Genomic DNA, 69,734 nt, shown 5'->3' on the forward strand with positions numbered 1-69,734 from the left:
ATATAAGCACGAGAAACATAGGAACGTGGTATATACCAGTGTAGATTATAAGCAGAGTAGACAAAGTACGCATTGGAGACAAACACACTTTAAGGTAACTAGGAAGGTGGCCCGCGCATGTTGCGTGGGCACTTTACTAAATTAGTATTGATTAAATTTGTATTATGAATCCTTATTATTTGGAAGTGATTTTTTTTAAAGGAAATAGTCTGAATTACACCCTTAAACGATAATGACAGTGCGAATTGTTCCGGTTATATCTAAACTCGTCTATCACCATCGTTCGCTAACATATGAGTTAATATATTTTTTGTTTTGTTTTTTCTTTTATTATATATTTGATTCACCTATGCATGTTCATGGGTAATATACGATGGAATAATCTATAATGTTAATAATTAGCATATCATTATATAGATAGGAATGATATAATTAAAAAGATATAATGTGGTTACATGCGACATTTTCGATGCTATATATTTATAATATATATTTTTCCTGGCAAATACTAAGTACATAATTTTTTCTCTTTTTTTTTGGACAAATATTTTTTCTCTTAGGGTAGGTGTGCGTATGCCTATTTTTATGATGGGTGTGCACACATTTATATATGCGCTCAAGATTGCCTTTAACATTAATAGTAAAAAAAATGCTTTCAAGAAAATTGGCGAGATGGCGTGAAGCGGTGCTGTGCAGCGTGGCTTCTTCGACAACATCGCCAGGAATGGTCGCTACTCATATGCACAATTTGTGGAAAATCTCAGAGCTGCAAAGAAAGAAAGAGAAAACTACTTGATGGGGCTGATCGTATACTCACTCTTCTTTTTTTTTTCCTTTATGACATCTCTTGTGTACGTACATAGTGAGGGATTACTCCCTCACTTGAATAGATATAATATAATAATTGAAAATAATATATCCACTGGTTTATGTGTAAATAAACAGTTATATTTTGCTTTTCTTAATATACTTTTTCTTTTATGTTCTCTAATTTATTAGAGCGTCATGTGGCATCTTGGAAGTACAGAAATGCTATTAGTCATAGTCGTAATGGATTACTTGAAGAGATCTAATCTAATGGTTAAAAATAATTTATCCAAAAGTTTAAGTGTAAATCAATAGCTAGATGTTTTACTTTTTCTTATAACTTTTGTTAGATTTACCCTAATTTATTAGAGCGTCACGTGGCATCCTAGAAATGTATGTAGGTGTGTGGGAACGCTATTACCCAATAGTTCCAACATATTTGTAGTCAACTATTTGTTGTGGCTTGGTGGTATCAATACTTACCTATCATTTGTTGATGGTTTCTCACTTAGTATTGCCCATTATCAGTACTTGATAACACACTGCATATTAGATGTCATCTAATTGTTAGGTGCATTAAGCACGAATGCCTCATAAGTAATTAATATGACTTGATAATTGGTGGATAGTGGTTTGTATATAAAACTTATACACATAAGAATTAGTAGGGATATATGATTGATATATTTGGCTTTATTCCTAATTGACAAAATATATTATATACTATATATTTTATAGTAAATTTAAGGTTGAGTTCTAAAATCTTATCGGATTGGCTACTCCCTTTATGGTGAGATGTTTCCTGAAATGATGCATGTTTTCAAATACTTTCTATGCAAAAAATTTTTTAAAAGATCAAATAAATCCATATTCAAGTTTGTAATATTTAATACTTAATTAATCTTATGCTGACGACATGCTTTTTTTTCGCGTGTCCTAGATAAGCTCATCTAATGAGGTAGACCGAAGGAAGCCTAAGAGATAAAAAAATACATCCACATGGTGTAAAAAAATATATGATCGTTAATTTTCCAAAAATATATGAATAAAGGAACATATAATATATGAAAATATATTCATGATAATTTAATAATGTCATTTGGGCATATCAATATTATACAGTAGGGAGTGAGTAAATTTTTAGAACGCTGCTCATAATTTAAATTCTTTTTATTTTTTGAAAATATAAGTCCAATTTAACTATGTTCTTAAGAGATATACAATCATATAATCTACAATTTTAATTTATTAATATTTTTAATGGATGTTTTGATGAGATGCGCTATTTAGAATAAAACTTGAATGAAATAGCATATATATTTGCAACTTTAATTTAACATGGACTTTTTAGTTTTTCATCTAATCTAAGAATATAAGAAGAAAAAAAAGAAAAAGACTTACAGGGGATACGTACGTACGTATGTATACGTACAGGTCCACGGGGACACCCGGGGTAACGTGGGATTTTTCTTTATAGATTGATTTGGGTTTTTTTTAACAAAGATCTAATGGTTTAAAATAGTGGGTCCACCAGATTAAATGAAAATCGATGGCTAGATGTTTTGCTTTTTTCTTAGAATTTTTAGGATTTATTAAAGAGCCACGTGACAATCTAAGAGCGTTTATAGGAGCGCCACATGGCGGTTTAGGAGCGTTTATAGGAAGTTTAATGGACTTTTAGTATAAAATAGATAGATGACTTAGAGGATCTATGGCCCACTGAATCGTTCATTTTTCTTTTTGATTGGAATAAGAGTGATGGGCCTTGGGCCAGATTTTTAATGTGGTCCATGCCCACACACAGACCATCTTATAGCTTGGCCTGTGTATATATACTATTTTAAAAGGTGGTAGTGGTGGTGATAGTGAATCTGCTACCACTAGCTCTATCACTAACATATGGCCCTCCGTGTTCGTGAAATCCATGGACTCAATAAATTTAAACGTTTCCCAAAAGAACAGTGTCTACACAACATAATGTCCATATTATTTGGTAAGATCTGATAAGTATGTAGTGAAGGAATCTATATACTTTAAGTAGTTGAGCCATTCTACATATTCTTCAAATGATGAGCATGCAGTGTGCATAGCTTGATATTTTTTTTCATTGCAATGCATAGGCAATTTGCTAGTCTATCGTAAAGTACAGATTGAGAACCCATAATTCAGTGGTAAATTAAGGCGTAAAGCCAGCAGCCCCCAACCGAGTTGTCTTGACAACACGAACTCGCGCTAGCATTTGTGCAGCCCATTTGGATGATCTTAGCCCAGATGACCCCCTAATTCGATGGCAATACTAAACCCCCTTGCCTGTATCAAACAAATATTTATCCATAAACGACCAAAATGAATGTGTGAATGTTACTGTATGTAAGCATTCTTTTTTGTGACTAACATGCATGAATGTTGCATAACTTTCTTCACTGATCACTTTATTACCATCCTTAATTACTTAGGCAAGAGGGCTTAATTAAGGTCTGAAACCTCTCAATTTTAAATTTTAAATAAACTCTCTTAAGTTTTATTTTATTTTGTTTATTTAGTATGCTCAGTTGCCCGCACTTATTTTAATTATTTTATTTGTGAACACTCACGCGTCTATTTGAGTGGCCCTAATAGAGGCATGTACTTTGTTTAACACAACATAACCGGTCGATAGTTCGATCTACTAAAGCTTAACTTATCTTGTGCCATCCATTTATTATCATACTACTGTAAGATGAAAAGAGAAAAAAATGACAAACTCAAAGCAGTAGATCATAAGCAGCAGAGTTCAGATGAATAAGGTAACTGGATCATCTCCCCTAATAGAGAGTGAACGTACAATCCCAGCTAAAGGGATGGAACAAGGAGCCAACACAACTCAGTCGTTCACCCGGTTTAATTTCCAACCTCACATCTGCAGCCTGGTGCAGATGCATGCAGCTTGCGGTGACAACAACAATGCTATCGGTCGCACGATGGAAAAACAGATGGTAGCACATTGCTGCTAAGCTTCCCTAACATCTAAGGAATGTCCAGGAGCAACAGCAGCTTGGTTGCTACCATAGCGACACAGGTTAAGCCATAGGCTCCTGATGCTTCCCAATCCTATATATGGCCAATATATACCTTTGGCTTAGGCATGCATGGAAGGCAGCTATGCCAACTGGGATTCCCAAGCAATAGGTATATCTCATATATAGTTCCTTGAGCTCGATACTGCTACTCATTTTATACTTGCTTTCATTTAAACATGCTCAGGAAGTACTGGTTAGTAGTTATATGTATCGGCCTCATTTTTTTCTCCCACTAATCATTTACACCTGCTCATGATGGTAGTTGTATGTTAGTTAACTGCACATGGTTTGTGATGTGTGTAACGAATAAATATGATCAGTGAGTAAGGGTGCAAGCAGGCCAGCCCGAGAACTTATTTAGAGGGCAAGTAAATGGATAACCCGTCAGGTTATCCACTTGTTTATACTATAGGTGGGTTCGCGTAGCGACCCGCTTGCACCCCTATTATTGAGGGTAAATAGCAGAGATGAAGCACAGAGCCTAAGATGGGAGCGTATTTCAGCAATTGATAGGTCTAGCTGCATGATTGTATATACAGATATAATAAAACACATGTGCTTTTTTTAATCACTGGGTAGATGGGTGTGTAGTTTATCTTTAACGCCATCCACTGTTTCCCTCTATTCGAATGAAATGATACAGAGATCTCAGCCAAAAAAAAATGTTTCACACTTAACTAAGGCTTAGTTCATGTGTTAGAATTCCTAACTTCCCTCCTTCGTTTTCTACGTGCATGTTTTTGAAACTGAAAAACGGTATGTTTTTTTCCAACAATTTTATAAGAAAGTTGCTTTGAAAAATCATATTGATCCAATTTTTTTAAAAAAAATTAGCTAATACTGAATTAATCGCGTGTTAATCTCTCCGTCTTCTATGAGACCTCCCGAACACAGACTTATCTTTAGCTCGGTCATCGATGCACCCACAAAGAAGAAACTATAGCCAATCAGAATGCTTATGGTGTGTTGAAGAAAAAACTCAATGCTGCGGTGAGTGGACTTGAATAAAATCTTCTACAGAGATCGATTGATCGATCGGCCAACAGCAGTTCGTCGTCTTCGATGCATCCACTGGACAGGCTCATCGTGTGCAATCTTCGAATCGGGCAGAGTAGTGTTGCACCATGGCACCAATGCAAAGTGACTCATCCACCGATTCCGTTCTTACCTCCTTTGTGCCATCTCACGCAGAGGCAGCTGACTTGCAGCGTCGATAGCATTCTTGCAGGTTACTCGCCGGTGAGATGATGGCAAGCACATCCATATGAAGCTTCCCTGACATTTGACAATAGTTCAGATAGAAGGGCAGCTTGGTTTCTCCTCTATCAATCTAGCTTGAGCTACACATTACTGATGCCTCATAAGCCTATACGATCTGGGCTGCACACACACCACCATGCCATGTTTGTTACGCATGGCTGGATGTCTCTTAACTCTTCCTTGAGCTCACTACTTAGATCATTTTATACTCCTTTCAATGAAGAAACATGCTCAGCCATTTCACTAGCTACCTTTAGTGGCCATATATATATCTGTGTGTGTCTGCCTCCTTAATTTCACTTGCTATACTACTCCCTCCGTTTCAAAATGTTTGACACCGTTGACTTTTTAGCACATGTTTGATCGTTCGTCTTATTAAAAAAATTTGTGAAATATGTAAAACTATATGTGTAAATGAAAGTATATTTAATAATCAATCAAATGATATGAAAATAATAAATAATTACTTAAAGTTTTTGAATAAAACGAATGGTTAAACACGTATTAAAAAGTCAACGGTGTCTAACATTTTGAAACGGAGGGAGTACTTGTTATGTACACTTGCTTAGGCTGGTCTTTTGTATGTTTTGCGCTGCGTCAATATTATTACTGCTATATATTTGTGTTGAATGCGTCATATGAGCGAAGTAGCAGAGTAGAAGCACAGAGACTCTAGTGCCTAGTTCAAAGGTGTTGGAACGGAACCAACTAGAGTATTTAAGGGGTTATTTGGATCTAGGGATTAAATTTTAGTCCCTATCGCATCGGATGTTTGGCTACTAATTTAGAGCACTAGTCGTCCACCCGTGTATTGCACGGGTTACAACCAATAATATTATAAATGTCCACAATTAATAGGAGTGTTTTTAGTAGCAAAGTGCGGGGCATCATCTAGTATATATTTATGTGGAATACCGCAGTTCCAGTGAGTGTTTTTAGTGTACAATTAATAGGAGTCTGTTTGTTTGCTCTAGAGCGATTGTCCTCGAGAGCAAAGTAGTACAAAATAATCCTTACAGTACCCTGCTACTTCCATTTCTAGGCATAGAAAAGCTTGGTTGTTTGAGCTGATAATTCTATGCAAGACATCTACTGAAGAGCCTAGCCAATTTATAGCCATTTAGTGTATATTTTTTTTATTCTGCACCAATATATATGTAGTGTCTTCAAAGTCATCGAGCACACTAAAACATATGCGAAATGAAAAAAAACAATGGTGTCGATCACGGAGTGTGTAGTGAGCTTGGAAAGCATTAGAAATTGGTATGTCACCTGAATCTTAAAATGTTTCATTCTCCTCAATTGGCGCCTCCACTCTACTATTCACCCTCATTGTTCATAATGCACTCAGTATGCACAGCGAGAGCCATGTCTAATTGTTTGTGATGACAGAGCTGAAAACATAGAAATACCAGTCTGAGCAAGAGTATATATGAGTAGTGAGTGTTGGAGGAACAAGGAAGTACACATCCATTAGCCATTACTAAATAGATTGTACCAAGGATCCTATACATTGCAAGAAGTAGGTCTTAAGCCACCCATATCTTTCCATGTGGGCCCTAACTCAATTAAGGAGAGGGGGGTCTTTGCACACTGTGGATACTATGAGCATATATGCAGATGAGTGGAGTGTACTAAATGTGTAGAATGAGCTTAAAGTAGAGAAACATGGTGTCACCGATGCCTATTGCCTAGGGAAACTATTTGAGAGGTGTCTTCCATGCATGACAGGATGTATGCAGATCATAGGCTTGGAAAGTACCAGGAATGAGTGACTCAACCTAAGTTAGTATAGGATCAACTAAGTTGTGCGTTGCCTAAACATTTCTTAAGCATTAGGGAAGCTTCGTAATGATACATGGTGTCAAGTCTTCCTCGAAGAACACTGATAACTCGGAAGCTGCCATCAAAGGATTCCCACACACGCTACAGGAGCCAGACGTGTTCCAGAGCCCCTTGACGGCGGCGGCCGTGACAGTCAGCGGCGTAGGCGGAGGGGAGGAGGCATTCGACGAGGCGGCGTCGGCGCTCGCGGCGCTGAGAGACGCGGAGCTGGGCCCGCGGCGGAAGGATAGTGGCGGGATCGGGGCGAAGAGGAGGACGAGGTGGCACGCGGAGGAGGCCTCGTCGTCGTCCACCTTCTGGGCCTGCGCGGGTGGGGACGCGTCCAGTGACAGCGGTGGCAGCGGTGGACGGGAGCGAGGAGAGAATGAACACGCTCATCGCCAGAACCATCCTTTTCGTCGTCATCGCAACGTTGGCCGCCGCCGTCATCATCGTCGCAGTGCCGCCGCCACCATCGTCGCAGCGCCACCCCCGTCGTTATCGTCATTGCAGCGCCACTCCCATCATCGTCGTTGTTGCAGCCGCCGCCGCCGCCACCACAACTGCTTTCCTTGTACTTCTCTTGGATGAGGCCGGCAGCCGAGGCAATGATGGGCGGGGTGGCGCAGCGAGGCCGGCGATAGGCGTGGCGACTAGGAGGGGCGGGGTGGCACGGCGGCTCGGTGGCATAGAAGGAAACATGGTCCCTCAAGCCTAAGGGCAACTAAGTCATTTGGCTGCACCGTTACCCACCGCTAGGACCAAAAATGGACGGAATGGTGTGGAGGGCGCGATAAAGTTCGACGATGGAATAGAGGGAGTGTGAAATCATTGTTATGATTAATATTTATGATAAACAATTGGCTTTGCAAAATGATTTAATCAATGAAGTGGTTTGGAATTATGTGTGGATGTTGGTGTGAGTGCGTGTGACTAATGTGGGTCAGGTTGTGATATCTGTGCCCAGAAACGGTTGTTTTATCTGATTGTGTGCAGGTGATTTGAGGTCAGCCTTGGTCAATGGTGAGGACCGGGACTATGCTCAGGGAGGAGCAGAAGTCTAGTGCGGTCGGGATACTATGTGAGAAGGTGACTAGAGTCAGGATTCTTGAAGGTCAACTTCGGTCAACGGTGGGGATCGGGACTAGACTCAGGGAGGAGTTGAGGTCCAGACGGTCAAGGATACCGGGTGACGAAGTTGGATACGAGATGGTATACGGTGGATGGACACCGTGTGGGTGAGATCTTCGCAACGGGCTTCACGAGGTGTGCGTGCAAGCGTCGGTGTTCGCGAAGGAAATTGAGTAATAATATTTGGAGGAGTATTTGGTTGCTACAGTACTCATGGTACTGTAGCGTGGTGCATATGCATGCCGTTGCATGCATGTGTGTGTGTTGCATGTACGGTGCTGTACATGTGCTGATGTGCAGCTTGCTGCTTGGCTCGGCCTGGGAGGAGACCAAGACCGTGTGCTATATGCAGATGTGACGTGTTGACGTCGGATTGGAGGGACTAGTTGGAGTCCGGTTCAGTTTGGATCTTCGGCAGCTGATGATGCCGGTTTCGATGGAGAGAGGATTACAATTTGGAAATTGTAATTTGATTTGGTAACTGAGGTTAGAGTCCTAGTGGAACTAGGCGTTATACTCCTACTTTGAGTAGGAGATTTTTTTTTTATAAATAGAGAGGGAGGGGTGGCCTCCCGGTATCGCTTTTCAGAGCGTGGAGTTGATAGTTTAGTTAGGGTTTCGAGTTTAGTCGAGATTTTTGTAAGGAGTGCAGTTGTTGCACTTTGTAAACATAGAGAGAAGCAGTAAAGTTGTCACCTACTTTGAGCGTTCTTCGATTTGTGTTTCTTCGGGCCGGCGGTATAACCGACGACATACAGGCGATCTAACTGGCGGCGTGCGAGCGGTCCGACCGGCGGCGACAGGATTACGTCGAGATTTCCATCGATTTGAGGGTAACTTTTATTTCCGCTAAAAGTTTTTGGGTTTCTGGTTTTCCCTACCATTCACCCCCCTCTGGTAGGCTTGGTTACTTGTGTTCGATCCTACAGGAGGCTCGAACTTTTTAGTGGCACAGAGAAAGGCACCATATTTTTTAATGGCACGCAGGTAAAAACCTCTTGTATCAGTCCCTGTAACCCATAGTTCTCATATGAAAAAAACACATAAACTAAGTAAATGCAAAGGGAGGAGAGCAGGATACACATTCTAATTATCTCGTTTGGTCAATTGACCTGCAAGCTGCAGGTGTATTTGGATAACTGATTAATAGAACAAATAGATGAAGAAGCACTGCCGTGATGGTCAATGTTCCACTCTACAAGTGTGCGCAACGGAAACAGAAACTGGAGCAACCTCACCACAAATTTCAAAAGCAAATTTTGCTACATGACATCCCGACTTTGTGGAATTAGCTCCAGGACACCGCACGAAGTGAGTTTTGGGGGAAAACACTCTCAAAACATGGTTATTTTTCAGGGGACACTGCGCCCATTTGTTTAGTGTATTTGTGATGACTAGGCTTGAGCGGGCCCACAATTTGACGCGACCGGACCAAATTGCCCCTACGCATTTTCCTTAGGTTGACTGAATCCGGCCGCCCCTTAGAACCCTAGATTGAGACCCCACCCGCGCTTTGTGCTGACGCCGCCGCCGACGACACTGCCGCTGCCACAGCCCCCGCCGAGAAGACGCGCTCCTCGTCGTCCCTGACCAACACCGCCCCCGGAATAGAAGGGTGAACTCATCGTTGGTGTGGATTTACTGTATCTTTTTTTTATTCTGCACCAATATATATGTATTGCCTTCAAAGTCATCGAGCACACTAAAACTTATGCGAAATGAAAAAAAAACAATGGCGTCGATCGCGAAGCGTGTAGTGAGCATGGAAAGCATTAGGAATTGGCATGTCGCCCGAATCTTAAAAAGTTTCATTCTCCTCAACTGGTGCCTCCACTCTACTATTCACCCTCATAAATCATAATGCATTCGATACATATGCATGGCGAGAGCCATATCTAAATATTGTCTGCAATGACGGAGTGGAAAACACAGAAATACTAGCATGAGCAAGTATAAACGAGTAGTGAGTGTTGGAGGAACAGAGGTGTACACATCCACTAGCTATTACTGAATACCTGAGAGCATCCACAATGTGTAAACTAAGAGAGCTACTAAAACAATCTTTAGATTGTACCAAGGATCCTATACATTGCAAGATGCAGGGTCTTAAGCCACCAAACAGCAAATTGCCTCTGGACCTGTTCGGATTGACTAGATGGCAGCCAGCCGCTAAAGTAGCAACATACAATTTCTACATAGCCGCTGCAGCAGCTACGCTGCACAGCCACTGCAGTTGGGCAGCCGAACACACCCTCTTCCATGTGGGCACAAACTGAAAACCTATATATTGCACAAACTGAATTGTGTACTTATCTTTTTATGTGGGCCCTAACTCAATTAGGGAGAGGAGGCATATTTACGCACTGTGGATACTATGAGCATATGCAGGTGAATTGAGTGTACTAAACAAGTAGAGTGAGCTTAAAGTGGAGAAACATGATGTCACCAATGCCTATTGCCTAGGGATTCTAGGTGAGAGGTGTCTTCCATGCATAACAAGATGTTTGTAGATCATAGGCTTGGAAAACACCAGGAATGAGTGACTCAACCTATGTTAGTATAGGATCAACTAAGTTGTGCGTCTGCCTAAACATTTCTTAAGCATCAGGGAAGCTTCGTAGTGACACATGGTGTCAGATCTCCCTCCAAGAAGACTGATAACTCGGAAGCTGCCATTAGAGGATACCCACACACGCTACAGGAGCCAGACGTGTTCCATACCAAGCCAGACGAGGTGGGCCGCAACAAGGAAGAAGCCCAGAAGGTCCGTGCATCTAAAGGCCCAAGAAGGACAATCCCAAGTACCATGGGCCACAATGAGATAACGGTGGTAGGCACATGATCGTGAGGAGGAAGCGTGCATCGATCATGGCATGTTCTGTAATATAAGCACGAGAAACAGAGAGGCATAGTATATAACAGTGTAGACTATAAGCATAGTAGAAACAAAGTACGATCTCTTTTTAGTACAACGAGGATGCACGCCCAAACAACACATGTACGCGTTGGAGACAAACACACTTTATGGTAATGACTTAGAGGATCAAGCCTTCGGTGTCGTCCATGGCCCACTGAATCGTTCATTTTACTTTTCGATCGGAATAGGGGTGATGGGCCTTGGGCCAGATTTTTAATGTGGTCCTTGACCCACACAGACTACCTTATAGCTTGGGTCCTATATGTATACTACTTTAAAAAAAGTAGTGATGGTGGTGACAATCAATCTGCTACGTACCACTACCTCTATCACTAACATATGGGCCCTCCGTGTTCGTGAAATTCACACGCTCAATAAATTTAAATGTTCCCCAAAAGAATAATGTCTACACAAAATAACATCCATATTATTTGGTAAGATCTTATAAGTGTGTAGTGAAGCAATCTATATAGTTTAAGGGGTTGGAAAGAGCCACTCTACATATTCTTCAAATGACGAGCATGCAGTGTGCACAGCATGATCTTTTATTTTTTGTGATTCCAATGCATAGGTAATTTGCTAGTCTATTGTAAAGTACAGATTGAGAACCTAATTCAGTGGTAAAATAAGGCGTAAAGCCAGCAGCCCTCAACCGACTTGTCCTGACAACACGAACTCGCGCTAGCATTTGTGCAGCCCATTTGGATGATCTTAGCCCAGATGACCCCCTAATTCGATGGCTATACTAAACCCCCTTGCCCTATATCAAACAAATATTTATCCATAAACGACCAAAATGAATGTGTGAATTTAACTATGTAAGCATTCTTTTTTGTGACTAACATGCATGAATGTTGCATAACTTTCTTCACTGGTCACTTTATTGCCATCCTTACTTAGGCAAGAGGGCTTAATTAAGGTCTGAAACCTCTCAATTTTAAATTTTAAATAAATTCTCTAAAGTTTTATTTTATTCTGTTTAATTAGTATATTGCGGTTGCCCGCACTTATTTTAATTATTTTATTCTTCGTTCCTAAGCGCAGAGATTTATGAACACTCATTGCTGCACGATGGAAAAACAACAGGGTTACCGGTCGCACGATGGAAAAACAGATGGTAGCACATTGCTGCCAAGCTTCCCTAACATATCTAAGGAATGTCTAGCAGCAACATCAGCTTGGTTGCTACCATAGCAACACAGGTTAAGCCATACGCTCCTGATGCTTCCCAATCCCTATGGAACATGTATAACTTTGGCTTGGCATGCATGGAAGGCAGCAATGCCAACTGGGATTCCCACGCAATAGGTATTATCTCATAGCTCCTTGAGCTCGATCCCTACTACTCATTTTATACTCTTTTTCATTTAAACATGCTCAGGAAGTACTCCCTCCATCCTTAAAAAACAACCTGACCCCTTCTAGTACAACGAGTCTAGATAAAAGACTATCCAGATTTATCGTACTAGAAGGGGCTTTTTTTTTTACAAAGAAAGTACTGGTTAGTGGTTATGCCTCAGCCTCATTTTTTCTCCCACTAATCATTTACACCTGCTAATGATGGTAGTTGTATTTTCTGCACTGCATCATCAATCATGCATAGTTAACTGCACATGGTTCGTGATGTGTTTAATGAGTAAATATGATCAGTGATTAAGGGTGCAAGCGGGCCAACCTGGAAACAAATTTATAGTGCAAATAAATGGGTAACACGTCAGGTTATCCACTTATTTATATTATAGGTGGGTTGCCGGATTGACCCGCTTGCATCCTTATTAGTGAGAGTAAATTGTAGAGATGCAGCGCAGAGTCTAAGATGGGAGCTTATTTCAGCAATTAATAAACCCAGCTGCATGACTATACATAAAAAAAATTGGCTTTTTTTCCTCTGATCACCGGGTAGATGGGTGTCGGAGTTTATGTCAAACGCCGTCCATATTTTCCCCTCTATCTTAAAGAAATGATAGGGAGATCTCTTCTGCATGTTCTTAAAGAAAAATCACTACTAGAAAAATCATTTGTTGTCATAAAAAAAATCGTGACATCAATACTAAAATTGTGGCAATAGATACATGTTGCCATAATTGTAAAATCGTTGCTAGCCATGGTAATAAACAGCGTGGTAATAGGTTATTGCAATGATTTTTATTTTATGGTAATAAATTTAGATGTTGCCACGGAATGGATGTGGCAAAAAGTCATATTGCAACACTTCACATCGTTGTAATAAAAACTATTGCCACCACTCCATATGTAACATTAGTTTTACGTACCAAATTAAAAGTTCAAATATTAATCTATCATCCTATCTATTTATCTAGTTATTTTTTTGATTTTGTGTCTTCGCTAGGATTCGAACCCCAAGACCTGTCCTTCACGCGTGCTCTCTTTTACCAACTCACCTACGCATCAATTCTTTTGGAAAATGCATATCGTTCCATTTGAGCCTAGCTAACTGAGATTTGAATCATATATTTGAATATCTAAAAGATTTCAAATGAAAAAGTTATCACCTATAAAATTGTAGATCTCGTCGAGAGCTATAATTTCCATATAAAATTTGTCTCAATCTGTGTCCATATGAAAAAATTAAATTAAATTATGAGACAACAGTTTTTTTATTGCAACGAATCTGTTGATCGTGGCAACAAAAAATAGTGAAAAGTACCATGTACTATATAAATTGCCACAAAAATTAAAATTGTGGTGATAGAATATGTTTTTTGCAACAGTACGATTTTTCGTGGCGATATCTCATTTTCTATTGCAACAAAAGTATTAAATAAAACAACGATTGTAGATCGTTGCAATAAAAAATAATTATTTGCCACAGAAAAATTATAATTGCAATAGTATAATATATTGCTACGAATTATTTTTTGTTGTAATAATTTGGTGGCAATAGCTCAATTATCTTGTAGTGAATATTTTACACTCAACTAATGCTGGTTATCTTTATCACGTACGGTCATTGATCCACCCACAAAGAAGAAACTATAGCCAATCAGCATAAAGTTCAGTTATGGTGTGTTAAAGAAAAAAAAACTCAATTAGGGAGTGGGCTTGAATCTGTTACAGATTGATCAAATGTCAGGCTAGATCGAAATGATGGAAAGCGCATCAGTAATGTCTAGCTTGAGCCACACATTTACACACACACCATGCCATGTTTGTTATGCATGGCTAGATGTCTCTTCTTCCTTGAGCTCACTACTCAGATCATTTTATACTCCATTCAATGAAGAAACATGCTCTGTGCTTTTGGAGGAGATGGCCAAAGAGTTGTTCATAAGTGGTAATTTAGTCGTTAGATTGATGGTTCTCAATACTCTATGTCATTTTTTTTCCTTTCGAGTGTGGTTTTGTATGTTCGGCTGTGTGCATCTTAGTTATGCAGAGGCCGAAAGTGTTCTCAGGATAATTGTATCACCTTGATGTAATTGACTGGGTTCAATAAAAGCTTTCATTATCTAAAAAAAATGAAGAAACATGCTCAGCCATTTCACTAGCTACCTCGAATCCTCGATCGGTTACTGCCGCCTTTAGTGGTCATATATATGTGTGTGTCTACCTCCTTTCACTTGCTACTTATTATGTACACTTGCTTAGGCTGGTCTTTTGTATGTTTTGCGCTGCGTCAATCTTACTGCTATGTGTTGAATGCGTCATATGAGCGAAGAGCAGAGTAGAAGCACAGAGAGTCTAGCTAGTGCCTAGTTCAAAGGTAAGCCCTGTTGACTAAACAACAAAAACTTATTGGAATGCCATTATGCAGCCTAGCTACTTGAATGTCCAAGAAATTCAAAGTGGCATTACTAGAGAACGATCATCTCTATACAAATGAATATAACCCATAAATTGATTATACCTTTATATGTTCAGGGACAGTACAATAAAAACAATAAGTCAAATGTTGATGACCTAGATTACCTAGGGACTTATGTATGACTATGACTACTTCTTTCATTTTATATTGTAAGTCGTTTTGACCATTTTTTTTTCTACTATTCCCTTCGCGCGTACCCGAGTTGTCCCCACCACATTGAACCTCCCTGGCCATGCGGCCCGGCCATATCTGGCAAGTAGTGCCACTGATCGTTTATGAATATTGAATAGGTGATGGATTATATATTTTCTGATGATATACGAGGGCACAAACAAATAAATTAACTATTACAAAGTTGAAAAGTTATTTTCAAAAAATGTTCTAAGCAATTTATATATTTATATACTTCCTCAATTTCACAATGTAAGTCATTCTAACATTTCCCACATTTATATTGATGTTAATGAATCTAGACATATATCTATCTAGATTCATTAACATCAATATGAATGTGGAAAATACTAGAATGACTTACATTGTGAAACGGATGAAGTACATGTAGAAAGTTTTTTTTTTTTGCAAATTGCACACGGTTTATAGGTTTGAGAGGAAAAGAATTGGACCTAAAAATCTAGTGTGTCAATTATCAGGAAAAAAAACTAGTTCACTGTATCCCTAAACCAAAATGAATATAAACATGTTTTTTTCAACTAGCTAATTAACTAACATGTTCCTCTATGATGTCCAGCTTTCCTAATGGGAAGTTCTAGCTTAACTTTCCTCATCGATCACTTTATACCATCCTTCCTCAAGCAACAAGAATAGCTTAATTAAACTATCTCAGAAAAGCCAACAATGTGATGCTCTAGCTAGCTAGCTCACACTCAGCTGGACCAGCTTTCATCTTGGTTGCTACCATATAGCAACACAGGTTAAGACATACGCTCCTAATGCTTCCCAATCCTATGTATGGCACATATATACCTTTGGCTTGGCATGCATGGAAGGCAGCTGCCATCTGGAGTTCCCAAGCTCCTTGAGCTCGATCACTACTACCCATTTTATACTCTTTTCATTTAAACATGCTCAGGAAGTACTATGCCTCGGCCTCATTTTTTCTCTCACTAATCATTTACACCTGCTCATGATGGTAGTTGTATGTTCTGGTCTGCATCATTATGCATAGTTAACTGCACATGGTTTGTGATGTGTGTAATGAATAAATATGATAAGTGAGTAAGGGTGCAAACGGGCCATCCCGAGAACTCATTTATGGTGCAAATAAATGGATAGCCCGTCAAATTACCCACCTATTTGTACTATAGGTGGTTCCTGATCGACCCGCTTGCACCCCTATTAATGAGGATAAATAGCATAGGTGAAGCGCAGAGCATATTCCAGCAATTAATTAATAAGCTCAGCTGCATGACTATATATACTAATATAAAAAAATATGGGCTTTTTCTTTCTGATCACCGAGTAGAGTTTATCTTTAAAGCCGTCCACCTTTTTCCCTTTATCTTAATGAAATGATACGGAGATCTTGCGCGTGTTCTTAAAAAAATATATTTTACACCTAACTAATACCGGTTATCTTTAGCTCAGTCATCGATCCACCCCACAAAGAAGAAACTATCGCCAATCAGCTTGCAATTTAGTTATGGTGTGTTAAAGAAAAAAAACTCAATGAGGGAGTGGACTTGAATAATTGAATCTGTTACAGATTGATCGATGGGCCAACAGCAACCACTATTGCAGAGTCGGTTTTCCTGTAAAAGGGGGAATGGGTTCCAGGCGGGCCATAAAGTGGTCACGCCGGGAAAAACCAGTCCCCTAGGGGCCGTTTGATGGACTGCACGCGTGCAATCTTCCATGCATCCACTGGACAAGCTCGTGCGCAATCTTCGAATCATGTGGAGTACTGTTCCACCAAGGCACCAATGTAAACTGACTCATCCACCTATCCCGTTCCAACCGCATATGCGCTTTCTCATCTAGAGATAGCTGACTTGTGGCGTCGACGGCGAGCTAGCATGCTGGTTACACGCCGGTGAGAATGTTAGAAGTATAATATGTTAGTTAGATATAAGAGTCAAAACAAATATAGAGATAAAATATATCCTAAAGATAGAATTCTAGAGATAAAATAGAGTCATAGAGATAGAATCCTAGAGATAAATCTACTCTTACTTGTATTGTACTCCAAGTCTCTATCTTTTATGTACTCCTATATATACCCCATAAGAGGGTCGATGTAATATATCAGAAAATATCATAATACAATATACTAGATTGTCCATGTGGTATCAGAGCCATAGACAAGCGTCGATCGATCCTTGGTTCCAGCTAGGTTCCATCCGCACTGCCCCAGGGAGATGAGATCAATTTCTCCCTGGGGCACCGCATCGTATTAGCTAGCTAGCCCCATTATATCATTCACATATCAGATCATTAGATGTGTTTTCCATTAATTATCATTATATTAGATCAATTCCTTCCCTATTAGCTACATAAAACCCAATTATCAGCATGCTATCCCGGGAGCAACGACGGCGCCATCAAGATCGACGACGAGCAACGACTCCATATGCATGTCGCTGGAATTGGAGATCGATAACAAGCGGTCCGTTGTGGCCGCCAAGAAACAGGGGCCTGATGTTGATGTTGATGCTGATGCTGTTCGTCGCCAACAACATGTGCACACGCCTGTGCTGCACACCTGCATCAAGACACTGGCCGATCACCTGCATCAAGACACCGGCCTGCAACGTCTTCGCGGAGTCCAAAGTCAAGCCAACGAGCTCTCCACACGATGGTCTTCTCCGACACAACATCACCGATGGTCTTCATCAACAAGGGAACACGCCGCCTCCGCTCGTCCACAAGGATGGACATCCCGCGTCCTCTGATAGATTAATCTACAAAAAGCTTCATCGACTACATCGACCGTGTCCTCTACAACGGCAACGACCGCGACAGCGACGACGGCATCGATCACGTCATCTACGACAACAACGACTGCATCAATCCGGCATCACCATTGTGATGACCGCTACATGGCACGAAAGGACCAACCGAAGTGGTGGCCTCATCGCCAACGACGTCCTCTGACATATGCAAGACGTCTCCAATGGCATCCTCTGACATCTACAAGGTGCAAGATGCTAACAATTACAGTTTCGTCTTCACACCATGGTGTAATTTTTTTTCCGCCTTTGGCTATTTGCGGCTACATCAACTACCATGATTACCATGACCACGGCTACTTCATGATCGGCTACATCGACGAACGTCTACAACAAGAATTATCTACGGAAACTCCAGTCAAAGCGTCCGTGTCATCGCTATCGTCCATGATATTCCCGCTATGACTGCGGGAGGGAATAGAGGAGAGTCAAGGGACGACACAGAAGGCAAGCACCAGGTGGAGGACCGTCCATCAGAGATGCAATTGATGATGGTGACTCACTCGAAGGAGATGAAGAAATAGAAGATTTTAAATCCAGTCGCAATCGTTCGCTTCACTCCCGTTACGACTGAGGTGGAATGTTAGAAGTATAATATGTTAGTTAGAGATAAGAGTCAAAACAAATATAGAGATAAGATATATCCTAGAGATAAATCTACTCTTACTTGTATTGTACTCTAAGTCTCTATCTTCTATGTACTCCTATATATACCCCAAGAGAAGGTCGATGTAATATATCAGAAAATATCAGAATACAATATATTAGATTTTTCACAATGATGGCAAGCGCATCCTTTTGAAGCTTCCCTGAAATTTGACAAAGGTTTAGATAGAAGGGCAGCTTGGTTTCTCCTCTATCAATCTAGCTTGTGCCACACATTACTGATGCCTCATAAGCCTATATACGATCTGGGCTGCACACACACACACACCATGCCATGTTTGTTATGCATGGCTGGATGTCTCTTCTTCCTTGAGCTCACTAGCTACTCAGATCATTTTATACTCCATTCAATGAAGAAACATGCTCAGCCATTTCACTAGCTACTGGGTTACTGCCGCCTTAAGTGGTCATATATATTTTAGTGCGCGCGCCTCTCCTTTCACTTGCTACTTTTATGTACACTTGCTGGCTGCGTTCGTTTTAGCCTCTTCCCAACCCCCTTCCTCGTTTTTCGTACACATGCTTTTCAAATTACTAAACGGTGCGTTTTTTAAAAAAAAAAGTTTCTATACGAAAATTGCTTAAAAATTAAATTAATCTATTTTTAAAAAAAATTAGCTAATATTTAATTAATTATGCGCTAATAGACTGCTTCGTTTTCCGTGTGGAGGAGATGGGTTCCAACCGCTAGTAACGAACACAGCCAAGGCTGGTCTTCTGTATGTTTTGCGCTGCGTCAATATTAGTCTGCTATTTGTGTTGAAGCGAAATAGCAGACTAGGAGCACAGAGAGTCTAGCTAGTGCCTAGTTCAAAGGTAAGCCCAGTTGACCAAACAACAGAGGGTTGATTAGCGGTGAAATGAAAAATTTTGGGTGTCATATCGGACGTTTGACCGGATGTCGGATGGGGTTTTCAGACACTAATGAAAAAACTAATTTCATAGCTCGCCTGGAAACCGCGAAACGAATCTTTTGAGCCTAATTAAACTGTCATTAGCATATATTAGTTACTGTAGCACTTATGGCTAATCATAGACTAATTAGACTCAAAAGATTCATCTCACGATTTACATGTAAACTGTGCAATTAGTTTTTCTTTTTATATATATTTAATGCTCCATGCATATATCAAAGATTCGATGTGATATTTTTGTGAAAAGTTTTTGGGACTGAACAGGGCCAAAAACTTGTTGGAATCCCATTATGCAGCCTAGCTACTTGGATGTCCAAAAATTTTAAAGTGGCATTACTAGAGAAGGATCCTCTCTATACAAATCAATATAACCCGTAAATTAATTGTACCTTTTTATGTTCAGGGACAGGACAATGAAAACAGTAAGTCAAATGTTGATGACCTAGCTAGATTACCTTAGGCTGTGATCGGCACCGCTTTTTTCAACCTCTTTCCCTCATTTTCCACGAGCACGCTTTTTAAATTGTTAAACGATGCGTTTAAAAAAAGTTTCTATACGAAAGTTGCTTAAAAAATAAATTAATCCATTTTTATAAAAAATAGCTAATATTTAATTAATCAGACGCTAATAGACCGCTCCGTTTTTCGTGCGGGGTTGGGAAATGAATGGCGAACACAGCCGTTTTGACCTTTTTTTTTTTTTACCTACTATTCCCTTCACGTGTACCCAGAGTTGTCCTCACCACATTGAACCTTCCTGGCCCTGCGGCCCATATCCGGCAAGGCATGCCACTGAATCAACCATCACTGATCGTTATGAATATTGAATAGGTGATAGATTATATATTTTCTGATGATATACGAGGGTACAAATAAATAAATTAACTGCTATAAAATTGAAAAGTTATTTTAAAACATGTTCTAAGCAATTTACATATATATAGAGAGAGAAAGTTTGAGTTTTTTCTTTTTGCAAATTGCACACTGTTTATAAGTTTGAGAGGAAAAGAATTGGACCTAAAAAATCTAGGGTGCTAATTATCAGAAAAAGAAAACTAGTGCACTGTAGCCCTAAACCAAAATGAATATAAACATGTGTTTTTTTCAACAAGCTACTAACATGTTGCTCTCTATATATGATGTCCAGCTTTCCTAATGGGAAGTTCTAGCTTAACTTTCCTCATTGATCACTTTATACCATCCTTCCTTATGCAACAAGACTAGCTTAATTAACTATCTCAGAAAAACCAACAATGTGATGCTCTAGCTAGCTAGCTATAGCTCACACTCACAGCTGGACCAGCTTTAATTTCATCTTTCAAAAGGAAAAAAAGTCTCGAATGTTCATTCCTCCTTTCTAAGTTGTTCATGTACGTGCACGCTCTGTGCAACAGGGAATACGATTCCATGGCCTTCGCTTTCCTCCTTGACGGCACCAAACTGAACCAGCAGCTAGCTAACACCACTCTCTTTCCTGCGGAAAGCTACCTCCGTCCAATAAAAAGTTCAGTTTTTAGTTTTTATATAACGTTTGGCTCTTCGTTTTATTTGAAAAAGTTTTACGATTAATATTTTTATTGTTGTTAAATTATAAAACATGACTAGTATTTTACATGTGACTAATTTTTTTTAGCTTTTCTATATCTTTTTTAAATAAGACGGACAATCAAAGGTTAGACACAGAAATCCAAAAATAAACTTGTTTTGGGAAGGAAGTAATAATGTGTAGTTTGTACTTAAGGGGTAAATTTAACACGTCTCTGTTATCTTTTATGCTAGATCTTACCTTTAGTGCATTTTTCTATTGCTGTTCATGCTATATTCAGGCTGTGTTCGTTTCCCAGTGTTGGGAATATATTTTCAGCGTATGGAATGGAGCGATCTATTAACACGTGATTAATTAAGTATTAGTTTCTTTTTTAAAAAATAGATCAATATGATTATTTTAAGCAACTTTCATATAAAACCCTTTTAAAAAAACGCACCATTTAACATTTTAAAAAGCGTGCGTGCGAAATACGAGAGAGGTGAGTTGGGAAAGTTGGGGAAAGAACTCAATCCAGTGCTGCAGGGAGCTTGAGAAACACAATTCAACGGAAACAAAGTGACAGATATGCGTGCACTCAATTTAGTTTTAACTTGGATTTCTCTTGAGGAGCATAGAACTTAGAAGCACATCCCTTTTAAGTTGTTGTTTCATCTTCAGGACTGTACAATGGTTCCCTTTTGTTGCTATTTGCACAACTCCTTCCTCGATCAGTGAATTAATGAATAGTAATTAATCTGTAGTAGATGGAGTTCGACTACTACATTTTCAGAGAAAGTGAGCACAAGCAGTTGGTTAATTTAGTAGTTTCTTGTCAGTGATCAGGTGGTAAAAGTTGGTGTCACATACAAAGTTCATGTCGAATCTTGCGATCGTCAAGTTAGAAAGATAACTCGTCAGAAACTTCTAGCTAGTTAACTTTATCCATGGATTAATTAGGAGAATCTCCTACCTTAATTAGCCTAGCTAGCTAGTTACCTTCCACATTCTGGTCATTTAATTATATTACAGACATAATTCTTGTCCCTCTGAAACTAAGGATTACTGATGTGAGTGATTCTTGTGCTTTTCTACCCAATCTGCCAGAGCCATCATGCATCACAGGATATGATGCAAACTAGACACAGCCTTGGGTTTGATTTTCTCTATAAACTGGATTATATGTGTGTGTGATTCTGCTGGAGTGTACGCATGGCATTGTTTTCAACTTCTTCACGTGTACAGAGTTATTGCTTACCTTGTACAGAGAAAAGCAACACATCTCAACACACATGAATGTTTGTAACGCATTTTTTACAAGAGAATATATTTTGGTATCTTCTGATGTGAAATATCACTCTGGTGCATATTACTGGAAACCTATTACTACTGATGTAGTATATATTGACATCATCCCGGTTTGCGGAGAAATTAGCTGTACTGTAGTAAAATATATGAAACAGGGGTTGGTGACAACTGGCAACCGTGGGAGATCAAAATTAAGCTGGAAATATTAAATTAGTTGGTAAAAAAATAACTGCAGTAATGAAGATTATATTCCAAATAAATAGGTCAATAAAAACAATTACAACATCCTTCTTGTAACGCTCAAAGAAGTCATTTATAGCTTGCTAACGCAGAAATTAAGTGTCAGTTTTCCAAAGTGAGCGTTCGTACACTTGTAACAGCATAGGAGTACCTGTGTTGCTTTGGAGGCATTGTTGTCTCTGCCAGCTGTAGCCGTGCCAGTATACAGAATTAATGGGTAATAAAATGCTATTAATTTACTTCTAAAACTTAGGGTCCTTTAAATCGCGGGAACGGAAAAATGGGGAATAGAAAAAAATACAGGATTCTAATAGAAATGTAGGGTGTGTTTAGTTCACATCAAAATTGGAACGATGTGACGGAAAAGTTAGAAGTTTATATGTGTAAGAAATTTTTGATGTGATAGAAAAGTTGAAAGTTTGAAGAAAAAGTTTGAAACTAAACTCAGCCGTAAATGCAAAACAGAGAATTGCAAAAGTGCAGAAATACATATGAATAACCGTTTTATTAGACCTTAGAAAAACCGTAGAAATCAGATGAGAAAGATAAACTCGAAGAATTTTTTTCAAAAGGTATAGATGTCAAAATTTTGTGATTAAATTGGCGTTAAACTTGTAGTTACTGAACCTATAGTTTTATAATAAACTTGATATTAAATATCTAGTTTCATTATATATCATATTAAATATGTAGTTTAATGTTAGTTTAACCAATATAGTTTTCGAAAATTTACTCATGAAATATGTCGGCACACACTCTACTGAAAATTCCTACATGGTACACAAATTACATTTGTACCTTTACATGCTCCACAAATTAATGTCCGCGTACACGACCACACATCTTCTCGTACAATATGCCCATACGTGTACCATGAACCGTATATATATTTAGTTTGTTACCAGCTAACCTATTAGTAAGCTATACTTGTACCATCATATGTATACCACCAAACTACTCCGTATTCCTTTTCTTTTCGAAAGGAGGTATCTGAACATGTTGTATATCCAGGTATATGAATAGGATTGGTTATTTTTTTTTAATGGAGGAAGTATGTCTGATACACAGTGAGCTGAAGCTGGCTAAGCTGGCACATGTGCGACGGATCGAGGCGTTACAGCTTCGTGCGAGGGGACACGTGTCAGCACGCGCGGTGTCCCAGAACGTGGGGCCATGTGATCAGAGACGTCGGTGGGCTTGGCCGGCCCGTTTATATGCGCCCACACCACACGCCTCTCCCATCTCTCTCCATCACTCCACGCCTCCATCTCCATCTCCATCTCTTCTTCATCTCCTCTCTTCACACTAGCTGCTCCTTCCTCTTCTATTTCTCTCTCCATCTCCATGTAAGAAAGGAGGAACTTAACACACTTCATACCATAAGCATGGCGGAGAAGGTGATCATGGTTCGATCTCTCTCTCTCTCTCTCTCTATACCTGTGTGTAGTGTCCATCGATCTCTTCTGTTCAAAGGATTTGTGTGTTTTGTGTTTGACGGATTCTTTTGGAGTTTGTTGTTTGTTATGATCGTGAGTGTATTATCTATCATGTCGTTGTTCATCAGAATTTACAGGAAATAAACTGAGAGGGTATTAATTGGAGTTTGCGGAATTTATTCTCGAAGTTTCTGTCTTCATGTTGATCAGGAATATGTTTTTCTTTTCCCGATTGTGGAATTATGTCTCCATCTCCATTCAGGAATATATACTCACACAACAGTTCAGAATCTATTTACGTCGTCGATTTTTTTTCTATTCTAAATCATCCGTTTTTCTTGTGAAGAAGAGCGATGGTTTCCCTTTTATATATGATACGTTTCTCATAAATCAAATTGATGTGTGAATTGATTACTCTCTCTTAATTAATTAAATTCTAATATTTTTTATAAACAACTAAATTACTATTTATTACGGTGAGAATTGACACTTCTGCTGCCTTGTTTTGTTCCTGTCCTTAAATCCTTAATTTGTATAATATATATATATATATATATATATATATATATATATATATATATATATATATATATATATATATATATATATATATATATATATATTGAACTTGAGTACTTGACAGTTGACAGTGTTGTGCGATGTTTTAAGTAAGGTAAAAAAAATATTAATATGTTTTCGTGTGAATCTGTAATAGCTCCACGATTGCTTGACAGTGTTGTACAATGTTTTCAAGAAAGGCCTGACCTGGCTATTAATATCTTTATTTTTTTATGGGTGATAGCTCCACTGGTAGAATTGATGCTCTCTTACCCCATCACCGTCAAAAAGAATAATATTTACCCTCTCACTAACATAATGCTGCTGTCAACACAGATCTCCACGCTAATCCTTAAGGTTGACCTCGCTTGCCACAAGTGCTACAATAAAATTCGCAAGATTCTCTGCAATCTCCAAGGTAAAAAAGACCTCTCAATTCTGTACAATAGTACTACTCCAAGTTAAAATTATCAGTAGTATATGACAGTAACCAAGAAACAATTAGCACAACCCCACAGTTTGCCATTTCAGTTAGAAAATTTCAAAATCTCACAATTTTTGTAAATTACCCTCTGGCACGAAACTATTTCTCTTGAAAATTACTTTTTTATTATTTTTGTGTGAGAATTTAGCAAAATATATTCAATTTTTCTGAAGTATTCTAAAATTCCTGATTTTGGGAACCCCCTACATTTGTCAGTGTTTTAATTAGTTGGATAAGATATTCAGTAATAGCACTTCTTGAACGGTTAATAGCGGGCTAAATAAGGTTATAGCGGCTGAATTATAAGTGAAAGCAAATAGCCAGATCATCTCCAAATAGTTACCTCTAGGGATAGCGGCGGTTATACATAGCCGGAGATTTAAAACCTCGACAGTTGTGCATACCGAAATACTAGTAGTAAACATTGATTAAGACATAAATAATTAATTACTGTCTACTAATCCCTATTAGATTTGGTTTTTGTGCAGACCAGGAGAGGATCACGACGATCTCGTACGACACCAAGAACAACATCGTCGTCATCGCCGGCACGTTCGATCCTCAGAGGCTTTGCTGCAGGATCAGATGCAAGGGAGGCAAGATCATCAAGGACATCCACATCGTCGACGCCGCCGGCGGCGGCAAGCCGGCGAAAATGCCGGACTCGCCGCCGCCATCACTACCGCCGCCAGTGAACACCGGCAAGAAGAAGTGGAAGAAGGACAAGCGCAAGGAAATTCCGCCGCCGCCGCCGCTGGCTGAGACGCCACCGCCGATGAATGAGCGACCGCCGACGCCGCCGCCAGTACAGCCGCCTCCTGACAGGGAGACATCGGCGATGGTGCCGGCGATCGTCGAGGAGGAGAAGCCGAGGGATAGGGTGGCCGAGCTGGAGCCGCCGTCACCGCACAAGGAGATGCCGCTGCCGCAGCCGACGACGATGGAGATGCCACCGCCGCCGGTCACGTGCACGCCAGTGGTGGAGAAGCCAAGGCCGCCGCCGTGCGCGAGGCCGTTCTACCCGGTGGACATGGCGACGCCGACGATGGTGGAGATCCCGTCGTGGCCGGCGGCGCCCGCGCCGCCGTCGTGCTGCGCGCCGCCGCCGTGCTACCAGGGGTGCTACGAGGGGTGCAGGTGCGGCGGCTGCGGCCGCGTGTACGGCTACTCCGTACCCAGCGCCAGGCCGCCGCCGCTGCTGCCGCCGCCGTGCTACTCCGGCGGCGGCGGCGGCGGTTACACGCCGTACTGCGGCGGGTACAGCGGCTGCCGCCTCGTCAACGAGGAGGACCCGACGGCTTGCGTCATCATGTGATCTCGCCACGTCATCATTTCTCTCTGGAATTTCAGTAGCGTGACGGCGTCTATATATGTCCATTGGAGCTCAGTAGATTTGCATGCTTGCATACCGTGATTTGCATTGGAATTCAGTAATTAATTAAGGCAGTAATTTTTGCACAGATTGAATGATCATTACCGTCGGCTTGAAGCTGAACCGTTGAACATTTCACTGTCTATCTATCTATCAATACTATTTTTGTACAGATTGGTTACTGCTTTTCTGCCAAGTGTCAATGTCAGAGAATTCATCATCTCTATGTTTCAAAAGAACAACAACGAAAAAAACACTGAAGAACAGAAAAAAAAAAAAAACAGAGAGCCTTACTGTCCTGATCAAAGTAGCACAACTAAGATGTGTCAGTTGGGTGATTACAATAATCCAACGAGTCTAAAAGATAAGCAGAATCAGGTTCTACTACTGCACTCAGAAAAAAGGGATGCTTCCTGAAAGTAGTTATTCCCTTGGATCATGCTCATGCAGATGTGACCTTTGAAACACTGCAGATTAGGAGTACATAAAGTGTTAAATTTTGTAGATCTGTACACCACTAATCTTGTGCCTGCCAAGCAGAGTCTAAGGGCTTGTCTGGTTTGCTGCCAAATTTTTCTCTAACAAACTTTAGCAAATTTCAGCACTACCAAATTTGGTAGTATATATAGGATTTTAATTAGTGTGGACAAATATTCATACTATTAAAATTGCCAACATTTCAGTGTCGAAAAAATGGCCTCAATCCAAATAAGCCAAATAGGCCATAATTTTTTACATGGTGAAAACAAAGTCTAATTAATTACCAAACAATGAAATCTTCAAAAGAAAACAAAAGAGCAGCAGAAGTAGCAAAGCAAAGCTTCTTCCATTGTAGATTTGTGATGTCCTCAGATTAGGCCTGCAATTTCATATGATAAGTGGTGCACCTTCTAATTAGCCACAGCTGGAGGGAATCATATGCTCTGTTGTGTGGTGCAGAAGTGAGTCTGCAGACAAGTAGTGCATCAATCATATATCATACAGTTGATTCGCAAACTTTGATGTTCTAGTGGAACAACCGTACCTAATATGGTGATACATTGCCAGAATTGGGGAGAAAAGCCATGCACATCCATGATATGCTTGACAAGAAGATCTTCAGTAGCTTCTCCTGGATTTCTGTTAGTACTTGTAGGTACGAAATTCCTCACTATATACAAAGCATTCGTTGGCACAGATGTTAATCGTCCAGATTAAGAGCTCATCAAAAGTTCTATAGCAAAGGTAAAGAAAAAGTGCCTTTTTTTTTTTAACCGAGGCAGATATTCCAGCTTTTACATTTAGAAGAAGAGAATTGATCCAGTTTATAAGGAAAACAATGCCTGAAAACCATACAACTGCACGGTTAATTACAGGAAAACCGTCGGCTGAAACCCACTGCTACACAACTAACAACGACGGCAGAGCCCAATCACTGGATATCGCTGTCAAGTTAAACACAAAAGCGACACAACAGCTCCCACATCGCAGAAGAGGTGTTATCGTTGCGGAGCTAACTGCCCAAGCAACCCAGCAGCGCCGACTTCACAACCGCAACGACACTAAAGCCACGAAAGTCGAAAAGCAGCTCCGACATCCAACAATGGACATCAACCAAGCCACCGAGAAGCCACTTCCTTCACACGGCTAGCACCATAACTCCTTGGAAGAGACTTCAACATGTCATTGTTGCCAAGCGAGCAGCTCCGACTTCATCAGCAGAAACAACCGAAGAGTGCGTCGCCTACCACAAGAATGAAGCGGACCCACAAAGGCGAAGGACTCGCCGAACACAAGGTATAAAAGCTTTTGAACCGAAAAAGACCATCAACAGTTGTCGATGCATTGGAACTTCTCCGAAGCATCAATAAATTTGTATTTTGACAAATTAAACTACTGCTATAGTATGGCATCAATATATTTGTATTTTGATTATGTCAAAAGCACGGGAAAATAGCTAAGGGTATACTTGTCCTTTTTACCCCCACATTTAACACCGTTAGTAAGAATTAACGGAATAGGGGCAAACGGCTGTTTCGTTTAAAAAAAGTAGGGGAAAAACAAAAACCGTAGAAAACAGGGACAAAATCAATATTAGACATCGAAGTAGAGGCAAGAATGAAATTGCCCCAAAAAAAAAAAAAGGTTTTCAATGCTGGGGATATTTGAGAATCAAGCGCATTGCGTAAACACCAATAATTATACTAGTGATCTTTTGTGTATTTGAAAATTTTGAGAGACATATGAGAGGCAATAATAGTTTATGCTTAATTTGTTGAATAAATAGTTTGTCGAAACACAAGCGGATGAAAGGAAGCAATCGAGTTACGAGACTGAAATTGGAAAAAGAGAGCCGTTTGCTTCTCGTGCTCCCGTCCAGCATGGCCCACCTTGTCAGTCACATGGGCCAAACACCCGGCCCAACCCAACCTGATCCAACCTGTGTTCCGCTCGTGTGATGCAGAGAGAAAAAAATTACAAAAATCCGCGCAAAAAAAATATTAATAATTCTATAACGTATAAAATTCGACGCCTCAGATTCGTTTGCCCACAGTAGATCAACGGCCAGGAGCGCACCACAGGTCCGAGAGTCTCAGTATTACTGCAAGTGGGCCAGCCCACCCAACTCGATCCCGATCCCCCTTCACACGCGGCGGTTGACGTCTCCGACGCCGGCGATCTCCTCCGCCCCCTCCCCTCCCCCGCCGCCGCCGCCGACCCTCCTCAGCTCGGCCGCCACCTCCTCCGCCAGAGGGAGAGCCCCCTCCACCTCGGCTCCTGCTCCTCCAACGCCGCCATGGTAATCCCTCGTGATCGAATCTAGTTGCTTCCACCGGATCCCGCTCTGATTTGCGCTGCTGGGGGGTGGTTGCAGAATTACATCATCGGAGCATTCAAGGCGCCCTGCGACGTCTTCATCACCTTCGCCGATGAGAGGAGCCGGAAGCAGGTAGGGGAGGGGAGGGGAGGGGAGGAGCCGGCGTTGTTCTTGGTGGCTAAGGATTAGCTGGCTAGCTATCAGGTTGTTTGAAAGATTGGGATCGTGTGTGGTTCTTGCAGGTGGCGATCAAGAAGGATAACGGGAAGACGTTGATGGTGCCGGCCTTCCAGAGCCTGGAGACTATTGCAGGAGAGGTAGTGCCTACACTCTGTCTGCTTTTCTGTATATTTTTTTCTAGTGTTGGAGATGGGAGTGTCTAATTGTGATTAAATGGTGTGGTGTTGGAGATGGGAGATGGGAGTGTCTAATTGTGATTAAATGGTGTGGTGTTGGAGATGGGAGTGTCTAATTGTGATTAAATGGTGTGCAGGTGTCGGTAGCGCCCGTTCCAGGTAAAAGGGTGGAGCACCAAGGTGTCAAGATTGAGCTGCTGGGTCAGATAGGTATGATGCACCCTTGATCTGTTTGATTCTGAATATGAGTGCCCTAATGCCTATGGTGACTGCATCGAATATAGGACATGTTATTTCAGGTTGCTGAAAATGCGATTTGTTTGTAGAAAAACAAGTGTGAACGGAAAAGGTTCTTCGTTGTTCTGAAAATTCATTGCATTATTTTCCCAGCTAATGTTGTTTCAAAATCTCATTACCATGATAAAGTATAGGATTTCATTGCTTGAGAGACTGCAAAAAGTACCCGCATGAATTGTTTCTTCTACCACTATCGGCAGCATTGATCTTCAATAGTTCAGGTCCTTCCAAGTTCTAACATTATTATTACCTGTGATCTTTTATATTGCAGAGCTGTACCATGAGAGAGGTCACTTCTATGACTTCACTTCGTTAGGTATGCTCTTTCTGTTAAGATAGTCTTGATCTTTTTGCAGCCCTCCCTGTATGCACTATTCCTTTAGGTTCTTTGCACTCTTCAAATCTTATATATTGGGGCTTTACATTGTCGATTGACCCCAAGAACACTATCTTGCAAGTTAAATGGGAAAAATTAACCCTCTGAGAAAACTTTGTTGTTGTCATACCATTGTTTGTTTCATGTGCGAACTATTCTCACTAAAGCATTAGTGAGGTGCCAAATGTTTATTTGTGCTATCTCTATTCTACAAATAATGGAATATAACTTAGCATCTTTCGATTTAGATTAGCTCGCTGTTCAGTTGTAAGCCAGTAAAGCTATTCATTATCTTAAGTGCTTCTCTTTTCTTTTTTTGTCTGTGTAGTGCGAGAGTTAGAGGTTGCTGGTGAAATCTATGAAAGGAAGACTTATCCATTTGAATTCTCTACTGTTGAGATGCCTTATGAGTCGTATAACGGAACAAATGTCAGATTGAGGTAAGAAGGCTAACATGCTTCCATTATGCATTGCACAGGTCATAACAAGAACAGCTTGCATAACTTGTAGCATCGACAACTTTAATAACACTATCTTGAAGATCAAAAGTCATGTTTGTAATGCTTGCAGGTACATCCTGAAAGTTACGATTGGCAGACCATATGCTACTAGTGTTGTGGAATGTCGAGATTTCTGTGTAAGTCTGTAACTCCTACAATTGCATTTGGCAGACCATATGCTGCTCCTAACAGTCATGCTTTATTTCACTAACTTCATATATGTAAATAGTCTGTAACTCCAGCATTTTTTGTCATTCTAGTTGGACTTGTTAAAATTAGATGTCTCGTCTATGTTGTGTTGATAGTCACGTATGCATCCGCATCCGTTGTTCTATTTCATCCTTTCTTGTTATTAATCGGTTCAAAGGGAATGCGTTTCAGATTTCATTATTAAAACATTTCAGGGTTAATTAGCTATGTTTCTTTCTCTTTTTTTTCAGGTAAGGAATTACACTCCTCTTCCTTCAATTAACAATAGCATCAAGGTGAGTGCTATAGTAACTAGATGGCTGGACATTCAGAGTTAACCTGTCTTGGCATTATATTATGGGTTAAGTGATAACTGTAAGATAAGCCTACTATGCCTTGATCATTATCTTTATTCCCTTAGTGATGGTGTTGCATGCTTGAAATATTCTTCAAATTATTTGAATTACCATTTAATACCATTTAACCAAATTTTTTTAATAAAAAATATAGTAACCTTAATAGCTTAAGGGAAGGGAGGGGAGGGAGAACACAAACCTTACAATTTTAAGGGCCCCTTTGAATCAAAGGATTTATGTAGGAATTTCATAGGATTCAAATCCTATAGGAAATTTTCCTATTTGGCCCTTTGATTCAAAGGATTGAAGCTTTCCAAATCCTATGAAATTCCTATGGAATGGCACATTGCATGTGGATTTTGGAGGAAATTTAGCAAGAGCTCCAACCTCTTGGAAAATTCCTTGGAGTCTCTCTCATCCGATTCCTGCGTTTTTCCTGTGCTCCAATCAAACGACCATTCCTGTGTTTTTCCTGTGTTTTGCAATCCTCTGTTTTACACTTCAATTCCTGTCAGAATCCTGTGTTTTTCCTATTCTTCCGTTTTTTCTACCTTGCAATTCAAAGGGGCCCGACGTCATGGTGAAATGGCCATAGTACCATGCCAACAATTTGACATTATTCCTGAAGCCCAGCAGTAACAGGAAAAGTGAACAATGCTGTTTGATCTACTTCAGAACCATGTTTCCAGGCAGCAATTTTTTTTTTTCAAAAAAAAAAAAAGATTCCAGACAGCAGTAAATGAAATACAAGAAGAATGAAGGATTCATTAGATTACAAAGATATCCTTTCCTGGTTTTTATGTTCCTCATTTAATTTTGGAGTAGCTCAGTCAATTTATCTTAATCATATGCAACATGAGAGAGTGGCTAATTTTTTCCCAATTTCCCCTTTATTTTCTCAAAATGGGAATGAACTGGTCACTTCTTTAAATCCTTCTCATGTGACTCCAATTGTTCTATTTGGTAATTGGGTGTACTTAATAGTAATGTGAGTATTTAAATTGTTCCTTCCTTTACAGATGGAAGTTGGAATTGAAGATTGTTTGCATATTGAATTTGAGTACAGCAAAAGCAAGTAAGAACAGTCCCATGTTCCAATTTGCCGCTTGTTCTGTTAACCAGAGTTCTGATATTCTTTCTTCTTGGCCAAACCATATTCAGGTACCATCTCAAGGATGTGATCGTGGGAAAAATCTATTTTCTTCTAGTCAGAATAAAGATAAAGAACATGGAGCTTGAGATTCGTCGGCGGGAATCAACAGGATCTGGGCCTGGCACATATATTGAGACTGAGACACTTGCAAAGTTTGAGTTGATGGATGGCGCTCCCGTAAGAGGTAATGTCTTTTGTGGCATTAGGATTAAAATAACTGCTGCATACTTGCCTATAAGTCTAATATGGCAATATTTCTTAGTTCAAGCAAAGTATTTACATTAAATTGAGCTGGACCAAATCATTTTACAGGTGAGTCTATTCCAGTAAGACTCTTCTTGACACCATATGAGTTGACCCCGACTTACCGCAACATAAACAACAAGTTCAATGTCAAGTACTACCTGAACCTGGTTCTTGTTGACGAGGAAGACCGGAGGTACTTCAAGCAGCAAGAGATCACAATGTACCGCCTTCAAGAAACTCCGCAATCTTCATAAACTCCTGTTGCCTTGACTTGGTAACGACCAGAAAAACTTGGGTCTTTCTGGCATAGGAGAGCACCGGAGTAGCAACTTAGCATGATGCGCCTTCCTGTATATAACTCTCCAGAGGAGCGATGCCCTTTGTGATGTACCGTGTACTGTTTTTGCCTATGCTCTTTTCCCCCCCATTTTCTCCTTCAGTCTGATCAGGAAACAAACCATGACAACGCTGGCATTGTTGCCCTTTTCGCCTTGTTCATTTGAGCTTTCTTGTTAGACTTTGTGGGATAACCATATATTTGTTGATATTTTGCTTCATTGTTTTACCCTTTAATAAGTTCAGTTGAACCCGATATGGTCTCCAAGTCGATGTACTGCTGGCTGCATGTTGATTTTGTACCAAAGCAAGAAATCTGAACAAACTCTGATTGGAAACAGTATGAACAAACAACACTGGAATGTAACTGTTTGCGTGTGAATGATAAAGTTAGCTATACTGTGTCCAAGTCAATTCAGAGAATAATTAGCTGCTTTCGGTTAATCATTCTTCATCACAAGAGTCCAACCATGCTGAGCACATGTTGGAATTTGCACATGTTTGAGCTGAATTTGTGTATGCATGAACAGGTGTTTGGTGGCTGAGCACATGTTGGAATCAGCACATGTTTGAGCTGAATTTGTGGATGCATGAACAGGTGTTTGGAATTCTCAAAAAAAAAAAAAAAGGAGCAGGTGTTTGGTGGACAATTTGCAGCGTTGTTGACTGTAATCAGACGGTGGCTATGTTGACTTCAACACAGTATTGGTTGAGATTACCAAAACAATCATCGGAGCATGGGGATTTTCTGAATGTTTTGGGGATGATCCTTTAAAACTGAAAGTAGTGAGAATGCTTCTTGCTTCAGAGGCAAAAGTGAAGCTGCCAATGTGGGCGCCACCTGATTAGCAACCCTAAATCATCAATCAATTAATTAGTAATTCAAAGTACTAAACACGCACGCATTGCCGTGTTGTACACCTATCTTGAGATTAGAGAAGCCAAGCATCATCTTCCATCGGGCGAAGAAAGAATCTGTCACCAAGACGGAGTCAGCAACTGAGAATTCAGGGCCCGTTTAGTTCCAAAATTTTTTTTCCCCAAAAACATCATATCGAATATTTAGACACATACATAGAGTATTAAATATAAATAAAAAACTAATTGCACAGTTTGTATGGAAATCACGAGACGAATCTTTTGAGCCTAATTAGTCCATGATTAGCCATAAGTGCTACAGTGACCCACATGTGTTAATGACGAATTAATTATGCTCAAAAGATTCGTCCCGCGGTTTCTAAGTGAGTTATGAAATTAGTTTTTTATTCGTGTCAAAACCCCTTCTAACATTCGGTTAAACGTCCCAATAATTTTCTTTTCACGAACTAAACCAGCCCTTACAGCAGTGCAAAAACATAAAAAAAAAAGGAGTTAACGGGTCCCACCCGCTTGGGAAGCGGATCTTTCGCGGCGGGACCCGGTAAGGGGGGCGAGGTGTGCGACCGTGTATATACGTGTGCAGCGACGGCAGCAATGGAGGACGGGAGAGAGAGAGAAGAAGCTCAACCCAATCCCCTCCTCTCCCCCAATTCCGCCGCCGCCCCCTGCTCGGATCCTCCCCCACCCCCGCCGCCGGCGAGAAGGGCCCGTAGGCGCGGCCTCGTCTCCTTGCTGATCCCGACTCCGCGCGCACGGCCGGTAACTCGACTGCCTCGTCTCGGTTCGAATCGAGCTGGGAGGTATTGCTCGTTCGATTGATTGAGCCGGGTTCGCCTCTAGATTGTAAATCTATCGCCCCATCGGGAGTTTGGGATCGATTCTTTCGTTCTTTCTTTCTTTCTTTCTTTCTTTCTCCCCCCTCCATTAGCCAATCCATGATTTATTTTTTATTTTTTAATTTTTATCTGGGTTTCTTCGATTCGATGCGTGGTGGAGTGCTCATAGAAGCTTTTCTTTTCTAAAAAAAGAGAGAGAAAAAATTTTGAGTTGAGCTGAGAGCCTGGGTCTACCACCATGCCTTTGCGTTAGGTCCACACCTGAAGCTGGAAGAAACGATGGATTGATCGAACTTTGTAGTACTATTTGTGTTGGGTGGATGTGTTCGTTCGAGGATTACTGACCTGATTTTGCTGCAACTGACAGATATTGAGGAGCACTTTGACTGAAGAACTCAATTTTGGAGCACTTGGATTAGCATTGGCCACCCTGCTGGACTCACTGACTGTTAAAAAGGCTCTGGTTTAAGGAGTTGTTTCTCTTGTGGTCATTCTTTGGATTATGGGAGCTCTCTGTTCATGTTTGCAAGCTGATTATTCCGACCACCATGGGCATCATGCTTCACCGGCATTAGGGGGATGCATGTGCCTCAGATGTTTTACTCAGCAGCTCATCAATGCGGTATGTCTTGTCTTAGTATCTTGATTCTTTCCATGTTCTCTGTATGTTGTTCTGCTCACCGTGAGCTTATTAACTGTTCCTACTTAAAATTATTAAGCTGCCATTTTATAATGCAAGTAGATAACATGTTAGCCATCTCTTTGAAGACAAACCAAAATGATATGTCACTACATGTTTCGAGAAAAAAAAAGAGCATATACAATCATGTATGGGAGAATGGTTGAGAAAGTTATCTAGGTTATACTAAGCTCATCAGTTTTCCATTTTCAAGTTCTAAATAAGACTGATTGTGGTGTGCTCAGGAAAAGCAAAATACCGAATGTGAATTATCTGCCAGTAATTGTCCAGTGTCAAATCCTTTGTCATAAGTTTTCAAGTGATATACTACAAGAGAAGGGTGTTCAACTGAACTAACAATGCTAACACAGGTTGGAAATCATTGACATTTTGATCTTGTTTCTTTTCTTTTTCCAGTACACTGTTTTATTCCGAGCTGGGACAGTGCACGCAGTTTCTCAGTCTATAGAAGCCACTCCTGTTGATTCATCTGAAAGTTCATTTGACACATATCGTTCACCCCCAAGACCACTTCCATACGATGATCCTAGATTCTCCCCTCCTCAGCGTGATTGGTTAGTGTCAAGGCATGGACCTTCATGCCATTCCCCAGAGGAATCAGAACCACTGAGGGCAAATGATGACGAGGAAATGGAAACACCAAGTTCAACAAATAAGTCAAGTAAAACAAACTATGACACAAAAATGAAAAGAAGCAGCTCTACTCATGGAGAGAAGCTGCCAGCAAAGGAACCTGGAAATTATTTCACATACTTTTCCCCATCCGCTGAAGATGAAGATGTCTGCCCAACCTGTCTTGAAGGTATTAATCTACTTGTCATCAGTATACTAGAATGACATATGTAGTTAATATTACATATGCAATTGTCTTCATAGAATACTTAATGAGAGTCGTGTGTACTGACCATGAATGACGTCTGGACTGATGAATTCGCTAGTATCACACTAATTTGTTCAGTGCACTGATTGTATAATTGTTACTAGTAGTTGATAAATTGATACTACAGAGTCAAAATTGTTCCTGAATTTACGGTCATGGGTTTCATTCAGGTTGATTGAAAAAAACTGACATCAAATCTGTTGTTAGCACCATGAACAATTTATCTGCCTAAGATTTTGTACTAATTCTTACATTATATCTATGCAGACTATACTTCTGAGAATCCTAGGATAGTAATGCAGTGCTCACATCATTTCCACCTTGGCTGTATTTATGAGTGGATGGAAAGAAGTGAAGCATGCCCTGTTTGTGGAAAGGTAATTTTGCTTTAGCTCTTCCTTTTTTTTCCTCCTAATAATTTTTGTCCAGTTATATGCTTTGTTGACTATGTTTGCTTTTTCTAGGTACTACGTACAACTTTTTAATGCAGCATGCATTTATTTAAGGATACCTGAGATAATTGCACTGTACAATTGATGGTCATTTGCACCCTAGTTTTAAGTTTTAACTTCATAAATGTGACATAAGAATTTGAATAACCCTGTAATATATTACCATGAACCTATATTTGATATTGTAAGGACCTTATGGACATGGTTTATAAGATTAGAATTGAAAGCTCCACCTTGAAAGCAGCCAGCTTCTGATAAAATATTATATGTGATAACTTGCCCATCTATCTCGTAGATTGTTTTTCAGAAGTTTTTTTTTTTTTTTGGCACCCTTAACCTAGCTTTGAAGTTTGTGGACCATGCGTTGGTTAGTCCACCAAATACTTGTTTCGTGGACTAACCAACGCATGGTGTAGGCTGATTACTGCGGTATCCACTTTGCCTTACATAAGGATATGGTGACTGTAAAGCCCCTTAGGGTAGGAGGATAGGTGACTTATCACATAGATAATAATTTAGCTTGGAAAGGGAATCACCATCTACTTTGGACCGACAAATATAAGAAATGAATTGTTTTGGGGGAAGAACACTTACCTAATTGAGATGTTGACTATTTAAATTAAAGAAAAAGTAAAGCAGTTTTGGCAGTATTAACCTTAAATAAAAATGTGTGTAGCTGACCTTTTTTAACTCGGTTTTTATGCAGTGGTAACCTCCAACTGATGTATCTTTATAGCTGACAGCTGTCAGAATCTATTTTAATTCTCCTTTCCAAACGATGTTTTCCTTCTAACTCTTGATTGATGTTTTGCTTTCTTCTGATCCTCCGCAGAAAATGGAGTTTGACGAGACAACATAATTGTCAGACTGGGCTGTATTTCTTGGATTAACAACCCTCATGGCAATCTGAAAGTACAGGTGGTCTAGGCCACCAAATACTTTGTACATACACCTTGTAAGTATTGAATCAGTAGTGTGATCCTCATCGCCTCTGATATTCTTGAAATGTTGGAAGGGCGCACAAAAACATTCTTTTCTATTTCTTTGAAATAGTCAGTAGGGGAAGTTTGCTTCCCCATGGTTTCTTTGTGTGCCTGCGTTGCTATGTCTCGGAGGCGCCTTTGATTGTCCGGTGATAGTGCATCCTGAAAAAGCTGTAAATTGATGATGGCCTGTGTTGATATAATCATATGAAGTTCGATGATTATGGGGAATCCTCTTTTCTCGCAACGCTTGTTTGGCACTGTGATCATGTTTCATGATATTAAAATTGTACTGGGCTTTCATCTCTGACGTTGGCATGCTGTATTTCCAGCTCCAGTTCTGCTATCTGTGACCCAATGTAACAGTGGTGATTGTTTGGTACAGTCAAGATGTTCATAGCTGAATTTTGGCTTGCTCTTGAATGAACTTTTTGGCTGCCCAATTCAGCAAAACTTGAAAATAGGTGTGCTGTGTCAAGGTGGATTGTACCAGATAGATACATTAGCCAGTGCAGGGGTTCATGGTTTCCATTTGTCTTCACAAGAGCAGAGTTTTTTTTATTTATATTATATATACAAAAAACTGAAATGGTTAAAAGCAGAATTTCTTGCCACCTACTTCAGCATGACTAACATAAGTAGACAACTTGAAGGAAACAGAGGAGACATGGTCATGTAAACGTTTACAAGTTACAACTGCATTCCAAGCATACTAACTCGAAGAATTAACACCATCTGAACATTTTATGCCAGTGGCTGATACAGCCATGAGAGCCTGCAGAACTAGTCAAGTTTTTTTTTAAGTAGCTGCAAATCACACAAGAACACATCACAACACACAATACACAGGGAATCTACACAAAAGCAGGTGTAAAAGTAATCACGTTATCTGCTAGAGAGCAATATCTCGAGCAGAGGATTCTTTCTTTTTTTTTTTTTCATCACTTGCCGCCGAAGAGGTAGCCGAGCGACGAGCCGCCGCCCGGAGCAGCGTGCACCTTGGTCGACGGCCGATCCTGCATTTCTCACCCAACAAAGTGTTCAACAGCATCAGCATCCAGGAAATTGTACATTCATATACCAGAATCACAATCTTTTCATTCAAAAGAATAGAGAAAATTGGCTCAGAAAAAATCATGCTTAGTTTGTACGTACTCTCTTTCTTAATGAAATTTGGTTGGCCCTCTTTGGCTGATCCGGCCAAAAAAAATCATGCTTAGAGAATCAACAATTTCCATTTGATTTTGAAAAAAGAAGGGAAATAATTTCAAATAAATTTCATCTGAAAAGATGACTAGTTCATATCTCAGAATCACAATCTCTTTTTTTTCACCCAAAAAAAAAGATGAAAATGGTTCAGCAAAATTCATGACCGGAGCATCATAAAGTTACATTTGATTTTGGAAATTTTGAAATAAGTTTAAATTCTGAGAAAAAAAAGGTGAGTGTACATGTGCAAATAAAAATTGGCGGGAACGAATCAAATCAAACATGGAGGCTCACTGAATCGAGTGATGGATGAACAATGGAGACACTGACCGTGAGGAAGTTGCCGCAGTTCTGGCCCTGCGCCCGGAAGTAGTTGTTGGCCTGGGTGCTCTGAATCCCGGCGGGGATCTCCTTCATCTTCTCCACTTCCGCCGCCGCCGCCGCTTTCTTCACCGGCGCCGGCGCCGGTGCCGTCTCTGCCGCTGCAACCGGCTTCGCCTTCGCCGCGGGAGCCGTCTCGCCGCCGCCGCCGCCGAAGAGGTAGCCCAGCGAGCTCTGCCCTCCACCGCTGCTCACCCCTCTTCCTCTTCCCATCCCCTCCCTCACTTACTCTTCGACGGCGATGATGTGGCGGCGGCGGAGGAGGAGGAGGAGGCGATCAATGCTCTCTGCTCCGGCGATGGCCATGGCGCGGCTTCTTATTTCGGAAGCTCCACTTTTGCACAAAACACCTCGGACAAAATCCTAAATTGAGTATAGCCCACCTCGAGAGGTGGAGAGGGATGTGTTTGTAAATAGAGGGAATTTTAAGGGGGTGATGGTAAATACGTGTGGATGCATCGTGGCCGTCGGATGGGAGCTTTCTACCCGTCGGCCGTTGGATCGGACGGTCGGGAATTGACGGCGCGCGCGTCGGTGGGGGGTTCGCGCGTGTGTGTTTGGCGTTTTTTTTTCCGTTAGGTGACGGGTCGCCGTTAGTGGCGACTAGGAGAGAGAAAGAGACTTCAAAGAGAGAGAAATAGTGAGAGAGAGTGATGTGAGATTAATTTGGTACTCAAAATTGGTGCATTGCTAATGAGCTTGGATGATGGAATTGGGTTGGTGTTCTGTTTTTGCTGATGCTGCACCAAATATCCTAACTATAAAAAACACAGTCGTCCTCCTGTTTCTCTAGGGAAAAAAAAAACTACTCCCTCACTTAAAAAGAAAAAGGCTCCAAAAAAAAGCATGTGAAAAACAGGCAAAAGAATGGAACTCAGTTATATTTTTATCTCCTGATCCCGTTGTAGCTTATGGGCATGTAGCTAGTTTTGTAAAAGAAATAATTGTAGTGGTTTTCGTTTTTGAAATAGTCATGGTGTCATCGTGATCACTATTTTTGGAAGCGAAAAATAATATTGTCATTACTTGCATGTAACGATAATTCTTCTATAGCCGGCGTAGTAGCTGGTCGCCCATCCCTATTTTTCTCTCGAGGTGAAATGAATCTAATGAGAATTGCTATGTAGTTGGTAGTTAGCTGGAGGACCAAAACGATGGAAGTTCATGAAATTATGTGTTAAGGATTGGGGTAACTATGATCCTAGAAAGTTGGCTTGGCAACCCTTGGTTCAATAAGTTCGTAAAACCTCTATTGGAGGATCCATCTCATCTAGCAAAATTTCATGAAATAAGGACGTGTTTACTAAGATATCTTTGTTTCTATTTTGTAGAGGATGACGATCCAGCAATAGCAAAAAACAATGGTCACAGAGGTGACAATTGTAAAAATAATGCAGTTTATTTTCTTGCTGCTGGCAATAGGCTTATGATCTACTAGTAGTTATTATTGTCGACTTCTACGATGCTGATGCTTCTTACTAGTAGATAGTAAGCTAGTATCTATTGCTTTCTTATAATTTAAATAAATCAATTTCAAAGTGATCTTCGTAGCTGTCAAACAACTGTCCTAAATCTTGACTTTTCTGCTATAACCAACATTTCGAACCTAAGGTCTTGTAACAAAACAATAACGGTTTACGGTGTATCTCATTTTTTTCCCTACACCCTAGACCCCCAAGTAATGTTACAGGCTTTCAGTGTCACAGAATAGGGTCTATCCTAAAATCTCCTTAGGCCCCGTTTAGATCCCACCCCAAAATTTTTCACTCTACCACATCGAACGTTTGAACACCTGCATAAAGTATTAAATATAGGCTAAAAGAATAACTAATTACACAGATTGCGACTAATTTGCGAGACGAATCTTTTAAGTTTAATTGCTCTATGATTTAACAACGTGGTGCTACAGTAAACATTTGCTAATGATGAATTAATTAGGCTTAATAAATTCGTCTCGCGATTTACCGACGGATTCTGTAATTAGTTTTTTTATTAGTGCCCGAACACCCTATGCGATACCATATATAATATCCGATGTGACATGCCAAAACTTTACACCCTTAGATCTAAACACCCCCTAATTCTAGAAACATAAAAACAAACAAATTCACTGTCAATGGGCACTAGTACTACTATATGCAAGATAATGAAGTGTTGGAATCTTGAGGAAGATAATGGCATCTTGAGAAAAATAAACAAATTCTCCTGTCAATATCATGTAATGGATTACGGAATAAAATGATACGGCAGGTACAAAAAAATTTCTTGGCTGCAAGCACTGGTGATGCAAGTACTAGCTAGATTGTGGTTGAAGAAAGCATCAGCACCAAAGGCGCAGCAACAAGTTGGAGAAAGCAATAATCACAAACAAAGAAAAAAAAGGTTTGGAGAAAGCAAGAAAAGGACATGGCATCTGTTGCAAGGCAATGTAGGATGGATGCCATTGCAACCAGAAGGTTCTCAAAGTTGGGCAGGTTAGGAGCATATAAATCTAGGTTAGATGGAGGAATCTGTGGCTTGTTTGAATTTGATGGACTGGCTAATAATATACAGGTCATTAGTTGGTACAATGTTACTGAACTTTCTGATCTCTTCAGAGACGGGGACATATCATTTGCAGGCCTTCCATCACCTGAAATCTGACATTCCTGCCATCGGCAAAATATGGGTGAACCGGCTTCAGAAAACTGAAATAAGACCTTCAATACTGGATGGTTCATGTAGTAGTCCACAGGCTGCTAAGGTCAAAAATGGATTATTTCAAGTTCAACTATGTAGTTCACCACAATTATTTGCAGAATATTGATATCAAAGCAATAGCACCCAACAAACTATGATTCATTTCGCTATTTCATTTAGGACACTGACAATATAGTTTCACCACATTTCTTGCCAACATTGCCAGATAATAAAAGGCAAAACAGAAAAATGGCTTAACTCTGGCAGTCTCAAGCAATTGCTTATGAGACAATTTATTCACAATATTCAGTGCATAGGAATCAAGTTTAGGAGCCTCAGGATCATTTAAAAAGGAGGTAAGGTTGAGGAAAGATGGAAATTAAAAAATAAAATACATACAATTAAATAATCACACATCCAAATTGTAATGCTTCAATGACATCTACAATTACATGCCACTCATTAGCAACAATGCAAAAGTTAGGATTGCAGTGTGGTACTAAATTATGGCAATTCTGAAATTAGTTCCTGAAAATCGATGACAACCCAATCTGCTTTTGCTGCAACTGCTTCTCTCATCTGGACACCTGCGTAACAGATGAACAAGTCTGCTCCTCCAGGCTGCCGAGCCTGCAAGGAGACAAGTAAATAAATGAAGATATTACTAGATAGACACATTTTGTTCAATGTCATCTATAAAGACAGCTCATTTCTTCTATTAGAAAGCCAAACTACTGCAGGCGAATTCACGGGTTAGGTCAATATTAATATACCACATAGCCATAGAAGTGCCATTCCCAAACTTTACCCTAACTGAAATATTGACAGAAGAAATAACTATCACTGTATCACATGTCAATGACTTGAACCTTTTCCCTCAAGCAGCACTACTCACTGCTTTATGGAATTATTTGACTTGTGCAAGAATAGCAGGACTGCAGGAGACCCTGCTACGTTATATTTTCTATCAACACAGAACACATTCATTGTTGCCACAAGACAAATTAACAGTAATGCTGTTCGAATGAGGAATGAGCCAACAGCTCTGTAGTAATCCTAAATGCACATCAATGTACCACCAAACCTCCATGCATTCACTTCTAGCTCGTATTTGTAACGCATTTCTTTTTGGTAGATGCTTACTCTCATGCTACTTATTTACACACACTGCCCAAAGGGAGTGCATATCTCAGCAATATAACAAATAAAACAGTTAACCGCTTACATCTTTGACAACAGCCGGTAGCTGGTCTCTTGCCAAAGAAACATATTTACATCGTATATAATATCCAGGAGCATTCCAGTTACATACCTCAAGATCAGTTGCACCATCTCCAATCATAACAAGTGTCTTATAACCATGGTTCTGAACAGATGAAGAAGATAAATAATCTGGCAAGAAGTGATAAATGCAATACCAAATGGTACAAAACTAAATCAAACCTGTCTAATTTGTTGGACTGCTAGTGCTTTACCCCCACTTCGTGAAGTGGGTTCAGTGGGATCAAATCCAGCATACTCTCCAGATGTTCCAAAAAGAAGTTGGTTTGCAATGATGTTTTCAGGAGGAATGCCGAGCTCAGATGCCACAGGCTAGAAAAAAAAGGAAAACAGACAACTGAGGCAACTTATGGTATCAAATGACACATTATAACCATTTGATCAAAACCCAGTACATATTACATATGTAAATTCGTCACACATAAGATTCAAGTCATTCAACACCTCGGAGTGAAAACAGGGTATAGCTGACAGATTGTCTAAGAGAAGAAACATATCCTTGATTTGATTCAACAAATAATATAGGTAGAAGCTGTAGAAAATGGTTTAGATTCATTTTTTTTAATAACTGAAAATGCATATCTTGGTGCAGGATGAGTATAACAGGAATAAAATTTCGTCAGGCGAACTTAACAATGTTTAGATATTCCAGAACCACCAGAAGTGTGACAATAGAGCAGAATAATGTACCTTGATCATTTGTCGAAAACCTCCTGACACAAAGAATACATCAGTATTATTTGCTTTGAGCTTCTTGATCAAGTCAGCAATTCCAGGAGAAATCCTGCAGTTAAAAAGGACAACTTTTTGGTGATTCTGAGTGGACTAAGAAACAGTGTTTGTAACACAAAAAATAACATAAGTTAGACTGTACAGTGCTGAATATATGGTTGATGAATTCTATCCGAGTTTTTTCTGTTATAAGAGAAATCTTAGAATCTCTCTTGTAAACCTATGAGCAAGTTACGCAAAAGATCTATTCTTGTGGTTGCTTGTATAGATTAACTGTATTTATAATTTTCTTACCGGTGTAAAAATAAAAACCCAATAAATCTATTTATTGTTCCAAATCACATTATGTCTGTTTAGTGACGCAAAAGAATAAAATGGAAGGAAATGGGCATGTCCAAGATTTCCAGAAGACGAATAGCTGAAGTATTATATGACAAAGATAAAAAATGCTAGAGAAAAGTACTGCTAATTAAATAAGTCAGGACTCAAATAAGTTTACCTTGGAGGCCTCTTCACTAAACAGTCATCAACTTGGGACAGAGATGGCTTAATTAACGATAGCCTGGCAGCTAGTGCCTCCTCAAATGGAACAGTTCCTGTCATTGCCCTAAGAATATTAAACCAATGAGCATCCTGAATGAATTTTATGCACTAAGCAACAAACACACTTCAAAACTAATGTTCATAACATGTTATTTACTTTGCAGTCCACTCAGCAACAGCCTTCCCAGCCCCACAGAAATCAGCGAGTTCATCAATACCCTCATCCAAGCAGACCGTGCTATCAACATCAAAACACACTGCATCGGCATTGCACCATGTCTCAAGAACCCCTAACAGAATCATGCAAGGACAAAAGTTATATTAAATTTAGAACTGGAAACAGTGCAACCCGCAGAGGCATATCAATCAATTTAATAAGATGGAGTTCTCAGCAACAACCTTTGGAAGGCTGGCGATTGGCAAAGTCAGCAGAAGGGGCTTCCTTCGAGACCTCCATAGCTGCTGCTACTACCAGGGGACGAGTCTTGCAAAGTTTAGCAGAAAGAAATGATGGGCTTGTACACCTCGTTGCCAATTGTGAAGCCTGCAGCGGACGATTCGGAACTGTCTGAGTAACAGACAAGGAATGGCTCAGACCAGCACGGGCGCTGATCACACCAGCCATATCATATGTTCCTGAAAATAAAAAATGAATCACTTAATCATCAGAGAATAGATAGACAAATAAGATTTGACAGACGAAGCTACTTTCCGCGCAATAAGAAAACCCCCCAAAATCCCAACTTTTGAAACGGCAGACAAGAATAAACTCGACCAATCTGACCAGAACAAAGCCACCATGTTATCCCTGCAAGAACATTGTTATGGCGGGCGAAATTTCACTCTCAGGCAAATCGTCGAACACCTTAAGCGCACACTTGTAAATTCATCTAGCAGGGAACACTAATGAGTCGATGAGTAGGAGAGGATAAACAACCTTGGGAGAATGGAGGGAAGAACAGAGGGATTAGAATTGGAACTCACGATTCGCGAAGCAGCTCGAGCTCGATGCGATCCGAATTCTCTTCCCACCACCACCCCCGTTGGTGGCGCGCACAAAGGGAGAAGAAGGGGAGTGGAGCCCTGCAGGGAATCAATGGAAGAGGTAAAGAGGAATATGAAGTGTGAACTTCTCACATAACCCCCTTTGCTTTGTCAATATTTTATCTACTTTATGAAATACTCCAGGGCTACCCACTCACTCATGTAGAAAAAAATATATAGAAAGTAGGTGGAACTGGGCAGCGGCAGATCGGTGTGGGTAGGGAGGGAAGCTCACCGGCGAGCGGTGGAAGCAGGAGGACGCCGGGCTCGCAGGATGGGGATCGGCGCAAGCGGCGGCCGAGGAGACGAAATTCGAGGCGAATGCGGCGAATCCGTCTCGACGGCGGAGGCCGCCGGCTGACGTGGCTCCCAACAGCCTGAAGCGCTCCGCTCACATTATGGACTTGCGCGCGCGGGGTGCGGCGTGGGTCCCAACTACAACTATAACGTCGTCTTCACCTGCACACGCAAGGGCTGGGGCTAGAGCAGTCCATTAGCGCATGATTAATTAAGTATTAGCTATTTTTAAAAATAATAGATCAATATGATTTTTTCAAGCAACTTTCGTATAGAAATTTTTTTTGTAAAAAATGCACCGTTTAGCATTTTGAAAACGCTTGCGCGCGAAACACAAGGGAGATAGTTGGGAACACAAACCGCCGAGCACAGCCTTAGTACTTTTTTTTTTTGAGAAATCTTAGTACGAACTACCCATTGAAAATTTTTTAAGCCAGTGATCAGCACTACACAATTTATTTGATTAATTGTTCTAGACTTATCATGAAGTTAGCACAAAAGAGCAGGTACAATAGTAGACTACAAGCCAACTATAAACACATTTCGAGAAGATAAAAGATGAGAGAGAAGAGCAGTGAGCTACAGATTTGTAGCCAGCTGCAGTACGAATTATGAGACGTAATGTGGGTATGACATGTGGAACCAAATATCGATATAGTGTAGTAGGTAACTATTGTATGTATTGGCTATTAAATTGACTATAGATGTTTTGGAGCTGATTGTTGGCTATACTATTGAACTTGCTCTAGAAACACCATTGAACATCAGAATATTAGTTTTAGCAAAAGGCAAAGATAACAACTAAACAAGTGTGAGTACAACACAAGGCTTTACGTGGTTTGATATGATGAAATTATTATTCACTGTCCGTGTTGATATTTAATGTGTTCAAACTAATTTTTAGTTGGGGATACTAAATTTGTTTTTTTTAAACAACACGCACAAGATAGTACGATGTTTCGTATTGATAAAACATGAAAAAAAATACAAGTCTACAGCTTTGGAGACACAATAGCCACACCATACATTTACAACCAAAGCCTCCACTGAAGAACAAACAAAACACGACATTACAAGGGAAACTTCTAACCGACGCCTTCAATAAGGTTGTACTAAATTTGCTTTATTGCCTTAGGCTCTGGTCGCTGCTGGCGGTTCCCATCTGGAACAGTGCGCGTGGAAAATGGAGTAATCCATTAGTACGTGATTAATTAAGTATTAGCTAATTTTTTTCAAAAATAGATCAATATGATTTTTTAAGCAATATTCGTATAGAAACTTTTTGTAAAAAAAACGTACCGTTTAACAGTTTGAAAAGCGTACACGTGGAATACGATGGAGAGGGGTTGGGAACCCTGGGTTCTGAACATACCCTTAGTTTTCTTCATTTATGTATGAACTGGAAATTCCAATATAGCAAAATTAAGAACCCTCGAAGTATATTACCTGCAAAGTTCAAAAGGGTACAAACAACAACCGGAGAGATCTCATAATTTCAAAGCTTTCAAGGGCCCAATCATAATTAGTTAGGAGAAGTAACGGTGGTTGGTAGGAACGCATTTCTACTTACAGCTTTTTGCTCTCACTGTCCCCACCTACGCAGCTACGCTGGTAGGGACAGGTGGGCCACAGTTTCATGGGCCCTACATGTCAGTACGTTGAAAAATCTCACCCCTGCAATCCTCGTAGCATAACCGCAAGTTGTTTGAGCTGGTCGGATCGACACGTCATTGCGCACGTAAGACTCAGACCAACGTGCATTGTTGTCATAACCGGCGATAGTACCGCCATCTCAGCAAAACTAATGAGCTGATGATAGAGAAGAAGAAAGGTGATAGGAACGGGCGACTATTTTATCGCCAGCTCTACGTGAGCTCCAAGGTGAAAAAGTCTGCAAGGTAGAAATTTTCAACTTTTAAAAATGGTCATGGGTCCACACGCAGCGAGATGAATGCTATGAAAGATGCTTATTAGTTGGACCCCACAGAAAAAAAGAAATGTTTCTTGAGGCTGTGATGTACTAGATAATTTGCTCTCCATATTATCTGTTAGCTGATGTGGACATGGATATCGCCGGTAGCTGGCGATACTATTGAACCTGCTCTTAATCATCTACAGAAAAAAAAATTGTTCAGAAATGATCACAACTTCACAAATGTGATTCACGGTTAAATTCACCACTACCGCTATCTTACGATAACTTTTAACTATACATCTTGATCACGTTATTTAGATATAAAATCAGCGGTACTCTATCTCTCTTAATTTACACGATTATATCGAATACCATTAAAATGTAAATAGGATATACACGTCAATTTGATTCCCAAGATAGAAAAAAAAGTAGGAATTGAAGTAGTGTGCTTCTTAATCCTACATGCATGAGTCATTTGATAGTGTTATGGAAAAACAAAAGATTCATAAAAAAAATCACACATCTTGCTATCTTTCGTACAAAATTTTTTTTAGGGGGGTGGGCTAAAACAAACATTGCACGTGATGGCTGATGAGTTGTGTTGCATGCTGTACAGTAGGCGTAGACAAAGCTGTGTTTAATTTTTTTTTCTCTAAAAATTTGACATTACTCAAAAATTTAATACCGTGCGCTTAACTCTGACCAATTTTTACCTGATTTTATCCTAACCTAGTACTATCAATCACCTAGTACGCGATGGTATTACTCGAGATTTTCACCTGATTCCATTTCTGCATTTTTGCCGTCACCTTGGACTCGTGTATTAACTAGTCCAGAACAGATATTTTATCGTATTACCCAAAACATAAATATTTCGGTTAGATTTATAACCGGTACTAATAGTCCAAGTCTCAGAAACATCTTTAGTTCCGTTTAGTGTTACCAACCGGTACTAAAAATACATATTTAGTACCGATATTTTTAGTACCGGTTGGTAACACCAATCCGGACGAAACATTTTTTTTTTTAAGTATCAGTTGGTGTTGCAACACCCACCAGTACTAAAGATGGCTTCAGGATTAATTAAAAAGAAAACATCTCTATCCAAGTCAGATGTGTGTAGAAAGTGGGATTGTAACGCACGTGAGGGTTAAGGTGAGAGATCTTAAATTTGAATCCCATATCCCACATTTTTTTTTTGACTTTGTATGTGTCGAGGAGTGATACTTATAGACCGGATGATTAGGGTATTGAGGTACGTTGGCATGAGGATATACGTAATTCGACATCAAGCAAACAGAAGACAAGGATTATACTGGTTCAGGCCCCTTATTAGGTAGCCCTAGTCCAGTTTATATACGTAATTCGTAATTGATGTATTTGACGAGATCTCCCGGCGACTTGACTCCGCGTACTCCGGCTTCGTAGGCTGTGGTGGGTGTGTTGGCGATAAGATTCGATGCCTTGCAACCCTCCTAGGGGGTCCCTTTTATACCATGCATCATCTTGATCTCCAAGTAAGACTCAGAGACATCGGACCTCGTACGATACAATAGAAACTCTATCCACACCGAGTAGTACTTGGTTAGTCACCCGACTCGTGAGTATACTTTCCATAATTCATATCAAATTCCTTTAACGCGTACTGAGACAACCTGTGTGCGTGAAGGTATACCGTATTCGTATATTCCATAATCATAGGATGTGAGGTATGCCTTATCCGTAACTTTGACAGTAGCCCCCGACTTCAACTTAAATGAATTCATGTTGTTATCCCGTGATTGCTCCTGTCAGCGCCTTGTCGTACTTGCTTGGTCGATTCCGGTGTAAGACCGTAGAGACATGGAGTTATCGACAACGCTAAAGGGAGTTCAACGGTCTGAATCATGAATTTAATTTGAAGTCTAAATGGCCTCCCGCAACGGGCGCCATAAATTTTCTGCGGCAATCTCTCTCCTTTCCTTGAAATACGAACCGTCAAGTAGTGCGCCTATTTAAGGGGAATTCGGGATCCATTTCAAGGCCGTTTGCCAGGGTGCTTGTAAATTAATAGGGGGTAAAAAGGTCTATCACTAATTTTAAAAGACCATTATTTCTTTTTTCTCTATTTCTTTACGGCAAATTCGGTTTCACTAACCTGTTAAAAACAGGGGCAAACGTTTTGTTCAATCTAAAAAAGCGACTGTAAAAACGAAAACCTAAAAGATAAAAATGAAGGGGCCTGTTCACTTTGATGCTATTTTCAAACATATCATTTTTTTTTACAAAGTTTGCTAAAAAAAATATCTACGTTTAGTTATTGCCAAATTTAGTAAAAACATAACAAATCCTACCAAAATTTAATATGGTTTATTTTACCTACAATACGAACAGTCCCGAAATTGTCCAAACATAGTGAGGCCAAAGTGCAATTTACCTTTTTTTTTTTCTTTCAATCTCGATGAGCTCGCCGCGCGGGGCAATGGCGCCCGACCGCCGGAGGGCTAGCGGCAACGGCGGCGGTTTGCTCGACGGCGTTCAGCGCCGGTACCCGCATCCCCATGTCCGCCCCCCCAACCCCAACCGCAACCGCTCAAGCGCATGGCGAGCGCGGCCGATGTGCTGCTGCAGGCAGGCGCGGCAATGGCGGCCACGGTTCCAGCGGCGGCCGGTCCCGACGACCTCACCGCGCGCGAGGCAGCAGCCGAGGGGTCAGATCTGTCTCTCCCCCCGCGGCGCCACGTATCCTCCATCACCTCATCCACCGCCCACCAAACACCCCCCAATTTTTACTTGCTCGCCGCATTGACCAACGACCTAGCTTCTGTTTGGCAGCAGCTTCTCCTCAAATCCTCTTTTTTCTTTTCCAGACCAACCAAGGCGACAAGTCCAATTTCTTGGCAAGTTCAGCGAGTTAGCGTGAGGAGAGGAGGTGCGCATCAATGGCACGAAGTTTTCTTTGATTTCTTCGGTTTTTTGTGGCCAAGAACCTGTTCTTGATTTCTGACACTTTGGATGTCATGTCTGTAACAGCTAGCAATTGCTTGGGTGGCCGATTTATTAAGCTCAAGAATTGGGCAGGAGATGGAGGGGAATGGCATCATGGTGAGCGCGGCGACCGGGGCGATGAACTCGCTCCTCGCCAAGCTCGCCGCGCTGCTGGAGGAGGACTACCAGATGCACAAGGGGATGAAGCGTGAGATCGCCTTCCTGAAAGATGAGCTGAGCAGCATGAACGCGCTCCTCGAGAGGCTGGCCGACACGGAGGCGGCGCTCGATCCGCAGACGAAGGAGTGGAGGAGCCAGGTGAGGGAGATGAGCTATGACATTGAGGACTGCATCGACGAGTACACGCGCCAGCTCCGCCATGGGCAGCCGCAGAGGCCCGGTGGCAATGGCATCATGGGGTTCTTCCATGGCTATGTGCAGAAGGTGAAGGACCTTGTCGGTCGGCATGAGATTGCCGAGCAGATTCAGGAGCTCAAGGCTCGGATTGTCGAGGCAGGACACCGGCGGAAGCGGTACAAGCTTGATTCAGCAGTTAACTGTAAAAGTAATCATGTTGTGCCAATTGATCGTCGGTTGCCTGCGCTGTTTGCGGAGTTGGATGCTCTCGTTGGTATTGACCGTCCGAGGGATGAGATCATTAAGTTATTGGATGATGGGGAGCAGAGGATGAAGGTAGTTTCAATTGTGGGTTCAGGAGGATTAGGCAAGACCACTCTTGCTAATCAGGTATACCAGAAAATTGGAGAGCAATTTGATTGCAAAGCTTTTGTGTCCCTGTCGCAGCATCCTGACATGGAAATGATCTTTCAAACCATACTCTACCAAGTCAATGATGAGGTTGGCAGAATCAGATCAGGGGATAAGGAGCAGGTCATCAGTGAACTGAGGGCTTTCCTGAAGAACAAGAGGTATTACAATATGATAATTTATCCGCACTAGCTTCAAATACACTAGTGACTTTTATCACTATCTGTATTTGACACCACCAGCTATTAGACTATCTGTTACAATTTACAACATGAAAAGCGGTATCCACCCATGTACCAATCACAAAGACTTTCCTGTAATTGAGAGCTTCTATCTTGATAGGAAACAAATTAAAACAAAAAAAAAGAATTTTGCATTTCTAAACAAAATTTGTCACACATTTCATATAATACTATGCACATATCAATCTATAGGCTTTCTTGCAAAAACCTCACCATTGAATTATAACTTTATTTTGTTTCTTAGGTATTTTATTGTGATAGATGACATATGGAGTGCCCAAGCATGGAATACCATTAGATATTCGTTGCTTGAGAATAATTGTGGCAGTAGAATATTAGTGACAACAAGAATAGGTACTGTTGCAAAGTCATGTTCCTCCCCTTGCCTTAATCTTGTATATGAACTAAGAGTGCTGAGCGAAAATGACTCTAAAAGGTTATTTTTCAGAAGAATTTTTGGTTCTGAAGATAAATGCCCTCATCAATTGAAAGATATTGCAGTTGAAATTGTGAGGAAATGTGGTGGTTTACCATTGGCAATAATTTCTATGGCTAGTTTGTTGACTACTAAATCATATGTAAGAGCAGAGTGGTTCAAGGTGCGGGATTCAATTGGTTCAGGAATTGAGAAAAATTCTGATGTGGAGGAGATGAACATGATATTGTCTCTGAGTTATTACGATCTTCCTCATCATTTAAGGACTTGTTTATTGTATCTAAGTATGTTTCCAGAGGATTATGTGGTCAACAGGGACTATCTGGTAAGAAGGTGGGTAGCAGAAGGATTCATCAAGGCTAATGGTGGAAGAACTTTCGAGGAAGAAGGTGAATGCTATTTTAATGAACTTATAAACAGGAGCATGATCCAACCAGTACATACCCTGTATGATGGTAGAGTTTATTCATGCAAGGTGCATGATATGATACTTGATCTCATTATATCAAAAGCAACTGAAGAAAATTTTGTTACTATCGTTACTGACAGAAAACAAATGTTGGTCTCAAAAGACAAAGTTCACCGACTCTCATTTGACAACTATGGTCAAGAAGATGTGACATTATATTCCATGGTTACTACTCATGTTCGATCCTTGAATATATTTAGATACAGTGAACAAATGCCTCCTCTTTCTAATTTCCCAGCCTTGAGAATGCTGGATCTAGATGGAAATAACAATTTGGAAAGCAGTTATCTTGAGGATATTGGGAAGTTATTTCAGTTGAGGTACCTACGGATTAGAGCAAGTAATATTTCTCTCCCAGATCAAATAGGTGAGCTGCAGTTTTTGGTAATACTGGATCTTCTCAACTGTATTGGTATAAGCAAATTGCCAGCAAGCATTGGGAAACTTCGACATTTAAAATGTTTAGTTGTTCATCGTGTTGAGTTGCCAGATGGAGTTGGGAACTTGCAAGATTTAGAGTATATGTCACTTGTGGTTGTAGACTACAGTACCTCTGTAAGTTCGTTACAGGAGCTGGGCAGTTTGACCAAATTGAGAACCCTTGGATTGGATTGGCGCATCGGTGATTTCCACAAGGAAAAACTAACATACGCGGATAATTTTGTTTCATCACTTGGAAAACTCGGTAGATCTAACCTACAGTATTTGACTCTCATCAGTCCATGGTCCCTTGATTTTTTATTGGATTCTTGGTCCCCACCTCCTCATCTCCTTCAGAGGTTAGGAATCACAGGTTGGTATCTCAGTAGGATTCCAGTGTGGATGGCCTCACTGGCCGACCTCACGTTCCTAGATATCGAGGTTAAAGTCAGACAAGAAACCCTCCAGATCCTTGGGAATTTTCCAGCTTTGCAGTTTCTGGAATTATACTCAAATGCAGCAGACTACGGTGATAGGTGGCTCACTGTCAGCAATGGTGGATTTCGGTGCCTGCAGAAGTTCAAATTTGTCCACTGGATGAATCTTATGTTTGAGGAAGGAGCCATGCCAATGCTTGAGACTCTTGAATTCCAAATAATAGCACATGAGGCACGGGCTGAAAGTGGATTTGGTCCTCCTGATCTCGGTATCTGCCACCTCTCTGCCCTCAGGAACCTTATTGTCAATATATACTGCGAGTGTGCAAGAGTTGAAGATGTGGAGGCATTAGAGGCTGCTATCTGGATTGCAGTCAGCATGCTTCCTAACCATCCTACACCAACTTTACACAGATTTCGTGAAGCAGAGATGGCAAAGTATGATGCTTGAATAAATAACCAGGGTAACCAGTAGGACAAGAAGCAACCTACAACCACTGCTTATATCCACATCTGCAACTGTAATCAAGGTATTAAATAGTGACTGCTCATTTAGAATGATATTCTGCTGATGATATGCACGCGACTTCAAACATTGACTTTTGATTGATTCCAGGTAAAGCAGATGAGTTTACTTAGTCATGTTAGCAGTTAGCAGTTGCTGGTGGAACTAGACTTGTACTTATGCTAAATTTGAGCTCTTGCTTGCAGTTGCACTAGTTTAGTTAGCCCAGTGAACTGAAACTTACAACTTCCTGGATGCGCATGTCTATTTAGACAACCATCTCTAGTTTTTTTTTTTTTTCTGCAGGGAAACCATCTCTAGTTTATTGATTGTTATAGATGACTCAGTTACCAGTTTTTCTTTAAGACACCTGAGCTCTGGTTCAGTTTTCACACATTTCATTTCTGTAATGTAGCAATGAATATTTTTTCTTGAACGTAAGCAATGCCCATTTGTTATTTGGACTGAGTTAGAAAAACTGGCTTATGATTGTATTATTTCAGAATGAGAAATAATATGTTCCTGTTCAGTTGTTTCAGATCACAATTCACAACACAGAAGTGGATTTAGGTCAAACTGTTAGTTCTACCCCCAAGAATATATACGACATATCAACAAACAGAATACTGCATGGCTGTTGAACAGAATATATATGAGATATCGACAGACATAATACTGCATCGCTGGTTCAACATTCCTGAACACTAGAGAGAAGCCACAATAGTGCTGTTATTCTTCAGAATTAAATGTGGGAATCCATCATCTGTCCTTTTATGCAAATGTCAGTTGATTACTATGAACTGTGTACTTTTTTGTATCCCATTCAGAAACCAAGATTTATGTATTTTCCTGACATTTGTTTGATGTCATGACATGATGTTTCAAACATGAACTGATATTTCTTGTGTAATTAACCTTATAAAACATCAAACTTCATTCTCCTCCGTACATGCACTTGAGTAGCATTACAGAAATATGCGACTGGATCTGGGGTGCTTGTTGATAACATTTCAATCTTTCTCCTATATTAATCTTTCCTTGTTTCATCTATGAAAATTACTGATTCCTTTTTCTTTAACATCTAGGCAGCAGAGGTACAAGCATGCCTGATTTTGTGGATTAAGCTTCAGATGATACTCTATTTGTGATCCCTTATATAATTTTTGGATTCAGAAGCCGCGAGTTTACTCTTCTGTCATCTAAAAACAATTTCAATTCTTTCTGGGGCAGTAGTAGTAGTTATATGGAAACTATTGATAAATATGTCCAGTGGTCCAGTTGCTTTGAAATCTTCTGATAACCTGATGGAGTATTTCACAAAACAGAGTGATACTGACACAGCAATATGGCCAAGTTGGCCTGAAGACTGACGTAGATGCTTCAGCAGCACATGACATGAGTTGCTCTGGCGTACTGACATCTGGGTCCCCCTTGCCTGCAAGTTCCTCAGCTCTTTAGTCAACGACACTTTGTTTCCTTCTTCCATCTCCACTTGCCACTTCCTCATTGCCAATTGCAGAGAGGTTTTCACATCTCTATGAACTGCTGCTGCTAGCTTGAAGCCACGGGCAGGAAGTCACAGAAGGTAGGTATCAAATATCAAGGTGTTGTATATTTTCTTGATTTGTGTCATTAACACAGTTTCTTCAGAGATCTTAACTTTCAACGTCCTTGTCATCAGCAAGAAAGTGATATTCCAACTGATAATTGCTTTCAACTTCATTGTGTTTGATTTGTTTCTGCACAGGACTGTCCTCAGGTGCTATACTTTAATGTCATGCTTCTTGTTAGCCATTAGTCAAACAGCATCAGTGGCTGGCAGTATCGCAGGAAGGTTCATGGTCATTTCAGACCACTTGAAGCCAACGACACTGAGGCAACAACGCTGCATTCTTACCCTTCTTCTCCATGCTACTTTCCCCAAAAAGTCTTCCCCTGCACCATTAATCGCCCATGAACCAGATTCCAGAACCAGGCCATGGCCATGGAACAACAGAAGGTATGCACCACTCTGGTCTTTGTCATAAGTTTTGTTCTTAGCTGGTCTTGATTATTTGCAATATTCAGAGATTTGAACCTAACACTGTCCTTTGCAATGTAGCAACTAACTTATGCTTGGTTAACTCAGTGACAATCACAAACCTCCCTTAGTTTCTGAGCTGGTCCGCCGGAGCTTCACTGTGTACAAGAACACCACATGAGATGGAAAGAATCATGGTGAGTGCTGCCACAGGGGTGATGAACTCGCTCCTTACAAAGCTCACTGTGCTGCTGGGCGAGGAGTACAAGCTGTAGAAGCGAGTAAAGCGCGGGATCGAATACCTGAAAGATGAGCTGAGCAGCATGAATGCTTTGCTTGAGAAGCTGGCCGACATGGATGTTCTTGACCCACAGATGAAGGATTGGAGGAACCAAATGAGGGAGATGGCCTACGACATCGAGGACTGCATCGATCGATATATGCTCCAGCTACATGATGAGCCGGACAAACGAGCTGGTATGAAGGGTTTGTTTCGCAACACAATTAAGAAAGTGAAAAAGCTGGGAGCTCGGCATGAAATCGGCAAGCAGATCAAAGAGTTAAGGACTCACATTGACGAGGCCAGCCAACGGCGTTATAGGTACAAGCTTGATGCGATTCTTGATTCCTGTAGCACATGTGCCGTGGAGACCATCGACCCTCGTCTATCTGCACTATATGTCGAGGAATCTAGCCTCGTTGGCATAGATGGTCCGATGAATGAACTTATCAAGTTGGTGGATGACGGGGAGCAGTCGCTGAAGGTGGTGTCAATTGTGGGTTTTGGAGGATTAGGTAAAACTACCCTTGCTAAGCAAGTATATAAAAAAGTTGGCGAGCAATTTGACTTCCAGGCTTTTGTGCCAGTCTCTCAAAAACCTGATGTGCAAAAGATTTTCCGGAACATACTCTCTCAAATTAAGGATTTAGGGAATGAATCTAGAGAAGTGGGCTGGCTCATTGATGAACTCAGGATTTTCCTCAAGGACAAACGGTAAGCCATTTGTTACTCGTATACTGAAAGTAATTCTAGTCTTCACACTTCCTTTTTTTCTTATAGCATTTCACACTACGTAGGATGCAAATTGTCAGACTTGAAACATTAGTTTGAGCTACCAGTACAGTTATGTGTCTTACTTTTCGTATTTACCTCCTGCATATATTTAATCAATAAGATTCATGGGCTTTTTGCATCTTAGGTGCAGCAATTGGGTTATCCATTATCTTCAAAAAATTCAATAAGGTTCACTTGAATCATAGTCTCTCTTTTTGGTAGGTATTTTGTCGTAATTGATGATATATGGAGCACCCAAGCATGGAATATTATTAAATGTGCCTTGCCTGAGAATACTTATGGTAGTAGGATCCTATTGACAACAAGAAATGGTAATGTTGCCAAAACATGTTGCTATCCTCAAAATGATACTGTATATGAGATAAGGCCACTAACTGAAGCTGATTCCAAAGGCTTATTCTTTAGAAGAATTTTTGGCTCCGAAGACCGATGTCCGATTCACCTTAGAGATGTCTCAGTTGAAATCATTGATAAGTGTGGTGGACTTCCTCTGGCATTAATTACCATTGCTAGTTTATTGAATGTTAAATCAAAAAACAGAGAGGAGTGGCTGAACATTCGGAATTCGATTGGTTTAGGACTTGAGGAAAATAGCGACATTGATGACATGAAAAGGATATTGTCCCTTAGTTACAGTGATCTTCCACACCATTTAAAGACATGCTTGTTATATTTAAGCATGTATCCAGAAGATTGTCAGATCAATGTGGACCAGTTGTTAAGGAGGTGGAGAGCAGAAGGGTTCATAAAGGTAAAATGTGGGAGAAACTTAATGGAGGAAGGAGAATTCTATTTAAATGAACTTATGAATAGAAGTTTGATCCAACCAGAACATAGGAGAATTGATGGTCGAGCAATGACTTGTCGTGTGCATGATATTATTCTTGATCTCATTGTATCCAAGGCAGTTGAAGAAAACTTTGTTACTGTTGTTAGTGATCCAAATATTTTAGTGTCCCAAGATAAAATTCGCCGACTATTACTTGTCTACTGTGGCCGAGAAAATGTCATGACAATGCCTTCCATGGCAAGTGCTAATGTTAGATCACTTGGCATATTTGGATATTCGGAACAGATGCTTCCTATTTCTGACTTGCATGCTCTCAGAGTGCTCGATATAGATGCAGGTAATAAGATGATGGAGATTTGTGACATTAGGAAGCTACTTCAGTTGCGGTACCTTCGGATTCTGGCACCTACACATCTTCCTGAACAAATAGGGGAACTGCAGTTTTTGGAAACACTGGATCTATTTGATACTTGTGGTATAGTGAAACTGCCTGCAAGTATTGTTAAACTGCGACAGTTGAAATGTTTGTCCGCTGATTGTGCAATGCTGCCAGATGGAGTCGGGAACATGCAAGCTCTAGAGGAACTATCAGTAGTAATTGTGGACGAGAGCTCAATGAATTTTCTGCAAGAGTTGGGAAGTTTGATCAAACTAAGAAGACTTGGTCTACGGTGGTACATTCCTGATGACGACTATAACAGATCAACATATGGATATACCTTAGCTTTGTCGCTCGGCAAACTCCTTAGTTTCAATCTTAGATATTTGCAATTTTTGGGCCCGCGGACTGGCGCTATCCCTTTGGATTTTTTGTCTTCGTCCTATCATCTCATGCAGGAATTATACATTTATCCTTGTCTTCTCCACGGGAATCCTGAGAGGCTGGTGTCACTGGCCAGCGTCACCAGCCTGACCATTAGGATCCAGCAAGTGACACAAGAAACCCTTGAGATCCTTGGGGACTTCTCTGCCTTGCTATCTCTGACGTTAACGTCGGAAGATGAAACCACAGAAAGGCTTAGTGTATACAGCAACAAATTTGGATGTCTGAAGTATCTCCACTTGGGGTATTTGGCCAACGGTGTGATGTTCCATGCTGGAGCCATGCCAAAGCTCGAAACCATCGATTTTATGATCAAGGCACATTCTTCGTAGTCTGCATGTGGCCATCAAAATCTGGGCATCCACCACCTCTCAGCCCTTAAGGTCCTCAATGTCAATATTGATTATGATTGCGAGGAGGCAATGGTTGAGGAGGTGGAAGCGCTTGAGGCTGCCATCAAGAATGAAGCCAGCCTACTTCCTAACTGCTCCTCACAACACATCGACAGAATTTCCAGGCAAGTTGAGATGGTAACAGAAGGATGGTTGGAAGGGGACGATGTGATGATGGAGCAACAAGATGAGATGCCCAGTCCGCAGTTGCTGGAATTACAATCAGCTGATTAAGTACGGTAATCACAAACTAGTACTTTACTCTATTGCATGCAGCTGAACTGGTGCCTAAGCATGGTAATTAAGTACCGCTCACTGACTGAATGCATTGGAGTGACGGTAATCTCCGTCCAGAAATAATGTCACTCTAGAATTCATGATTTGTCCAATTAAATTAAAGGAATATAGTAATTGGTCTGTGATGAATGAAGGGGCCGGATGGCTGTCGACCTGTGGTATGTCTGTCGGTGCTCTCTAGCCACTGTACTAGAGGACACATTAATTCTACTTGTAGTAAAATAATGCAAGTAGAGAGCACCGGAGCGTTGCTCTTCCTTGTGTGATGGGTTGCAGTTACGGTAATGTTGGCACAATCGCTCACTACTTGGTTTTAACCTGTTTCTGAACCTGTGAATGTGCAAATATTGCTTGAAAATGTGCCCATGTTTGGTGTCTTTGTGTGCAACTCCTTGGCCCTTCAATTTTGCATAGGGCTTGACTTAAAATGTTGAATTGGACTTGATATAAACTCTTATCTCATGTTTCCATAGTTAGAACTGCATTTTATTTACAATATACAACTCTTAGCACATGAGGCACGAATTGAATGTGGATTTGGTCCTCCTAATATCGGTATCTGCCACCTCTTTGCCCTCAAGAACCTCATCATTGATAGAGTGTGCAAGAGTTGGAGAGGTGGAGGCATTAGAGGCTGCTATCCGGAGTGCAGCCAGTATGCTTCCCTGGATTTTTCACATTTTGGTCCTTTTGAAAAAACTTATTTCGTAAATAGACCCCTAGAAAAACTTATCCTAAAAATGGTCCTTTTTGGGACGCCAGAGTGGCTGGCGCCATCGTTCAACAGGACGGCGCCAGCCTCTTTGGCGTCGTCTCCCTGCCGACGTGGCGGGGCGATGCTGAGGTGGCTAGGGGGAGTGCACCAGAGTGGCTGCCCCCCTTCCCCCCCGAAATTTTTTATTTTTGTTTTATTTGTTTGATATTTTTTTCACGCTTAGGGACACACAAGAACCAACCATAGAAAAATTGAACTCAAATGGACGTAATATGTGACATGTAGAATTTTTCCTCTCCTCTCTCCGAACTGTGCAGAGGAGAGAGATGTGCAACTTTTTTATTTTTATTTTATTTTTTTGATATTTTTTTCACACTTAGGAACTCATATGTCACGCCCCGAACAAGTCCCGAGCGGAACTAGCCCGTGACGCTCCAAATTAACCTGTTAATTGATACCAGTCCCAGGAAACAGTGCTGGTATAACAGGAAGACAGAATATCACAGCGATAGAGGTCTCTTTATTATAGAGTAGGGGTACAGTCATGTTGGGCTGCGGACAGATCCCGAGCTCACAACTGCATTACAAAAGGAACGCGGAAGCCAAGACTGGGACCACACATCACAGGCGCGACTTGGGAACTAGGCCGAAACCCTAAAACTCATCGTAGCCGGCTTGCTCCTGAAGGAACTCCTCGTCAGCGGGATCCGCTTCATCTTCTTCAGCAACTGGGGGGGGGGGATTATTTATATGGAGCAAGGGTGAGTACGAGAGTACTCAGCAAGCCATGGGAAATAAGTGTTTAATGCAGGCTTCAAAGAAGGGCTGCTGTTTTTGCAATTGATTTTATTTGAACTCTTTCTTGAAACAACTAAGTGAGTGCTTCTCAAACGACACGGATGAGAAAGTGCGTCTCGTCCGGTCGGAGTTTGTGCAATGTATCAATCTTTTGAATTGGTCAAGATTGGCACCCGGCCAATAGCTTTCAAACGGCCACCCGGGCCTGGCTGGTCCCATCAGCCGCAGATTTTCCAAACATCAAACCCATTTCACAACAGCAAAATTTCACAAGGCAGTAGTCAAACAAAACTACGCTAGGAATCACCTCACATCCGCCCATGACCGTGGGCACGGCTGTTCGGACAGTTTAATAACCTCTGCAGAGGGGGTACACTTTACCCACACGACATTACTAACCCGGATCATCCAGCCCGTGCAGAACGGCCACGACTAGAGACCTTAAGGCTTTCATGACAAGGCATTTCGAAAGTCGACACAGGTTCACCATATGCCAACGAGAGGGGTCCCAGACCAACACCAGATTAGGTCCCAGACCATACTGTGCCAGGAAGCCCAGGGGTCCTCCCCGACACCACCCCGGCGAATCCACATGTCTCTTGGCATCAAGGCTCCCCCGATTAGCTAATTACTCAGCCAGGGGTGTCCCATTCCACCCATGTGGTCGTACTTGTCTTATGTTCGGATGAAATTCCAAGGAAACGGTCCTTAATTGCAAGAGCGGGAAACCGTACTCCCGGTACGTCCCCCGGTCCGCGGTTTTGGAAATTCATTTAGTTCGCAAGCACCGACCCAGGTGTCGGGTTTTCCAAGTCTTTTGTAAAAGCCCAAGTTTTACCCAAGAACTTACTCAGATTTTAAGTTTGAAGGCGACCGTCGATACTCGCACAGAGTACACGAATATCGAGGCGCAACTAGGTGGTTACAAGGGAACATGGTATAACAATTAACAGTGGAAGGATCAGATGCAACAAGTTGGGTAGGCCCACCGGTCTGCCTTGCAGACGGGGCAAACAGATCAAGTGCAATCCTATCAATGCATAATATTTTGCAAGCAAATTAATTAAGTTCAAATATAGGCTCAAGATGTTCAAAGGTGGCTTGCCTTGCTCGAGATCTTGAGCTTGATCCTCGAAATCCTCGCACTGCGGGTCTTTGGGCTCCGAAACTACACGCGAAACGGGACAACTCAACAAACGGCGAAAATAAAGCCCTATTATTGACCTCTAAGCGTGCCCTTAGATAGATCTCGAGATTTGAGGAATTTTGGAAGTTGAACGGGGTCAAACGGACTTACGGTTGGGAAGATATTGAATTTCTAAGATTATTGGATTTTTGTCTAAAGGAAAAGGATTTATTTAAACCCTTTTTGAAAAAGAAAAGAAAAGAAAAAGAAAGAGGGAGGGAAATTAGACTTCCCTCGGGCGGCTAGGGCGCGGCCCGAGAGAAAGGCTCGGCCGAGCTTAATGGGCCGGCCGGCCCAAGAAGGCGGCCCATGGCGCGCGCGGGCGGGGAGGGGAGAGAGAGAGAGAGCCGGTGGGCCGGGTCCATCCTCGCGTGGTCCCGAGTGGGACCCGCTTGTCGGCGGCTCGGCTCACCGTGAGCGAGGTGCACGCGGGCGTGCTAGGGTTTGGGGGAGGGGGGCGCGGCGCATGCGCGCGGTTCGCGGAGGACGTGGTGCGACGGGCCCACGCGCAGCCTCACGGCTCGCGGTGGACCGCGCGCACGGGGAGAGAAACGGAGGGGGGCGGCTGGCCGGGTCAGCCGATCCGGTCGCGGCCGAGGTGGCGCCGACGTGGCGCCTACGTGGCTGCCACGCGGGCCGGCGGGAGGTAGACGACGACGTCGGCCGAAACGGACGGTGGGCGGCGGCGGCGAGCGGCGGAGCGAACCACGGCGATACAGGCGAAAGCGAGCACACCGGGAGGTTGCACGGGACGAGAGGAGACGAGCCAACGGCTCGGATTCGCCGGGGGATGCTCGATGGCGGCGGATTGCGGCGGCGGCAACCGGCGGCAGGAGAAGGGGGAAACGGCGATGAGGTCACGAGGGGTCGATTCCCGGCGGTGAGAGCATCTACGCGGCTACGGGAATCCGTTGCTAGCGTCGGATTGGGCGGAGCTACGCCGAGCGAGGCCGGCGACGAGCGGCGCTTCCGAGCTCGGGCGGCGACGGCGGCGAGCACACGGCGGGCGGCGGCAACGGTCGGGGCGGCGCCAGCTAGCTACGGGGAGGCTACTCGTGCTACTACCCGAGTCTAAGGGGAGGAGATGGAACGAGGAGGGAGAACGGAGGGCGACACTACCGTGCGGGGAAGGGCGCGGTGACGAGAGGCCGACGGCACGGGAGCGATCTCTCCGGCCTCGGGCCGGGGAAGAGGAAGGAGAGGGTGCGCCCAGAGTCCCCTTCCGTGTCCTCGCTCGTGCCGGCTCCTCCGACACGCGCGACGGCGAACGGCGACGGCGAACAGAGCACGGGAGGCGGCGACAATGGAGTGGAGACGATGGGACAAAACGAGAAGAGAAAGGGAGGGAGGGTACCTGGGCTTTAAGGGCGGCAATGACGGTTTGGAAACCGACCTTGGGCGGTCAAGGCGCGAGCTGGCGCTCGGCGCTCGCAGCCAAAACGGCGACAGAGGGGGGGGAGGATGACGCCGGCGATGGGAGGAAAAGGGAGAAAGGAAGAGGGAAAGGAGGCTTGCCTCCTTGCCATTTCGGGAAAAGGAGGAGGGAGAGAGGGCGACGCGGCAGAGAGGGCGGAGGGCTCTGCCTCCGGCCCTTGGAGGCTAGCTCGCGGAGTGGCGGGGCCGGGTTGTGACGACGGCGATGACGGCGGACCGGCTTGGAGCGGAGCGGCGACACGGGCGGCAGGCGCGGGCAGGCGCGGGCAGAGCCTGACGGCGGCGGCGACCAGGCGGTCGGCCACCACGGCGCGCGCGCGCGGGGAGCCGCGGCTATTTGGGCGGCGTCGGCGGGAACGGCAGCGGGAGCAGGAGGGAGGGCTCGGCGCGGCTCGCGCGCCCGCGCGAGCAGCGCTCGGGCAGAGCGGGGAGAGGGAGAGAGAGAGAGAGAGAGAGAGAGCGAGCCGGGGAGGGTGGGGGAGATGGGCCGAGAGGGATTCGGCCCATCGAACCCTAGGGAGGCAAAATAGACTTTTGCGGAGGGATTTGATTTGGGAAGGATTTGGATTCGGGATTGAACTCGACGATGGATCGGGGATTTGAGACCTGAGATGGCACGGGCACTAGACAACAAGCAAAGAAACGGATTTCGCAAATAGGATTTTTAAGAGCTAGTTTTCCCGCTAGGCGCCAAGACGGAACGGGCGCTACATCATAGGAACCAACCATGTAAAAAATAAACTCAAACGGACGAAATATGTGGCATGTGGAATTTTCCAAAGCTCTACCGAAAAACTTCTCTCCTCGAAAACACAATCTTGCAAGCGGAATTTGGAGGTTTTAATATCGCCGAACCCGGCAAAGCGGGGGAGAATCGGATGTAACTTTTTCTGTAGATGTCCGTGCATATATTATTTGCCTGATTCCGAGTCCGTATGAGAAAGTTACGCTTATTTTAATAGATGACATATTTTGTCCGTTTCGGTAGAGTTTTGGAAAATTCTACATGTCACATATTTTGTCCGTTTGAGTTTATTTTTTATACGGTTGGTTTCTATGTTCTCCTAAGTGTGAAAAAAATATCAAAAAAATGAAATAAAAATAAAAAATTGCATCTCTATGTACTGTTTAACTTATATGTCATTTCATCTGGTTATATTTTGAATTAGATTAAGTAATTTCATATAGTGGTAGAGTGCATTATGTTTAACATGCTGATCAAAGGGTTTTACTAAAGGAGTTATGGTCTAATTTTAGTGAAGGTGCAAAGTAGACTAAGTGGTATGCTAGATATTTTCAGACTTAGCTAAGTGGTAGTTTGAGTTTAATTTTTTTTTTGTGGTTGGTTGTATCGTGATCCTGAGTGTGAAAAAACATCCGAAAAAATAAAATAAAAATGACACCGTTGCAACTCCATACAGAGAAACAGGAATGGAGGCGGCGGCGCTAGCCATGTTGGCGCCCTCCTCCTGCCACGTTGGTTCGCGTGCGCCACGGTGGCAGGAGGACGGCGCCAGAGAGGCTGGCGCCGTCCCGTTGGATGACGGCGCCAGCCACTCTGGCGTTCCAAAAAGGACCATTTTTAGGATAAGTTTTTTCAGCGGTCTATTTGCGAAATAAGTTTTTCAAAAGGACCAAAATGTAAAAAATCCAGGTATGCTTCCCACCTATCCTACACCAACTTTAAACAGATTTCGTGAAGCAGAGATGGTAAAGAATAATCAAGGTAACCAGTAGGACAAGAAGCAACTTTCAAGCCCGGTCTACCTCTGCATCTACAGTTGCAATCAAGGTACTCCTATATTTAATAGTGGCTACTCATTATAACGATATTTTGCTAATGATACACATCTTATAAACCGATTTCAGGGTCCTATCCCAGGCTTCCAATTGGGCCACGTGGCATCTTGTGTGGAGCTCCCCTCCTGATTCTTGGCTGGAGAAAGTGCCAAGAATGTAAACTGCAAGTTTCGAGAGGGGTTTTTTACAAACGTGAGATCTCATCTGGAAAAGTCCGAAGTATCGGAGAAAAAACTGCAAGTTTTGAGAGGGTTTTTTAACAAACGTGCGATCTCATCCGAAAAAGTCCGAAGTATTGGAGAAAAAATCCCAGAAAATAATAGCAAGAAAAAATAGTTTACTATCTCTCTACTCACAGTGCCGCAGGCAACTCTTTGCCTCGATCCATGCCGCCGGCACGGTGCCACGGTGGCACCTACTTTGGGCGATGAGGAGGAGGGGGCGATGGCGGCTCGATCTACGTGGCCTGATCTGCCTGAACTTGTGCCGGCAGACCGCTAGAACTGTTAGTCGCCAAGCACACACGAATACACAAGGAAAAAGAAGTACGTGGTACTAGATGAATCCAGATAAATGAAGTGTGAAATGCAATTTAAAAAAACCACAGCCGTCCTAGACATTTTGGTTCAACAAATCCAAAATACTTCCCTCCCAGTGGCAAGTTTGTTTTTTTTAGAAAAAAAAAAGTTCGCCGGGAGGACAGATCCAAGTGTGAAGATAAATCTGGGAAAGAAAGAAAAAGGTAAATGCAGAGGGGAAAAAAGAGCTTTAAGCACCACATCCAGATTCAAAAACTTCAAACTATCTGTCGTCTTTATAATCAAAGAATTTGCATTCTTTAGTTTTCAATTTCAGTTGAATAAAACTATAAATGCAGAATATTTAATAAGGAAATGGCCAGGGGAATAAAAAGTAGTGATTGCAAAAGTAAAATAAAACGGCATCTATGCTTAGCCTCCTCCGGATCCACGGACACACTATACAGGTACACAAGAACATCAAGAATGCATTAGCAGCACCAACCAGCACGTATCTTCAGCAACAACAAGCAAGCATCTTCGGGAGAATACAACCGAGTCGGGAGATGCACGGGCGCAGTCGGCACTCGTGCGGGGATGCGCCGCCGACGGTCACCCTCCTCGGTCTAGGTCTCCGTCGGGCGATCGAGATGCATGAGGGAGCGGTGGCTGCGCTAGGTGCATCCGTGTATATGCCGCTATGGCTGGGAGTATGGAAACTTCCCAAACGAGAGGCGATATACAGAGCAATGGTGAGTTGGTGACTGGGCAGAGAGGATAACGATAGAAGAGAGAAATGAAACGTGGAATGCATGCAGGAGCCATAGCACTGAGTTAGGGTGTGTTCGCTAGTTCTGCTTTCCACGTGGACACAGAAACAGAACGGTCCATTAGCGTGTGATTAATTAAATACTAGTTAATTTTTTTAAAAAATAGATCAATTTGATTTTTAAGCAATTTTCGTATAGAAACATTTAAAAAAAACACACTGTTTAGCAGTTTGATAAACATGCGCGTGAAAAATAAGGGAGATGAGTTAGAAAACTTGGGGTAAGAACACAACCTTAGCACTCTTTTTAGCCACTTAACGATCTGCATGCATTGGTCTTTCGAACTCATATACACTAACTTCTCTCTTTAATACTAGAGAATGCCTGCGCGTTGCCACGGGATTTGGTTAACATCAATTTGTTAGATAGGAGATACAATCTCAAGAATAAACAGAAGAAACAAATAGCTTTCTTGGAGAAATTCTTTTTAGCAGCCCTATCTAAAATTTGTAGATAATTTAGGTAGCACATGTTAACTGAAGGGGCGTTTAGCCATAAAGCTCTTTTATATGGATTGACGGGCTAGATACATGTAGATGTGTGTGGAGATGGGCCAATGTGTTCATGTGGGCTACATTTGGCACTGAGTAGGCGAAGAGACTCACCCGGTGACTAATGGGTTGGGCTCTATGCTGTATTCCATCCAACGTATGAGAAGTGATCTAATACATTCATCCACCGGTTCATATTTTGATGATGATGTGGAAGCACGAGATTTGAGCTTTTGGCCTTAACTTTATAGAAAGAAGGGATATATAAGCAATAAAAATATGCTTATTTTTAAGTATTACTTTTGAAACCATCAATTTTAAAAATATGTTATTGAAAAGTACAATAAACTGTTATCAACATGATTAGCATAAATTAATTATTTTATTCTTTTAGTTTGACACGGTTGATATTTGAATATATGTCTAACCATTCATCTTATTTAAAATTTTTATGCAAATATATAAAAATATAGTCATATTCAAAATAACATTAGTAATAATATAAATCATTTTTAAACAAGATTAACGATCAAATGTAGATTTCAAGGCAAATATAAAAAATAGAGTTAGGCCGAGTTCAGTTACAAATTTTTCTTCAAACTTTCAACTTTTTTCCATCACATCAAAACTTTCATACACACACAAACTTTCAACTTTTCTGTCACATCGTTCCAATTTCAACCAAACTTTCAATTTTAGCGTGAACTAAACACACCCTTAAATATACAATCTAAACATATCCAGAAAATACACAGGCTATAAATAAAGCGCGCCAAACGGCGCACTTATTTTCTAGTGGGACTTCAAACTGCGACTTTTGATTTTTTTTTTTGAAAAGAGACTTTTGATTATTTCCAGTTATAGAAGATTAGTTTTGTTAGTCATGTTGGCAGTTGCTGTTGGAATAGACTTGAAACTAAATATTTTTCATTTATGTGCTAAGTTTAAGCTCTTGCTTGCAGTTGCACTAGCTTAATTAACTGGCGAACTGAAACTTCCAACTACCAGGATTAATGCACGTATCTGTGGATAAACTGTCTCTATTTTGTTGACTGCCATAGATGACTTATTGCTACTGTTACCAACTCTTATTTAAGACTCGTGGGCTCTAGTTCAGTTTTCACATATTTCATTTCTGTAATGTAGCAATGCCTATTTGTTATTCATACCGAGTTAGAAAAAGGCTTATGATTGAATTCTTCCAAAATGAGAAATGATATATTCCTGTTCAATTTTTTTTTTGACGTGATATCTTTCTGTTCAATTGTTTCAGATCAAAATTCACAACACTCAACACACAAGTGGATTTAGGTCAAACAGTTAGATCTATCTTCTAAACACTCCTGCACAACATATCGACAGAGAATACTTCATGGCTGGTTCAACACTCCTGAACACTAGAGGGAATGCCACAAATGCGTCTTTATTCTTCATAATGGAATATGGGAATCCATCAGTTGTCCTTTTATGCAAATATGGCAATCAATCGATTACTATAAACTCTGTACTTCTTTTGTATTCCATTCAGCAGCAAGATCTATGTATTTTCCTGACATTTGTTGGATGTCAACATGATGTTTGAAACTTGAACCGCTGTTTCTTGTGTAATTAGCCTTAAAAAGTCTAAATTTCATTTTATTTGATATATACACTTGTGTAGCATTACAGATATATGCAACCTAATAATCAAGATGACTGGATCGTTTATAACACTTCAAACTTGCTCCTATATCAATCTTGCATAATTTTATCTATGAAAATACCGATTCTTTTTTTTTTGTTTACATCTAGGCAGCAAAGGTACATGCATGCCTGGTTTTACTTAAGATTTCTTGGTTTAACCTTCAGATCATACTCTCTTTTGGCTCCTTTATATGGTTCTTGGTGGCTGTATCTGTATGCACCTTGATTCAGAAGGCAAGAGTGTACTCTTCTGTCATATAAGTAAAATAAATTTCTTTGTGTGGCAGTATTAGCAGTTAAGCTTGCAGTTAATTCTGGAAACTCAAGTGTTTCTGTTGTTATCAACAACTCTTCTGATATCCTGATATTTCACAGAGCAGGTGACACTGACGCCACAATGTGGACAAGTTGGCCTGGTGATTGACAAAAGATGCTTCAGCAGCACATGACATGAGTGGCTCTGGCCTACTGACATGAAATGTGGGTCCCACCTGCTGCCCTGCAAATTCCTCAGCTCACCTTCCAGTGAATTACTCCAGTCGCTTTCACCAATAATTAGTCAACTAAACCGTGTTTCCTTCTTCCATCTCCTCCACTTGCAAATTTCTCATTGCCCATTGCAGAGAGGTTTGCACATCTCCATGAACTCCTGGTAGTCTGAAGCCAAGAGCAGGAAGACACAGGGAAGGTATATTTTCTTGATCTCTCATTAACATGGTTAGATGTTTGTAATATTCAGAGATCTGAACTTTCAGCATCCTTGGCATCAACAAGATAGTGGTATGCCAGCTGATAATTGCTTTCAACTTCATTGTTTCTGAACTGGATTGACCTTAGGTGCAAACTCGTCCAAGAGTGCGGAAGAACAGCAGAGGAGATGGATGGGTTCATGGTGAGCGTCGCCACGGGGGCGATGAACTCCCTAATC

General features: G+C 41.4%; 8 protein-coding genes across 15 annotated transcripts in view; 6 read left to right on the forward strand and 2 right to left on the reverse strand.

The window, feature by feature from the left end:
* The first annotated feature begins 23,694 nt into the window (after positions 1 to 23,694).
* Positions 23,695 to 26,473, forward strand: LOC127754153 (protein PYRICULARIA ORYZAE RESISTANCE 21-like). Of its 2 annotated transcripts, none has more exons than XM_052279630.1 (3): positions 23,695 to 23,840; positions 24,774 to 24,855; positions 25,410 to 26,473. In XM_052279630.1, the coding sequence occupies exons 1-3, from the start codon at positions 23,829 to 23,831 to the stop codon at positions 26,234 to 26,236; spliced, it is 921 nt and encodes a 306-aa protein (XP_052135590.1). In that variant the 5' UTR covers positions 23,695 to 23,828; the 3' UTR covers positions 26,237 to 26,473. The 2 variants fall into 2 exon arrangements, with proteins under 2 accessions (XP_052135590.1, XP_052135589.1); XM_052279629.1 differs by having other exon boundaries at positions 23,695 to 23,849; positions 25,410 to 26,472.
* Positions 26,474 to 28,912: 2,439 nt separating this feature from the next.
* On the forward strand, positions 28,913 to 33,253 carry LOC127755474 (vacuolar protein sorting-associated protein 26A-like). Its single transcript, XM_052281152.1, has 11 exons — positions 28,913 to 29,072; positions 29,148 to 29,222; positions 29,333 to 29,407; positions 29,584 to 29,656; positions 30,015 to 30,059; positions 30,448 to 30,559; positions 30,690 to 30,756; positions 31,060 to 31,104; positions 32,184 to 32,239; positions 32,326 to 32,501; positions 32,630 to 33,253. Exons 1-11 carry the CDS (start codon positions 29,070 to 29,072, stop codon positions 32,815 to 32,817), a joined length of 915 nt encoding a protein of 304 aa, XP_052137112.1. The 5' UTR covers positions 28,913 to 29,069; the 3' UTR covers positions 32,818 to 33,253.
* Positions 33,254 to 34,388: 1,135 nt separating this feature from the next.
* LOC127754964 (E3 ubiquitin-protein ligase At3g02290-like) lies at positions 34,389 to 37,860 on the forward strand. 2 transcript variants are annotated; one of them, XM_052280574.1, is made up of 5 exons: positions 34,389 to 34,578; positions 34,982 to 35,236; positions 35,711 to 36,116; positions 36,462 to 36,571; positions 37,479 to 37,860. In XM_052280574.1, the coding sequence occupies exons 2-5, from the start codon at positions 35,117 to 35,119 to the stop codon at positions 37,503 to 37,505; spliced, it is 663 nt and encodes a 220-aa protein (XP_052136534.1). In that variant the 5' UTR covers positions 34,389 to 34,578; positions 34,982 to 35,116; the 3' UTR covers positions 37,506 to 37,860. The 2 variants fall into 2 exon arrangements, with proteins under 2 accessions (XP_052136534.1, XP_052136535.1); XM_052280575.1 differs by having other exon boundaries at positions 34,389 to 34,537.
* A 416-nt stretch (positions 37,861 to 38,276) lies between these two features.
* Positions 38,277 to 39,507, reverse strand: LOC127754965 (protein SPIRAL1-like 2). The gene is made up of 2 exons (XM_052280576.1): positions 39,169 to 39,507; positions 38,277 to 38,645 (listed from the first exon to the last, which is right to left on the reverse strand). The coding sequence occupies exons 1-2, from the start codon at positions 39,430 to 39,432 to the stop codon at positions 38,571 to 38,573; spliced, it is 339 nt and encodes a 112-aa protein (XP_052136536.1). The 5' UTR covers positions 39,433 to 39,507; the 3' UTR covers positions 38,277 to 38,570.
* A 2,645-nt stretch (positions 39,508 to 42,152) lies between these two features.
* On the reverse strand, positions 42,153 to 45,576 carry LOC127753842 (phosphoserine phosphatase, chloroplastic-like). The gene is made up of 8 exons (XM_052279290.1): positions 45,439 to 45,576; positions 44,854 to 45,090; positions 44,612 to 44,744; positions 44,411 to 44,518; positions 43,870 to 43,963; positions 43,342 to 43,491; positions 43,211 to 43,264; positions 42,153 to 42,528 (listed from the first exon to the last, which is right to left on the reverse strand). The coding sequence occupies exons 2-8, from the start codon at positions 45,077 to 45,079 to the stop codon at positions 42,403 to 42,405; spliced, it is 891 nt and encodes a 296-aa protein (XP_052135250.1). The 5' UTR covers positions 45,080 to 45,090; positions 45,439 to 45,576; the 3' UTR covers positions 42,153 to 42,402.
* A 4,524-nt stretch (positions 45,577 to 50,100) lies between these two features.
* On the forward strand, positions 50,101 to 59,709 carry LOC127754052 (disease resistance protein PIK6-NP-like). 6 transcript variants are annotated; one of them, XM_052279508.1, is made up of 9 exons: positions 50,101 to 50,431; positions 50,560 to 50,621; positions 50,723 to 51,606; positions 51,932 to 53,979; positions 54,485 to 54,735; positions 55,040 to 55,539; positions 55,702 to 55,953; positions 56,056 to 56,968; positions 57,251 to 59,709. In XM_052279508.1, exons 3-4 carry the CDS (start codon positions 50,774 to 50,776, stop codon positions 53,898 to 53,900), a joined length of 2,802 nt encoding a protein of 933 aa, XP_052135468.1. In that variant the 5' UTR covers positions 50,101 to 50,431; positions 50,560 to 50,621; positions 50,723 to 50,773; the 3' UTR covers positions 53,901 to 53,979; positions 54,485 to 54,735; positions 55,040 to 55,539; positions 55,702 to 55,953; positions 56,056 to 56,968; positions 57,251 to 59,709. The 6 variants fall into 6 exon arrangements, with proteins under 6 accessions (XP_052135468.1, XP_052135469.1, XP_052135466.1 ...); XM_052279509.1 differs by having other exon boundaries at positions 50,101 to 50,400; XM_052279506.1 differs by having other exon boundaries at positions 50,101 to 50,621; positions 57,174 to 59,709.
* LOC127755819 (disease resistance protein RGA5-like) lies at positions 56,298 to 58,994 on the forward strand. Its single transcript, XM_052281456.1, has 2 exons — positions 56,298 to 56,968; positions 57,251 to 58,994. The coding sequence occupies exons 1-2, from the start codon at positions 56,298 to 56,300 to the stop codon at positions 58,992 to 58,994; spliced, it is 2,415 nt and encodes an 804-aa protein (XP_052137416.1).
* A 9,629-nt stretch (positions 59,710 to 69,338) lies between the features above and the next one.
* LOC127754540 (BTB/POZ and MATH domain-containing protein 1-like) overlaps positions 69,339 to 69,734 on the forward strand; it is a 5,135-nt gene continuing 4,739 nt past the window's right edge. The window contains exons 1-2 of the mRNA XM_052280102.1: positions 69,339 to 69,494; positions 69,644 to 69,734. The exon at positions 69,644 to 69,734 is cut by the window's right edge and continues 821 nt beyond it. Of these exons, the coding sequence (XP_052136062.1) occupies positions 69,684 to 69,734 (51 nt within the window). The 5' untranslated portion in view covers positions 69,339 to 69,494; positions 69,644 to 69,683. The remainder of the gene's footprint in view (positions 69,495 to 69,643) is intronic.

This window comes from Oryza glaberrima, chromosome 11, assembly GCF_000147395.1.
Source record: "Oryza glaberrima chromosome 11, OglaRS2, whole genome shotgun sequence".
Lineage (NCBI taxonomy): Eukaryota > Viridiplantae > Streptophyta > Magnoliopsida > Poales > Poaceae > Oryza > Oryza glaberrima.

Bases quoted from the DNA above. Each gene is read 5' to 3' on its own strand.
- LOC127755819 (XM_052281456.1), top strand. From the start codon at position 56,298: ATGAATGCTTTGCTTGAGAAGCTGGCCGACATGGATGTTCTTGACCCA. The intron at 56,969-57,250 runs GTAAGCCATTTG...TCTTTTTGGTAG, and splicing joins ATTTTCCTCAAGGACAAACG to GTATTTTGTCGTAATTGATG.
- LOC127754965 (XM_052280576.1), bottom strand. From the start codon at position 39,432: ATGGGAAGAGGAAGAGGGGTGAGCAGCGGTGGAGGGCAGAGCTCGCTG. The intron at 38,646-39,168 runs GTCAGTGTCTCC...TGAGAAATGCAG, and splicing joins ACTGCGGCAACTTCCTCACG to GATCGGCCGTCGACCAAGGT.
- LOC127753842 (XM_052279290.1), bottom strand. From the start codon at position 45,079: ATGGCTGGTGTGATCAGCGCCCGTGCTGGTCTGAGCCATTCCTTGTCT. The intron at 44,745-44,853 runs GTTGTTGCTGAG...TGATTCTGTTAG, and splicing joins CAATCGCCAGCCTTCCAAAG to GGGTTCTTGAGACATGGTGC. The intron at 43,964-44,410 runs GTAAACTTATTT...TTTTAACTGCAG, and splicing joins TTAGTGAAGAGGCCTCCAAG to GATTTCTCCTGGAATTGCTG.
- LOC127754964 (XM_052280574.1), top strand. From the start codon at position 35,117: ATGGGAGCTCTCTGTTCATGTTTGCAAGCTGATTATTCCGACCACCAT. The intron at 35,237-35,710 runs GTATGTCTTGTC...TTCTTTTTCCAG, and splicing joins CTCAGCAGCTCATCAATGCG to TACACTGTTTTATTCCGAGC. The intron at 36,117-36,461 runs GTATTAATCTAC...ATATCTATGCAG, and splicing joins CTGCCCAACCTGTCTTGAAG to ACTATACTTCTGAGAATCCT.
- LOC127755474 (XM_052281152.1), top strand. The intron at 32,240-32,325 runs GTAAGAACAGTC...AACCATATTCAG, and splicing joins TTTGAGTACAGCAAAAGCAA to GTACCATCTCAAGGATGTGA. The intron at 32,502-32,629 runs GTAATGTCTTTT...ATCATTTTACAG, and splicing joins GGATGGCGCTCCCGTAAGAG to GTGAGTCTATTCCAGTAAGA.
- LOC127754153 (XM_052279629.1), top strand. From the start codon at position 23,829: ATGGCGGAGAAGGTGATCATG. The intron at 23,850-24,773 runs GTTCGATCTCTC...CTGTCAACACAG, and splicing joins TGGCGGAGAAGGTGATCATG to ATCTCCACGCTAATCCTTAA. The intron at 24,856-25,409 runs GTAAAAAAGACC...GTTTTTGTGCAG, and splicing joins GATTCTCTGCAATCTCCAAG to ACCAGGAGAGGATCACGACG.
- LOC127754052 (XM_052279506.1), top strand. From the start codon at position 50,774: ATGGAGGGGAATGGCATCATGGTGAGCGCGGCGACCGGGGCGATGAAC. The intron at 51,607-51,931 runs GTATTACAATAT...TTTGTTTCTTAG, and splicing joins GCTTTCCTGAAGAACAAGAG to GTATTTTATTGTGATAGATG.